Source organism: Silene latifolia, chromosome 9, assembly GCF_048544455.1.
Source record: "Silene latifolia isolate original U9 population chromosome 9, ASM4854445v1, whole genome shotgun sequence".
NCBI classification, from domain to species: domain Eukaryota; kingdom Viridiplantae; phylum Streptophyta; class Magnoliopsida; order Caryophyllales; family Caryophyllaceae; genus Silene; species Silene latifolia.
The window spans coordinates 67414532-67486620 of NC_133534.1; the positions used below are offsets into that span (position 1 = coordinate 67414532).

At 37.0% G+C, this 72089-nt stretch overlaps 2 protein-coding genes across 2 annotated transcripts; one reads left to right on the forward strand and one right to left on the reverse strand.

Annotated features, from left to right (window-relative positions):
• Positions 1-21636: 21636 nt before the first annotated feature.
• On the forward strand, positions 21637-29282 carry LOC141601154 (uncharacterized). Its single transcript, XM_074421425.1, has 2 exons — positions 21637-21835; positions 28351-29282. Exons 1-2 carry the CDS (start codon positions 21637-21639, stop codon positions 29280-29282), a joined length of 1131 nt encoding a protein of 376 aa, XP_074277526.1.
• An 8385-nt stretch (positions 29283-37667) lies between these two features.
• On the reverse strand, positions 37668-38886 carry LOC141601155 (uncharacterized). Its single transcript, XM_074421426.1, has 5 exons — positions 38646-38886; positions 38438-38561; positions 38122-38347; positions 37768-37981; positions 37668-37672 (listed from the first exon to the last, which is right to left on the reverse strand). Exons 1-5 carry the CDS (start codon positions 38884-38886, stop codon positions 37668-37670), a joined length of 810 nt encoding a protein of 269 aa, XP_074277527.1.
• Positions 38887-72089: the final 33203 nt, after the last annotated feature.

Sequence of the window (72089 nt, forward strand, 5' to 3'; positions counted from 1 at the left end):
GACCATAATTAACTCATATTTACAAAATTGTTCATAAATGGACCAAAAATTACAAAAATAAGCTATTAAACTTCAAATAAATCACAAAATTTTGAAATAAATTCAAAATTTGAAACTTAAATTCATGAACATTCTGGAAAAATACCATGACACTCATAATGTTCAAAATCTTAGGTTAAAAATTTCGAAATTTTTCCGGAAAAACAATGTTGCGGTTTATCGATTTTTAATAAAATAATCATAAAAATATGGAAAAATTATTTTCATTAACTTTTCAATTTTAGATCTGAAAAAGATAATAAAATGCAACATTAGACGTTTTTCCTAAGTCATAGATTATGTTTTATTAATTTTCCACTAATAATGTCACTATTTATGCTATTTTTCTTCAAAAATCCATAAATCATGCAAAAAGACTTATTTATAGCCAATTATTTTACACACATCTTGTAAAATTGCATGTGACAACATATTAATTTTCTATGACCAGATTCGAAATTTAACTCATATTAACCTATTTTTCACTTAAATCCGAATTTAATAATGAAAAATTCATTTTTCGAGCATAACAAGTCCAAAAATTATGAAAATTTACAGGTTATCTCAAAATAATATATGTGACAACATATCCGAAAATCAATGGAAAATTCGAAGTATAGCTAATTTTAGACCAAAAATGACATTTTTACTCATAAAATCACATTTAAATGCCATTATTGTAAATTATGAACAATAAAAATCCGAAAAATTAACCAAAATATCCTAAAACATTTTAGGACCAGAAATAATAACATGCATAAATTAATTTCGTGATATCTCATAATAACACAAATTTTACAAGTTTTATTTGTTATTCTTATAACTCGGAAAAACTTTTAACCGATTTGCATGCAAACAACCGTGGCTCTTGATACCGATTGAAGGAAATGTAGATCTATATACATACTAACATACTCATATTTGTTAAAATTAATTTGTCATAAAATTAAAGGTGGATTTTATGCATGCAAACTTTAATAAAAGAAGATAAGAAAACATTTTCTCACCATAATAATTTCGGTCATATTGGGCACCAACAAGATCTCCTTATTGTTAGTTCTTGAGCTTTCCAATAATGGATGAACATACAAAAATCCCAAAGTAGAGATTCTCCAATTAGTAGCACCCAAGACAATCCCTTAATCCCACAAACTAACATGTACTAGATGTTTATGTTGTGGTTTACCTTAAATTTGATTACTAATACTCATATATTACTTTGATAAAATTAGTAATCTTACATGAACAATTTGGATTAAAATCTCATCTTTTTGATGAAGATTAAAGAGAGAGAAGAGAGAATATTCATGAACACTTGCATGTTGATTGAATGGTAGTGTAAGAATAAAAGAAAAGAACCAACAACCCATAAGGAGAGGGAGTGTCACGGTTTTTTTGAGCCTCAAATGGCATCATTTCTTTTCCTTTTACTCTTCTCAAAAATAGTAGGTGTGTAAGATGTGTAAGACTAGTTGTAGGTAGGCATCATTATGTTTATTTTATCAATTAAAATAAAACAACCAAAACCCACTAACACACCCTCCATTTTCGGTCCATTACTTAAAATGGACTACCATTTTATTTTGTCAATTTGTCATTTGTCACACAATATGTCACATGTAGTATGATACATGTTATTAATCAATTTAATGCATATTTATCACATAAATATCATTTCATGAATTAATTAAATTACATACAACAAATTGACAAGTGATACTTGATCACATAAATAAAATGGGTCATATAGTTATAATTCACAACTTCTTGTAATTATAATTAACCACTCATTCTTATCTTTATTGTTTCTCAAACAATAAATAATTTTAGCAACAAATCATTTTATTACTAAAATAAATCTTATTTAATCCCATTACAATAAGATATCAATATTCTCTCTCACAAATCGAATTGTTCAATTTTAAGGAATTAATTAATCTGTATCGGTATACAACTAATTAACCTTTTCTATTAAGGGAATCGTCCTTTAGGTGTGACCTCAAGGGATCAACTGATCACCACCGTCGCACTACAGTAATGTCAAACTCTAGCTTGACCAATCATTACCGATATGTGTGGACCAGTTGACTATATATGTAATGTATCATCCCTTCCGTATTCTTGAAATGAGATTTAATAATGATATTTAAATCATATGATCGCACTATTGTTGAGGACACATTTCCCAACAGACTCGACGTGCCCCATCATGTATGATAATTGGATTAATTGTTCAACAAAAGCCTAATTTTTGTTGTTAATGCTAGATCTTCTCCTACATTTGAAGATTTTGTCTTAAAAATTACCCCAAGAATTTCGAAATTCGTAGTGTTCTTGCCCAAGTTTTGATTTTTCATGTTTAAAAACTTTTTAAATTATTCCATTAGCCTACTATCTGTGTTAGTCATACTATGTATCATCTTATAGCCAAACATTGCTCTGTTTTTGAAAATTCCATGGTATACATGACCCATTTCGATTTTATACTTATAACATGGTTTAATTACTTCCTCATGTTTCAAACCTTGTTAATAATGATAGCATGTATAGTTTTAAAATTCGAAATATGTCTTAAACTTTCCTATAGAAATTTCGAGAAATGAGTAGTGTACCGTTTTGGGTGGATTCTAGGCAAGGCTGAATCAGGTCGGGGTAGATTAAGTGCAGGGTTAACTAGCTCGAGTATCTTTGTTATGGCTGCAGGGCAGGGTAAAACGTATGTGTAGATACCCGTATCCGTCGATATTGGAATTTATAGAGAACCCGACAAACACCCGATGATGATAGGACACATGTATTCTTTAGTTGTCATTGTCATTATTTGGAGCTCGTTTTACGATGTAGAATGGGCGTCGTCGATGAAGTATTTTATTAATTTAAATGATATTTAAATTAATGTTTTTTTAAGTGAGTTCATTTTATTAATTTAAATGATATTTAAATTAAAGTGTTTTTACGGTGAATTCAATTTATTTTATTTTACTTTGAATTTATTTTCCCAAGTTTATTTTATTGAAAATAAAATAAATATTTGATTTGAAAAATCATTTTATGAGTATATTTGGTTTGAAAAATCATTTATTTCAATGTGTTAATTGATTTGAAAAATCGATTTTTAAAAGCGAAGAAAACTCGTTTCGAACATGTTTTTTGAGCTCGATTTTAGCTCGGTTTTTGAGCCCGTTTTCTTTACGAATTGGCACGAATCTCGAGTACACTAACCAACCTAAGCCTCTACCCATCCAACCCAGTTCGAACCCCCTTAACCACGGCCCAAATTCCATCCCAAATCATCCCCAACAGCCCGCATACAAACAGCCTACCCCCTGTTTTGCGCGATGAATCCCGAGCCCAAAACCCGCTCCAAATACCACCAAAACCCGTACCCATTAACCCTAACCCATACCCTAATATCCTACCCATATTACCTTACCTTAATCACCAAGAAAAACCCCCAAACGAACCCTAGAAAACCCCCCAAAAGCTGCTGGACAGCAGCTATGTTCAGCAAGCCCGATTGCCTCTCCCTCTCTTTTACCCTACTTTAACTCCTTATAAATACCCTCCCTTCACCATACATTCATTCCTCTAAGTTCTCCCCACATCCTACCATCACTCACAAGCTTTAAACCTCAGAAACAAACCCTAATTGCCTCTCAAAATCCCTCCACAAAACCGACATACAAACTGAAACTGTTTGTGTGTCCTCCTCGAAAAACAATTCGTTCCTCCCTCAAACCTCCATCAAAACTCGATTTTCTTGTTCCTAATTAACCATATAACATCCATCTACACATTAGACAAAGATTTACGAGCCAAATTGCCCTTCAGAGTACACGAAATCCCTCGAAAAACAGAGTGTTATACACTCTGTTTTCGCGGTTTGTTCCTGTCTGTCCAGTTCTGTTTGTGCTCGTTTTTCGTGCCCAATAACTCAAAACGAGCAGGGCTTGCTTTCAGATCTCTGTTCTCCTCTCTTTCTAGTTTTCAAAATATCTTTTAAATCGAATTTTCATCGTGAAACGAGGGAGAAATCATTGTTTAAAAGTTGCTGTCCAGATTTGCCAAAAACGCGTGTTTGCTTTGTTTCTTCGTCGACGACGGCCTCTCGAGATAAAATCTACCATCGATTACGACCCAAGACGGTGTCAATGATACATGTAGGTTGAGGGTGCATCAAATCCTCCTCTTTCTCCTTTTTTATTTCGTTTTTATGTTTGTTTTTCTTATAGTTTGTTTTTGTTTGTTTATCGCTTTTATTTATCGTTTAAATTAACTATGAAACTAGTTTAGTCCGAGTATGAGTTAAAGTACCACCATGAACACCCGCGTTGACTTGAGATGGGAAAATAAACCGCTACTTCAGTCGGTCGTACACCCCCGTCTCATTTACATATCCTCGTGTTCAAGGTAGGGCATAAATAAAACGAATTTCTAACTTCCGTTCCTCGCTTTTGACCCTTTGTTGTCTCGGCCAATTCGACCCACCTTAGGACCCGTTGCATGTTAGTATGACCTCTGATTGTTAACATATGACTCGTTTAGATGACATTAGGTCAGTTTAATAACCTAATTAGACACTTTAGGGTACATCGACATAGCTTTAAAAATCAACTAACAATTCTATAACCTAATGAATGCATCTCTCTCTTTCACCTAATTTCTCACTAGTATAAGAGTGCGTGATTAGCACCTTCTTATTAACACTCGATGAGTTAAATTAATTAGCGAACTTGACCTAATTTGACCCCTTTTGAGCCGTGTAGAATACACAATTGCAAGACCTCTTTTCAATCGATCAACGTCGTTTCTAACTTGTTTTCTAATTCGTTCCTAACCCGTTTCGCAATCATCGATCTAACCTAATGAATCTAACCTAAGAATTAGGGTATGCTAGATCGTGTGGGCCGTGTTTGGCCGTGTCCTTGTAGTCCCTTTTCTCGTTTTTTTCTCATCTTTATCTCGTTATTTCGTATCTTGTAATTACTTTGTTTATCGAGTCGTGTTTGTTAGTTTGGTTGTAATTTTCAAGTTAGCTTTCTTTTATCGAGTCAAAACCTCTTTCAAAAAACCTTAGTCTTGTTTGGTTAGATGGTTGTGCCCCAATGCTTGTAAGAGCGTAGTAAATCGCATGTTGTTTAAAGCAACATGGCCCGATTTATGCTAATGCATGCTTTGGTGTGCGGCCCTATGTCTAATTCGATGAGATTGAGCGAAAGCACACATCACGAGGAGTGACCCAAGGCCGTGAGTCATGTAAGCCGTGGGCCACCCATCTTGTGCGCGGTTTCCTAGGCCGATTGGCCGTGTAATGTGTCGTGTACGGTTCTGTATGTAGCAATTGTATTTAGATCGAGTTGTATCTTTAATTTATTGTTGTGTCGGCATGAAATGCCTGGTTTGTAATAGGTAGATCCCAACGGCTCCCCCATTCCCCCTAAGCCTTGTTTGCTTTCGTTTATATGTTGCTTAGATCAATCAACCCACATGCTAAAATACAACTTTGACAAACTTAGTTTAGTTGCATCTAAATCGACATAGAAACTTCACATGTTAGGGTTAAAACGATGTTTGCATTTCATATATCGTAGTAGCTATGACCTTGTTTGAAATCCATACTTGACTTAGTAGAGGCCGTTATTGACGGGCGGGGTTAGGTGTCCTTATGGGCTTCCTAACACGTACCCTCACCCCTTACTCAAGATCTATGGTTTGTGGATCCGTCTAAATACCATTGGATTACGAGAGTCATTCAAATCGAGTGATATAGGGTACAAGTCTTTATCTTTAATCACTCGTAGTCGATTGGCGTTATGCTTTTCGATGAAAGGTGTAAAGTTGACTTGAACGGTTCCAAGTTCCCAAAAAACTTGGTGGCGACTCTAATTTGTCTTAATTCGATTCGAAAGAACCTCGAGTCGATTATGCCTAGTGTGGATCCCGCGGACGCAGATTTCGAGGGCCTTGTCCACGATTTGGCGACTCACTGGGAAAAGAGGACTAGTTACACTTTGTTTCTAGGGTCTTTTCCTCCGAGGTGAAACTTGAAAAGAAAGTGTTGGAAAGTAAAACATTACTCATAGTGCTACGATTCATGCATAAACCCTTAAGGACTTGCCCGGGCCGTCCCAGCGTTTCTTCGTGATGCGTGGGGGGCGACGTCCCACTATGCTAGGAAGCTGCACATTGCTCGCTTCCACTTCACCTCGCGTGGTTCTTGATGGTGGGGACGATCTTCTAGGTACTCTACCTTAAGACACCTTGCTCTATAAGACCTCAAAAGGATGGAGGGCATAGACCTTTTTGTAGAAGACTTGCCGAGACTTAGAAATGTCTAGGAGCATACATCCTTATAACATGAGAATGGCAATGTGCAAATTGTTTTCCCGAGTCTTTTCGAAATTTCCCATGTTCTTTTCAAAACCGAACTTTTGAACAACTTACTTTCAAAATAGCATGGTTTTAAAACGCGGAATCTTTGCCCAAATAGGACTAGCATTTTCGGCCCAAAATGAGCTTTTATAGCGGCATTTGCCCATTTCAAATCTCATTTTCGAATCAATCTTTCGTTTTTCAAAATCAATCCAAAGTGCCTCTCGAACCTCAACCAAGCATGAAATGCGTCAAGTCGTGTCCGGGTCATGGCCGTGTTAGGCCGGGTGTGTTTCGTTCTAAGAGTCTAGAACACGACCTTGTTGGGTCACCCAAGCTCACCTCTTGGGCTTTGAGTCATGTTGGTCGACCATTTGGTCTAGGATAGTCCACAGACACGTCCAAGCTAGGCCCTTTAGGACGTTTCACCCGAACCTAAGGACTATGTTGGTCCAATCACGGGTTTAGTCACACCGAGTCCAGTTTAGAATCGACCTATGATAGCTTGAGTCATGTCGTTTTGTCGAGTCTAAAATGAATCGAGGTCTAAATCCAACCGTGAGTCGAACCTTTTGGTTAATCAGTCTCAAGTCGAGTCTTTGTTTGAGTCAAGTTGGTGTCGTGTCCTTAAGTGTGCAGGGGCTCTTACATTTGAATATTGACTCGGTTCGGGGTTTTCTTGTAGAAAGGCCGCCAAAAACCCGACTTCAAGCAATGGAAGATGCTGTTAACAAACTCACTGAGGCCGTGAACCTCATGATGACCAGAATGGATGCGATCGAATCCAAGCTGGGTGAAGATTCCTCTTCATCTACCCCACCTCGATCGATCCGGAGAAACGGTTCAAATTCATTGAAGACTGTCTCGAAACTTTCCGGGGGAAGAACATCCACTACGAAAATGCTAGGGCCTATGCCCCGATTCAGATAAGTTGCCCATAAACATGGTACTCACCGATATCCCAAAGTTTAAGGGCACGAGAAGATCCATCCACCATGTTAAGGCCTATAAGGGGTACTTAGCATTGAAGGAGTACTATTTGACATGCTCTCGAAATTTTCGCTCAATCTCTAGATGAACACCCGAAGGCGTGGTTCTACAATCTAGACCTTAAGAACTTCCCCACTTTCGAAGATATTACGGTGGAGTTCTGTAAGCACTATGCTGACAATGTTGAGATTCAAACCAACATAAGGACTTTGGAAGTAATGACACAGAAGGAGAAAGAGGGCTTTACTGAATTCCTCGCAAGATGGCGCGCTGAAAGCGTGAAACTAGCTAAGAAGCCTGATGAAGTTGAAATGGTAGATAAGTTCGTGAAGAATTTACGACTTGTTTACCGTAATGCTCGAAATATACAGAATTTTGGTTCTTTCAAAGAATTGATAAGAATCGGGATAAAGGTAGAGGACGATGTCCGAATGGCTGAAGCTGAGAAGCCAAAAGGGTACCAAGGGGCCTCATCGTCTAAGGGCAAAGCCCCAGCAACGACCCATATTGATGAAGCCATCAATCTCTTAGAAGGGCAATCGAAGAAGTCGCAGCGCCAAACACCTAGGGCATTCACCGATATCGGATGCACTTATACATACGCTCTCCAAAGGCTCATAGCCCAAGGAAAGCTGAAGCCTATTGGTCCAACTCCGGACCCTCCCGCTGATCAACAAGGTAAATGGTATAAACCAAATGCCTACTGTGCCTTTCATCAAGGGAAAGGCCATGATACTGAAAGGTGCTATCGACTGAAGCACGAAATCCAAGACATGATTGAGAACGGAACGCTCCCAATCCCAGCTGTCAAACCCAATAACATCACCAATCCATTTGGCGATCACGCCAACGTTGTTTCTGTCGAAGACAATGTCGATTACTCCCATCTTATCTGCCCATGTCACTTGAAAGGGGTGTTTATTGGGAAAATATTTGTGGATTGCTTTGAATTCTTGCCAAACCCGAAGAATGAAATTCAAGTCGGGAATCTTGCTTTAGAATGTACTCCTCTCATTAACAAAGTTAATAAAAGACAATTCGGTTCACCAACCTTCATCACTGGCGTAGATCCTCAGAGGACTACCTCGGGATGGAGGCAGACCGTCGAAGGGATAAAGGACAAGAGTCGAGCATCTAATTTGACAGCTGAACAAGGGAAAGCTCATGACCAGATTTGAAATTATGAGTCGGGATCTGTTTTCTTATCTTAGTCGAGTCGATTCTAGGATTTTGTTTTCTTGAAGTTGAGTCGTTTGTTCCGCGATGACCTAGGGTGTGTCCTAGGAATCGTTCCTTCGAGTCTGTTAAGCATTTGTCTTTCCAATAAAAAGTTCCAGTTTCGTTTCCAAATATGTCTTGTTTCCAATCCTCAATCATTCCGAAACATGATAAAATGCACAACACACTCAAAGGCATCCCTGGGGTGGAAATATGTCCCGTTTCAAAATATAAGGTACAATAGGATTCCGTGTTTGATTCCTTTACCTATTCCATGTCTGGTGGTAGAAAACCTCCATTTGAACCAATGTTTGTGGCAAGCTTTTAGATGATTCTATGACAAACCCGGACTAGCTCCTTGTTTCCCCTATCGATGACGGAAGGCTAGCCTTTTCCCCAACAAAATCATCCCATCTCGAAGAGAAAAGATATCAACCCGTTCTAACAAGGAATTGTTAGTTCCTACCCAAATTAGTTGGCGAAGCCCAGTTTTCAAGGTGTATCCATTTATGACTAAGAGAATGAATAGAAGATCATTTTCAAAGAGAAAAAAAGATGAAAAAGAATGAAAAATGAGAAAAAGAGAAAAATTGGAAAAATGAAAAAAAAAATGAAAGAAAAAGAAAAAAAGAAAAAAGATGTTAAAGTCATTGCAGAATGCTTTTGGTTGAATGTCGAAGTTACGGAAGCCAGAAATCAAGTCAAGTACCCATAGTTGAAGTTCAATGGGCGAAGCCCAAAAGCTTAAGTAGTAACCTCTTTACCCTCTAAGTCCTTCCTGAGACAGTTACAAAGGGATAGTCGGGAATTTTGAGAATTATTCCGCTTGTGTTGTTACACCCAACCTTTAGGGTCCAGACATGGAAATTTGAACCCACATCATTTTTCAACCCATTTGCACTCGTGGTTGATCAAACCCGAGACACCCATTCCAACCACATCAGCAGCCATAGACCTTGGCCTTAGCACCACAAAACAAACCTTCAGAATGATGGTTAACCATTCCAACTTGTTATTACCAAGCTCCACATCCCAAAAGATCCAAGCCTTTTGTACCAACCCTAGGCATGGGATTTAACAAAGACTTACAAGGCTAGAATGGGATACGACATGATACCTTAAGTGAAACCTTCGAGTGTGTACACACAATTAAAATGCCATGTTTATGCACCATGATCGAACTACATCGGATTTGATTTCGCTCCACGCGAATACGTAGGCAGTCCTTCAGAATAAGGGATTCAATCCACTCATCAACCAAGTCGTCATCTTGTCGGTTTCTTACGGGTCCTAACCAAGTCCAAATAAAGCCACCTTTGTTTGAGTCGGTCTTAGCACTCGATGTAGGCTAGGATAAGGATATAGGTTCAGATGAATAGTATCAAGTCTCAGAATGAGCTTTATCTAACGGTTTAGGCAAAGATGCTGAGTCACATAGATGTGGGTTTGTGTTGGGAACAGAAAATATGAAAAACCCGCTGAAAAAAAAGAAAGCGTGGAAGAAAAATAGTAAAAGCCCGCTGAAAAGAATGAAGGCGTGGAAGGAAAATAGTAAAAGCCCGCTGAAAAGAAAGAAGGCGGTGGCTGGAAATAATGAAAACTCGCTGAAAAGAAAGGAGGCGAGGAGAAGAGAGACAGAATGTTCCCAACAAGAGTGATGTGTAATGTCTAAGTGTTCTCATAAACTCAGTCTGTGTTTACTGTCTGGGCGAAGCCAACGTTGTTGCTCCGTGAGTTTAATCCACCTTGTCAATGCCAAGTGATCTTTATTCCCATGTGCCCTCGGGAGCACGCCCATGCCATACGATATCTCCGTCCCAAGTTCGACGACCTTGTGGTTCCCATTTGCCAGCTTTTGGCGCCGGAATGGCCAATTTACATTTCTGCCTCCCAACAAGTCAATAATTGAATTAAAACCCGTGCACACTTACGGTTTCATTTTCCTATTTGTTTTACGGTAGCGGGCTACGCCCACGTTATTTACGGGTCATACAGCGTGTCTGAGTCGTATTTCGTGCTCACCCGTCAAGGTTCGATTTCGAAATGCCAAATTTTTGAGAATTCCGAAATTTTAAAAACTTTTTGCGAATTGTGGATAGATGATCCAAGTAGTAGAATCTTTTCGGGTCGATGGCCCAATTATCCAAAATTTTCAAATTCAATTTTCGGGTCGATGGCCCAATCATTCAAAATTTTCAAATTCAATTTTCGGGTCGATGACCCAATCTTTCAAAATAATCCAATTTCAAGATCGATGATCCAAATGTGCTTATGTGATGATTATTGCTAGTACGTTTTTGTGTTCCAATTATAGCAGGATATGCTTCAACTGGGGCTCTAAAGTCTTCGACTTTAGAGCCATTCAAATCGGGGGCTCAAGCCGTAGGCTCCGGAGACCATTATCAAGATGTAAAGGATGACATCCACCAAGAGTTCAATTCGATACAAGAGTATGAAATGGAAGAATTCGATGAGCTGAAAGCAAATGAGGAAAGTGGCGGCAACCTCCTTGGAAAGTCCCGTCCCGTTCGGACAAGTGCCAGTGAGATGATAAATTTTGGGCAAATGTCGCAGACGATGAATTTTGGACAAACGCCAACAGATGATAAACTTTGGGCAAGTGTCGCGATTGCCGAACTACGACGCGGGTTTGATTCCGTCAGAAACGGATACGTAGGCGCCTAAGGATAAGGCTCAATCCACCATATATGCAATTTATGGGTCGACGACCAATGACGATAATTTGACATAACAGAAGCAAGAGTCAATCCCCAACGAAGTTTCAGGTATGATCTCTTCTTATGGTCAAGCGAGCTTATATACGCAAGTCTAATGGACTATAAACGACCGAAGAATCCTCGGTCGAAAGGGACTGGGGTATACTTTGACTTTTGCCTTGTCCAAGCCTCAGTCAAAGTGGGGGCTCTGTAGATACCCGTATCCGTCGATATTGGAATTTATAGAGAACCCGACAAACACCCGATGATGATAGGACACATGTATTCTTTAGTTGTCATTGTCATTATTTGGAGCTCGTTTTACGATGTAGAATGGGCGTCGTCGATGAAGTATTTTATTAATTTAAATGATATTTAAATTAATGTTTTTTTAAGTGAGTTCATTTTATTAATTTAAATGATATTTAAATTAAAGTGTTTTTACGGTGAATTCAATTTATTTTATTTTACTTTGAATTTATTTTCCCAAGTTTATTTTATTGAAAATAAAATAAATATTTGATTTGAAAAATCATTTTATGAGTATATTTGGTTTGAAAAATCATTTATTTCAATGTGTTAATTGATTTGAAAAATCGATTTTTAAAAGCGAAGAAAACTCGTTTCGAACATGTTTTTTGAGCTCGATTTTAGCTCGGTTTTTGAGCCCGTTTTCTTTACGAATTGGCACGAATCTCGAGTACACTAACCAACCTAAGCCTCTACCCATCCAACCCAGTTCGAACCCCCTTAACCACGGCCCAAATTCCATCCCAAATCATCCCCAACAGCCCGCATACAAACAGCCTACCCCCTGTTTTGCGCGATGAATCCCGAGCCCAAAACCCGCTCCAAATACCACCAAAACCCGTACCCATTAACCCTAACCCATACCCTAATATCCTACCCATATTACCTTACCTTAATCACCAAGAAAAACCCCCAAACGAACCCTAGAAAACCCCCCAAAAGCTGCTGGACAGCAGCTATGTTCAGCAAGCCCGATTGCCTCTCCCTCTCTTTTACCCTACTTTAACTCCTTATAAATACCCTCCCTTCACCATACATTCATTCCTCTAAGTTCTCCCCACATCCTACCATCACTCACAAGCTTTAAACCTCAGAAACAAACCCTAATTGCCTCTCAAAATCCCTCCACAAAACCGACATACAAACTGAAACTGTTTGTGTGTCCTCCTCGAAAAACAATTCGTTCCTCCCTCAAACCTCCATCAAAACTCGATTTTCTTGTTCCTAATTAACCATATAACATCCATCTACACATTAGACAAAGATTTAGGAGCCAAATTGCCCTTCAGAGTACACGAAATCCCTCGAAAAACAGAGTGTTATACACTCTGTTTTCGCGGTTTGTTCCTGTCTGTCCAGTTCTGTTTGTGCTCGTTTTTCGTGCCCAATAACTCAAAACGAGCAGGGGTTGCTTTAAGATCTCTGTTCTCCTCTCTTTCTAGTTTTCAAAACATCTTTTAAATCGAATTTTCATCGTGAAACGAGGGAGAAATCATTGTTTAAAAGTTGCTGTCCAGATTTGCCAAAAACGCGTGTTTGCTTTGTTTCTTCGTCGACGACGGCCTCTCGAGATAAAATCTACCATCGATTACGACCCAAGACGGTGTCAATGATACATGTAGGTTGAGGGTGCATCAAATCCTCCTCTTTCTCCTTTTTTATTTCGTTTTTATGTTTGTTTTTCTTATAGTTTGTTTTTGTTTGTTTATCGCTTTTATTTATCGTTTAAATTAACTATGAAACTAGTTTAGTCCGAGTATGAGTTAAAGTACCACCATGAACACCCGCGTTGACTTGAGATGGGAAAATAAACCGCTACTTCAGTCGGTCGTACACCCCGTCTCATTTACATATCCTCGTGTTCAAGGTAGGGCATAAATAAAACGAATTTCTAACTTCCGTTCCTCGCTTTTGACCCTTTGTTGTCTCGGCCAATTCGACCCACCTTAGGACCCGTTGCATGTTAGTATGACCTCTGATTGTTAACATATGACTCGTTTAGATGACATTAGGTCAGTTTAATAACCTAATTAGACACTTTAGGGTACATCGACATAGCTTTAAAAATCAACTAACAATTCTATAACCTAATGAATGCATCTCTCTCTTTCACCTAATTTCTCACTAGTATAAGAGTGCGTGATTAGCACCTTCTTATTAACACTCGATGAGTTAAATTAATTAGCGAACTTGACCTAATTTGACCCCTTTTGAGCCGTGTAGAATACACAATTGCAAGACCTCTTTTCAATCGATCAACGTCGTTTCTAACTTGTTTTCTAATTCGTTCCTAACCCGTTTCGCAATCATCGATCTAACCTAATGAATCTAACCTAAGAATTAGGGTATGCTAGATCGTGTGGGCCGTGTTTGGCCGTGTCCTTGTAGTCCCTTTTCTCGTTTTTTTTCTCATCTTTATCTCGTTATTTCGTATCTTGTAATTACTTTGTTTATCGAGTCGTGTTTGTTAGTTTGGTTGTAATTTTCAAGTTAGCTTTCTTTTATCGAGTCAAAACCTCTTTCAAAAAACCTTAGTCTTGTTTGGTTAGATGGTTGTGCCCCAATGCTTGTAAGAGCGTAGTAAATCGCATGTTGTTTAAAGCAACATGGCCCGATTTATGCTAATGCATGCTTTGGTGTGCGGCCCTATGTCTAATTCGATTAGATTGAGCGAAAGCACACATCACGAGGAGTGACCCAAGGCCGTGAGTCATGTAAGCCGTGGGCCACCCATCTTGTGCGCGGTTTCCTAGGCCGATTGGCCGTGTAATGTGTCGTGTACGGTTCTGTATGTAGCAATTGTATTTAGATCGAGTTGTATCTTTAATTTATTGTTGTGTCGGCATGAAATGCCTGGTTTGTAATAGGTAGATCCCAACGGCTCCCCCATTCCCCCTAAGCCTTGTTTGCTTTCGTTTATATGTTGCTTAGATCAATCAACCCACATGCTAAAATACAACTTTGACAAACTTAGTTTAGTTGCATCTAAATCGACATAGAAACTTCACATGTTAGGGTTAAAACGATGTTTGCATTTCATATATCGTAGTAGCTATGACCTTGTTTGAAATCCATACTTGACTTAGTAGAGGCCGTTATTGACGGGCGGGGTTAGGTGTCCTTATGGGCTTCCTAACACGTACCCTCACCCCTTACTCAAGATCTATGGTTTGTGGATCCGTCTAAATACCATTGGATTACGAGAGTCATTCAAATCGAGTGATATAGGGTACAAGTCTTTATCTTTAATCACTCGTAGTCGATTGGCGTTATGCTTTTCGATGAAAGGTGTAAAGTTGACTTGAACGGTTCCAAGTTCCCAAAAAACTTGGTGGCGACTCTAATTTGTCTTAATTCGATTCGAAAGAACCTCGAGTCGATTATGCCTAGTGTGGATCCCGCGGACGCAGTTCCCGAGGGCCTTGTCCACAGTATGTAATGTAATGCTAAATAAATAAATAGACAAGACAATAAAATTTATTCGTGAGAAACCCTTGAAAGGGAAAAAAACCACGGGCACCAAGCCAGGAGAGGATTTCACTATGTAATTGGAGAGTAATTAAGTAATTAGCATAATGTATGGTATCTTCTCTTAGTATTACTGTAGAGTTGCTTGTGGAATGATAGGATGTCCCTTGGAATCATCTTGGATGCTGCGTATATAGTAATTCATAAACGGCTGTATAATCTCCTTCTTAATGGTGTAATATTTCCTCTTAATGACGCCATTAATTGCTCCTTAAATATTCTTAATTACCCGGATTAATGCTTGAACTTTATGATATAATCTTCTCCATAATTGCTCTCTTAATTGGTGTAATAATGCTGAAATATTCTTCATAATTATTGTTGACTTGGTCAAATACTATCCTTATATTTTACCATTGTTCTCTCCTGCCTGGTGCCAGTCCTTAGCTACCCTGATGGTTCTGTCCTGATTGCCAGGCCGAAATAGGGATAAATCCTGAATATAGTGCGGAAATATCAGGCCCGACAATTGCCTCTTATCTCCTCATTATCGCTGGGTCAGGCCAGAAATAAGAAGATAATTACTCATTTAATTTAAGTAACTTGCTTTAGACGGTTGAGTATAATCATTACAGAAACCGGCTAGTTGATTTAAATGTGACAAGTGTTCCTTTATTGCAACCTCTTCAACGTATTGTGCCCCACTTGCAGTAAAACCCTAATTTAATCGTGCTATAAATAGTTCTTCACTTCTTGAATTAACCTCCATAAGAAAACCGATTAATTCCTCTAAAAGTCTTCAAACTTATTTTCAATCTTCATCTTCAACCTTCGATTTCTTTCTCGAAATTCCCAGAAATTACAATATGGTAGCCAAATGAAAGTCCACCAGGGGTGTTGTTGCTTCAAGCACTCCATTAATCCCTAAACCTGCTGAAGTAATTTTTAAAAATCAACCTACATCTTCTGAAAATCCAAATCCTGATCCTCCTATGGAGATGGTGTCCATCTTCCACAATGATTTTGAATTCAAGCATACAAAGGCGCTTGATGATCAGCATTCTCTTGCTAATCGCCTCAAACACGATTTTGAAAAAATCTTGAAGGACAAAGGGATCATTCCTGTTGATGCCGAGGTGTGGACTCCAGAGGATTCTCCTATTAGGGCTGACTTGGCTTGCCCTAGCTAGTTCTGCATCCATGATTGGACCTTCAGGGCAAGTTGTAAGTTTCCTCTTGCTCCTTTAATGGTCGAAGTGATCAAAGAAATTGGTATCCCTCCGTACCAAATCATGCCTATCATTTGGAAGGTGGTTCACTCTGTTGAATTTTTGTGTCAAAAACATAAACTGTCTTTCTCTCTGAAAGACCTGAAAAGCCGCTATACTCTGAGGACTAATAGTCCTGGCAGGTTAATTTCAAGGTTAGACCTTCAACTACTCCCCCACTCAGCAACCTGGACAGTGGCCATGACAAGAACTGGGCTGCTGGCAATTTGTTTATCAGGACCAACTCGCTTGGGCCTGATCTGGCGTATCTTAATCATGATGCCTGTGTTGGCGGTAAGTAACTTGAAAAAAATTTTCTTCCTGCAACAAAAATTTTGTTAGTAGAAAGATAAATACTAAGCATTGTGTACCTTTTTTACAGTGGACGATTAGGTATGCAATATTGAGTATCCTTCTGAAAGGGTAACTGCTTTCTTTGCTATCCCTCCTATGGAGAGGAAATGGCCTTTCTGTTCTGGGGCAGAGCGCTTTCCTCGCTGCTTAAAGGCTAAAGGTGCTTTCAAGGTAGCCAGCCTGTTAGGGCTAGTAGTGCCTCAACTTCTGGTAGTAAGATTCTTTGTTCTTAATTTCTCCTTAAGTCTAGTTATGGTAATTGTCTTTATTGCTGATATAGTTTCCTATATTCCAGCCACCAAGTCATCTACCAGGTTTGCCAGATTTAGTATTGCAGACCTGAATACCAGGCTAGCAAAGGTTAAGGAGTAGGATTCTGAGAGTAGTGGTGGAGCTGATGTTCTGATTGACTTGACTGACACTCCTGCCGCTCCAGTTGCCCCTGCTGAGTTAAGTTTAATGGCGCAAAAAAGGAAGCAAGAGGAGGCTGATATTCCTGCCCCTGTCAGGGAGGTCAAAGCCAGGGTTGACAATCTGGATGCTCCTTGGGAGAAGATTCAAAGCTTTGTCAATTCTAACTCTCCTTCCATGTTGTCAATGGACCCTATCGAGACTTTCACCAAGGTTGTTGTTGCGTTGGATCATGCTGTTAACCTTTTGACTAATGTTGTCGAGTCTTTGTAGGAGGTACTTTATATTTCTTCTCTAATTGGTTGCTGATCTTTTTGGTTTTATATTTTCTTATGATTTTCATTTTTTTGATCCGGGTGCAGCAGCCTGTCTTCTTAATGCTTATTAGGCTACCTCTCTGGTGGCCAGGATTAATGTTCTTAATGCTGATCTTGATAAGCTGAAGTCTGAGCTTTCTTTTGGTCAACCTGACCTGGTAGCTGCCAAGGCTAATCTGAAGAGGGCACAGGTTGATCGTGACACTACCAAGGTTGAGGCTGAGTCTGGTAAGCAGCTGTTGCTGGAGACGCTGGATAGAAATGAAGAGCTTTGCCTTGAGAAGGACGACTTGGAGAACAAGCTTGATGATGCTGCTTTCTATTACTTCATCAAGGGTGATGTGGCGGCTATGTTTGAGCCTGTGGAGGCCAGGGAAAGGTGGAACCCTGAAGCTGTAATGGCTCTAGCTGCTAAAAGGTATCCTGACCTGCATACCTATGGTGAGGATCAGGAAGCTGATTCTCCAGGGGAGCAATATGTCTGTGCTGAGGATACACAAGGTGTTGCTGATGATGCTGCTTCCAAGGGAGAGGAGTAGTTTTTTAAATAGTTTTATCTGGTTTGGCCCATCTAGGGGGGATGTCCCTAGAAATACAATTTGAGATTCTGGTGCTCTTGGTCAGGGAGGGTATCCCTGACAAGATGAATATTTTGGTGCCTTTGCCCCTGGGACTAAGGGCTTTTTAATGATATAAAGATTGCCTTTTAGGCTTGCTTTTTTAATCCTATGTGGAATATTTTCAAATTTATTCATACTGTTTTGACCTGTTTTCTTCAAACCTGTTAAATCTGCTTGCTTCAAACCTGTTAACCTGCTTGCTTCAAACCTGTTAACCTATTTGATTTTTCAACCTGTGTAAATCTTCAACCATGTGCAGTTCTTATCCTGTCATGGTTGAAGTGGGTGGGAAGTCGGCCTGTCTAGAGAGATTATGTCCCATGCCTGTCTGGAGGGCTTGGTATTTCCCTGTCTAGAGAACATTGTACGTGTAGTCAGGATCTTTCACCTTCTTACCCGTGACATTGCTGCGTCCAGCCGTTGTAGAGGTGTGCGGCTAATAGCGAGGTTACACAATTATTTCATGTCGGATCGGTCCTGTAATTGTCGTATCTGGTGTGGGTTACCAACTACGTTAGGCACGACAGGGTGCAAAAATTAAAAAATACTTGTACAAAAAATAAAGCTGAAATATAATAGAGTAGCCCTCAATCCTGAAGACTTATTCATGCAATAACAAACACTACTACAGATACAGGCTATAACAACGGTCAAAAACCGTTGTTATATAAAAAAGCGGACGTTGTTAAAGCGTCCGTTGTAAAAGGTTATAACAACGGTTGGTTTTCTTAAGCAACCCGTTGTTAAAACTATTAACAACGGTTTTAAGTATAAAAACCCGTTGTGGAAAGTGTGACTCAATTTTGGGGGGAAAGTTATAACAACGGGTTTTAATATACAAAACCGTTGTTATAACTAAAGACAACGGGTTGTTTGTAAATAACCGTTGTTGTTTGTTCTTAAAAAAAAAAAAAAAAAAAAATTAAATATTACTAGATGCATGCATAATTACGGCCCGTTAGAATTCCGATGCATGCATTATTACTGACATCACTGTACATATGAACGGATAATATGGAATGAGAAGGGTTAGTAATAAGATTTGAAGCAGCATTATTGAGAGATATGATGATGATTATGGCACAACTTCCTAACATATATATTAATTAAAAAGCAACTCAACCCACACATTGCTTAGTATAAATACATTGCATTATCTCAACTAACATTTCCATTATCTCAATATATTCATCTCCAAACCCTAACTGCTAAAACAAACTCTACTTAATCTTTCAAAACAAACTCCAAAAACTCCAACAAAATGAATGATTTCATCCTTAAGACTCTTACCATGATCGAGAACAACAACAACTTCATCCGCCGGTTCCTCCATATTGAGGAAAGTTTCAGGAGCTACCTTGCGGATGCTCGATCCGCACTGAAGCACGCCAAAGAAGATGGCTTGACGGAGCAAAGAAGCGCGATTGCGGCTATATGACGATATAGCAACTACTGAACGGAACCTCCAAATAGCCAAGGAGGAGAGGACGGATACGATAGAGCAGAATAAGATCCTCTATGAAAATATAAGAATTGCATTTTTATATATGTAATTTTTTTTTTTAATTTATGTATTTATATATATATATATATATATATTAATTATGTTTATCTTGCTTCTTCATCTTGCTTCTTCATTGTTTTACTAACTAACTAGATTCAAATAACATAATGGTCGATAAAAACACATACATGCAAAAGAAATAAATAGAAAAAGAAAATAATGACGATGAAACTAACAGTGATGGCGAGATTTACCTGATAAATACATAACGTAATAGACGATGAAATCAACAGTGACGGCGAGAAGATAAAGCGACGATGAGCAAGTGAGAAAGAGAGAAAGAGAGAAAGAGAGAAAGAGAGTGTGTGTTTTGTGTTTGTTTGTCTGCTGTGTTTGTGTATTAAGGGTTGTGTTTTGTGGCTGCAGCAGACTTCTGTTTGTGTGGTTTATAGTATGGAAGGTATTGACAACGGTTATTAAACAACAACCGTTGTGAAATATGTTTTAACAACGGTTGTAAAAAACACCCGTTGTTAAATAAGTTTTAACAACGGGTTTCAAAAATAACCGTTGTGATTACTTTTCACTAACTTTGCGCCAATTTTGCGCCAAATTATTAACAACGGTTGTGCATGTGTGACCCGTTGTTAAAACTAATAACAACGGTTTTATAACCATACCCGTTGTAATTGATTTTAGTAAAATTCGCGCCATACATTCTACAACGTCTATTGTGATTTTCGTGAATAATCGTTGTTAAAGGGTCGTTGTGGTTGCCTGTATTTGTAGTAGTGAAATCATGTATAATTTTTTTTAGGATTCAAATATTATATTAGAGATGCATATATTATGGTCAGGGTTGAAGATTCAGGTTTCACATAGAAGCCATACATAGAATTTGCATGTTGAGCACATAAGATAGCCAAACATGCAAAGCATATAGGGTTAAATATATCAGGAGTAGTATTAGATTTTTATATGATCAAGATAAGGTAGAGGTGTTTTTATTCTGAGAATTTATATATGAAATAATTTCAAATGAGTTACATTCCAAGACCTTAGAATCATTTTTATTTCTTGGGTTTAGAGCCTGTATGCTCCTTGTCCGACGATTGAGTCAATTAAATATGGGCCTTCCCATACAGGGGCTAGCTTGTCTACTGATTTTTCTTTTTAGTTTGGGAATACTTTTCGTAGAACAAGGCCCCCTTCCTTGAATACTCTAATTTTGACATTTTTGTATAGCTTCTTGCTACTGCTTGTTGATATGATGCTATTCTAATTATGGCAGCATCTCTCAATTCTTCTCTCAGGACTAGACTATCTTGCATTAGGCTATTATTTGCTTCTATGTTGTTTATACTGAATCTTGAGGTTAACATGTGTACTTCTGCAGAAATAACTGCTTCACAGCCATACACCAAGGAATAAGGTGTTTGACCTGTTGAATTTTTGGAGTTGTCCTGTCTGCCCAAACTACTAATGGAAGTTCTTCTGCCCATCTGCTCTGTCTGCTTTTCACCTTCTTCTTCATGTAATTGATGACTACCTTGTTACTTGATTCGGCCTGACCGTTTGGTTTTGGATAGCCAGGGGTTGATGTCAACATGTTGATATTCCATTCATCACAGAAAACCTTGGTTCTTGTCCGACGATTGAGACAATTAAATATGGGTCTTCCCATACAGGGGCTAGCTTGCCTACTGATTTTTCTTTTTTGTTTGGGAATACTTTTCGTAGGACAACGTCCCCTTCCCTGAATATACTAATTTTGACATTTTTGTTATAGCTTCTTGCTACTGCTTGTTGATATGATGTTATCCTGATTTTGGCAGCATCTCTCAATTCTCTGTCAGGACTAGACTATCTTGCATTAGGCTATTATTTTCTTCTATGTTGTTCAGGCTGAATCTTGAGGTTGGCGCGTGTACTTCTGCAGGAATGACTGCTTCACAACCATACACCAAGGAATAAGGTGTTTGGCCTGTTGAATTTTTTGTAGTTGTCATGTCTGCCCAATATACTAATGGAAGTTCTTCTCCTCATCTGCCAGGGGTTGATGTCACTAGGTTGATATTACATTTATCACAGAAAGCCTTGGTTCTTTTTCTAACAAATTGTGTGCCATTGTCACACACTATTTCTGAAGGACTCCATATCTACAGATGATATTTTTTTTGATAAAAGATATTACTTTCTTCTCAGTGACTTGTTTGAAAGAATCAGTGTTTATCCACTTGGAGAAGTAGTCAGTCATGGCTAACATGAATATGTTTTGGCGTGGAGCCACTAGTAGCTTCCCTAATATGTCCATACTCCACTTCATGAATGGCCACGCTGCGAAAATTGAATGAAGTAGCTCTGATGGTTGATAAATTATCGGAGCATGTATCTAGCAGGCTTCACACATTGTACAATATTGAATTCAGCCCTCAGGGTTCACCAATAATAACCAGTCCTGATTATCTTGCCTTCCGGGCTTTTGCTGCCTTTATGGTTGCCATAATTGTTAGAAATCTATATCTCAGTATTTAACATATTCATATATGTAAGAAATTATTTAGTCATAAAATAATTACAAATCTTATACATGCAAACATAAATAGAAGTAAAGAAGAAATCATGTTCCGTACTATGTGATTTCGGTTTTATGGGCACCAACAAGATCTCCTTCTTGTTAGTTCTTGAGCATTCCAAATAATGGATGAACAAAGATTCAAGTATAGAATCTCTTTCAAAAGTGAATACCCAAGGAATACTCTTAAAGACTAAAATAATATGATCTAGTATTAGGATTAGTCTTACTTAAAATTTTGACACAAAATATTTTGTTCTCTCTTGTTTTTTTTCGGTTGAGAGAGAAGAGATTAGTGAGTTTTTATTTCTCTAGAATTTTCACAAAGAATAGAGAGAATAATAGTAATTTCTTACACTAGAAATTCAAATGTATAAAAATGAATGAATGAATAATAGAGAGGAAAAACCCTTGCCTTTTCTCTATGCAAAACCGGTTGGAGGGAGTATTTGTGCCCAATGCATGGGCTAGTTTTTCTACCCAAGAAAAGATAGGCATGCAAGGCTAAGACTATAGATAATTATTGTGTTTTCCACTTAAAAATAATCAACACAATTTTTATCCTAAAACTCCCTCCATTTCGGTACATACACATAAAATGGATGAGTCCATTTTATTTGTGATTTTGTCAATATGTCACATGTGACACATTACATAACATCTTATATATAAAAATGTATTTTTAACAACTAAAAATCAACATATTAATAAAATATGTCACTTATAAAAATTAACATAGTAATTCATAATTACTTGTACCAAAAGTGTTTCCGAATTATAAACTACAACATTCTGTATTTATAATAATTACTCATTCCGTTTCAATTGTTTCCGTAAACAATAATTTCATCTAAGTAATAAAACAATTTAATTACTTAGACCGTGTCTCATTTAATCAAATTAAAATAAGATACGTTAACTTTACTCACAAAATCATCCGTCAATTTTAAGCAATTTAATTAACTCGTATCGGCATACGATTAATTAAATAATCAATTAAGAGTATTTCCCTATAGGTATGACCTAAGGGGATCAACTGATCACCACCGTCGCACGACAGTAATGTCAAACTCTAGTCAGCCAATCATTACCGATATGTGTGGACCAGTTGACTGTAAAATATTACATCCCACATGTATTCCTAAAATGAGATTTAAACATGCGATCATTATGATCAACAGTTGTGATCGCATTATTGTCAGAGGACACTTATTCCAAAAATCTCCCACTTGTCCTCGACAAGTGTGCGTCACCAATTCTCTTGTCCTATTACTATCTCTCACTCAATGCAAGGTGTCTTTCAGGTTGTACTTGTAAGTGATCATATCGAGAGTGGTTTCCTCGATCTGGAGAATAACTGATTGACCGGAATCATCTACCATAGATACCTTCCAAGCATGGCCACGCATTTCCAGTTCATTACTCCTCGAGTGGCCCTGAGATATTGTTTTAACCCTGACAAGGGGGTGGACAATTCCTATCGCACTTATTCCCTTCGACTAGCCACAACCATCATAACCCAATATATGCCCATTTGACCCCATTTACGAAGCTCGTAGTAACACAAATCAAAGTTAATCTGAAACTGTGCCACCTTAGGGGAACAGTCTTTTGTCAAAAGAATCGACTCATTAGAATACTATAGTAGCTCTCGCAACGACCAGGCTATATAAATTTGCCAGAACTCTATAAGCGGTCATAAGGCCCGACAAAGTGTTCCTAACAGTCTGTCTATGTGATCGACTAGTCATCTCATATGACTCCATGGCATTTGAACTTGCCATCAATCGCATCACACTCTAGTCACTTCGAGACGTCACCTCATACAAGTGACTATGGGCGAATACCATGTTAATCCGGGTTCACTTTAACGGGGTTCAACATTGTCTCTACAACCCGTTTGGATGTAACAAGGCATAAAAGGAGTTTTCAGATTTTAAAAACTTGAACGATAAATGCGATTATTACATATGAATAGTCAATACCTGATTACTACATCATATTCTATAATCCAGTTTGATCCTGAATGTAGTTGTTCATCTCAATTCAATTGAAATGACATGACTCATCATGTTAAGCCTATGAGAAGGCTTTGGTTAGTAGGTTTTATCAACTTCTTGTACCTTACTCAACCTTACTACATACTTGTTTTCCTTTGTAATGTATACATTTGCATTACAAAACTTTCTGAGTACGTGTCTAGATCCAATCTAGACATAAGCTCTCTAGCCTTAGAATAGCTCCCACTGTTTTCACAGTGTGCGGGATCCATCCTTCTTGCACATCTCATGATTGCAAGTGTACTTAATTTCCGTTGTAAATAATTCTCATTGTTCTTTATTGCCTAGAACGATTCTAGAAAATCTATTTCTTAAAAACATAGCCACAATGGTATCTTAACCATCCTAATGTGTTTTGATTATGGTTTTGTCGAAAACCATGCGCAATCTTAATTGTCAATTGTCATTTGTGTAACACCCTTACACAAAATTGCATCAAAGACACTTTGCTTTATATCCTTAATGCTTCTGCAAGTACTTAGGGGTAATCTTTATGGCTTACTTGGTAACTTTTACTTAAATTCGATTTGAAACAATTCATCATACTCAAAGCATATGAAGTGTTATATATCATTACTTATTTAATTGATCCGGCAGCGGAAACAATTGGAATCAATAAAATATGTTCAACTCTATTGAACTAATCATGAGTCTTATCAACATAAGACTTATTATTTGGCGCTAATATCATGTAGATTTATCTCCATAAATCCGGATATTAAAGATGTATTAAATTACTCCAAAAGTCTTAAATCATTCTCAATGATCAATATGTCATCCACATATAAGACTAATTTAAAATTACCTAAACTCCCACTAAACTCCATGTATTAACACAACTTCTCGACTTATCGAGAAAAGTTTTATAACATGATCAAAACATTGATTCCAACTCATTGATGTCCTACTTAAGACCCTCTCTTAAGTTTCATATTATCTTAGGATTGCAAGAATCTACAAAACTCAAGACATGTATTGAATACATTCCTTCTAGTTGAAGAAGTGGTTTTAGATTCACTTGCTATATATCTCATAATGATACACAATCCTTAAGAAGATCCAAATAGACTTAAGCATTTCAACTAGTGCAAAACCCTTTGTCACCAATCAAGCTTTGATATCTAACAATTCACTTGGAATTTATTTCGGATTTTCATGGCCCTAAGCCTTGTATTGAGTTGTGTCTTAAACACTCTCATGTAAGTCATATGTTCATTACTTTCCAGAAGTAATCAACTTGAATCAAACAATTTCTTTGTAAGTTATAAGCTCTTTACTTTCTTAAAAGTAGCATGAATTCATCATCTTCAACAAGTGATGAGTTTAACTTCCTAGGTTTTGATACCTCTTAGGTTTTGAAGAAACAACGTCTTACACAAAATGTCTCATGTAGCCAAGAAAGACCAGTTTCTTACGACATAACATTCTTTGTGCCTCTTGAATAATTTCTCCCACTCTGTCATCTAGAAATAAACTTGTATTTTAGAAAGACAGTTTCACGAGCCACAAACCCGTTGTACTCGTGATTATAATAAGGAAAAATGAGCATCTATTTCTTTTGAAAACTTACAAACATGGTACCCTACCATTTCATATCTCATATGACTCGTTTTAGATTTAGTGGAAAAATAATTTAGACAAAATGATAAAATCCCCAAAAGAATCAAGTAACTCAAAGTAACTTGATTGAAGTCCAAACTATATCGAATGGCGTTTGATTTCTTTATCCAACCAAAAATTACTCAAAGTAACTCAAAGTAATTTGTGATATTTATATCACATTTAAATTGGCTTATATTAAAGTCTTCACTTTGATAATCCCATCATGACTAAATCGTGATTCTTTGAACTCTTTGAACTTCTTCAAAGATTTCTCTATTTACCTTATTAAGTGAACACATTAGAGTCAACCTAAATCGTTGGTAAAAGAAAACGATCAACCTATTTTGGATCAATGATTTACAACCTCGATCTCATTTTCAACCAAAAGGTACAAGACATATTGCTTTGAATACAAGATACACATATACCATAAGATCTAATGGTTTCAAGAGTACTCATTAACTCTTTGCGTTCATCATTCCTAGAATCTAAGGTTTAATCTTGGGTTACCAATTTGAGTCGTGCATCATCTTCATGATATATCATTCTAGTTTGGTTTAGAATATAATCACCTTGATAATGGGCTATCCATACATCAAATCATGATGTATAGGGTCACAAAAGTGAAACCTCTTTTGTATCTTAACAAGTTTATATTCTTATTTGGAGTTTATTCACTTAATAGTCATAATTAAGGTCAACAATAAACCCAAAACTAGATTGAGTACACAATGACTCTATCTCTCGAAATCATGGGTGCTAGTCGTCATATTCTAATCATCCTATGTATCAAACACAATGATGAAAACCACCATTGGTTTCTAATATTGACGAAGTAGTACTAGCAAAACTTATGTTAATCGAATAAACATTTAAAGAAGAAGGTCTCATTAGATGTCCCACAACTAACTTGCTGATTCTTCAATAATTTGGGGTAGTTTCCTTTCTAGTGTCCAACATTTAAGACAATGGAAACTTTATCGGTCGGGATTGATAAGTTTAGTGTCGTTATTCTCAATAACTTTACTTTTAACATTACCTTGTATCAATTCCATTATAATCTTTACTTCTTGAACCTCGTCCTTTTCTTAACGGTTTAAGAGAATGCTCCCACTCATTTCAAAGAATCTTTACTTAGAGAAGCAAAGTTGAATTTTATGAAGACTACTCTTCAATTCAACCGTTTTAGTCTTAAAACTTTCATTGAAGTGGTTGCGTTATTTTGGTTAATTACGAATTCTGACAAATCTAATTACCAAAACAATTTATCGCTTCAAGGTACTTAATTCAATTAAGTATATGAAAAACAATCCATTGTAAGTAGATGTGTTAGTCAAGAATCAAAAACCTGTTTGATAATGAATAACTTTTATCTATACTCTTCACAAGAGATCCTTCCAATGGATAATTCGAGGTTTTTAGAAGAAAATTCAAATTTTGTCTTTAGTTACGATGTTTTAATGGAGTTTTGAATCGAAATGATATCGTATAAAAAATGTGGTGAAGAAATAGAACAATATGATAACGGAATAGTGGAAAACTTAACATTTATCGTTTTATTAATACTTGTAAACAAGTATAGCATTTACATAGTAACCTCTACCCAACTATGATAAATGATTCCAAGATCCAAATTCATATTAACTTGGGTACGGTGTGGTCGATTCATCCCTTATCAATATAACTCGGTGGATTAACTCTTTAATCGATTCTACTTTTAGAACTCTAGGTCGATAAAATTACATTAACATTTATCTTTAGCCCAAAACACATCCGATAAGGGCACGGTGTGGCCGATTCATCCCTTATCAATACCTTTGTTGAGTTCAACCCAAATTTCGAATAAATGTGTCCATGATCCAAATCCACATTAACTTGGGCACGGTGTAGCCGATTCATCCCTTATCAACATGAATTCGGTGGATAGACATTTATCACCCACTTCCTCTACGTAACAAGGTTTGTACCCCGGTGTGGCCGAGCGCACTCCCTCACGAAATAGGTTTTCATGGTTTCTACTTTTTTGTAAGGCTAAGTCTCAATTGTTTATTTTAGCGAGAGGTCATGTCAATTTATTATCTATCACGTTTTAAGTGAACTAAAGCGGTGAACTACGATAATTGTAATTGACACGGTCGATTAACTCGATTAAAATGATAATGCATGTTTTAGTTATGGGGATTTAGCGATGCATGCAACATATAAATAAAATGCAAAGCATAAATAAAATCCTAGTATGGCCTTCCTAAAATAGTAAATCTAATAAACTATTACAAATTCGGAAACCAACTCCTTTGGTCCCTTGAACTTCGGTCTTGGCACGCATTTCAAGGTTACACCGTCTTTAATGGATCGCCCTCCTGAGTGGCATCGTCTTCAAGGAACTCCGGAATAAATAAATTACATAACAAATTACATAATTTCCTATTATACATTTGTAATTAAAATAAAAATAAATCTATTAAATTACAAAATGGTGATACGAGATCACAATAAATTACAACCGAATCGATATTCCCATACATTTCGGGCAATACCAATTAAAAACTAAAGCCATACTAAGCAAAATTACATAATTTAAAAATTACATAAAATTAAAATATGACAATCATATATAAAATGCAGCATTATAATATGTATGAACATGCCCAATTTTATGCTAAATCGCCTTTAAGGAGCCAATATCGTATATTAATCGGTTTTTACGAATTTGCGTGATTTAACCTTTTAAAAATCACTATAATAATTTCAGAGGGGTGCCTGATCAGCTCAAACATGATATCCTGAGTGTTTCTGGTTTTGTAGAGGGTAAGCTACCTTTTAAATTCCTTGGCATGCCAATTCTAACTACTAGATTGCAAAAACAAGACTGTGAGTGTCTAGTTGACAAAATCTGTAGTAGAATTCGTTGTTATGGAGCAAAAAAGTTCTCATATGCTGGGAGACTTGTGTTAGTAAAAGCTGTGTTGACTACTCTACACTCTTACTGGGCTTCACTATTTGTCCTGCCAAAGGGAATAATTGCAAAAGTGGAGGCTGTCTGCAGAAACTTCCTATGGGATAATAGTGCTGACTATCATAGGGTTCCACTGGTGGCATGGGAAACAGTGTGCAGGACTAAAGCAGAGGGTGGGTTAGGGATCAAAAACTTGGAAATAATGAATAAGGCTTTGATAGGCAAACTGGTTAACTGGATAGCTGAGGATAAAGACACCATATGGGTCAAATGGGTGAAGCACAATCATCTGAAAGGGGTGAACTGGTGGCAGTATCAACCTAGTGCTAATACAAGTTGGGTTTGGAGGAGAGTATGTAGGGTTAAACAGGACCTGGTTGCTGCCTATACCAATGGAGCATGGAATATACAGGGGGCAGGTTTCACTACTACCAGTTGTTATCAATGGCTTATGGGGACCCGTCCTAAGGTGAGTTGGGATGGGGTGGTATGGAACGAATGGGTGATCCCTAAACATCAATTTATGGGATGGCTCCTTGCTCATGGAGCTTTCAAAACCAAAGTTAAGCTGATCAGGTATGGGGTGGACATTGATGATAGCTGCTGGCTATGTGGACAGACATTAGAAGATTTGGATCATCTTTTTTTTGGGTGTGATTACAGTTCCAGGGTAGTTCAGCAACTGCAACAGAAAACTGGTTTAATGCTACCAGTTGGCAATGTTCTGGACTGGTGTGTGCAGGATACGGGCACTAAGATGCAGAGAGGGGTGAGAGCATGACTGATTGTGGGAGCTATATGATACGTACATTTTATATAGTCTTTTTAGCCTATTTTATGCACGTATTTCTATGCTTTTATCGTGGTTTTATGCTACGAAATGCCCCGAATATGCTACTTTGGTGTATTTTGTCTTAATTGCAGGAATGAACCAGAAAGTAGCGGAATCAAGTCATTTACCGTCCGTTTTGCATGCATTTGGAGGAAGAGATAATTTGGAGCGGGAAATATTGCTGTCTTGGGATGTGCGAAGCTATTTCGGGAGCTAAGAGGACAAGTCAAAGACCAAACTACAAGACCAACACGAGCTGGAACCAGGAACCACTCGATCGAGCAGTTTCTCTTGGTCGATCGAGTGAACAGACGGAAGAACTGTTCGATCGAGTGGCCAACTGTTCGATCGATCAGTTTCTCTTGGTCGATCGAGTAAACAGACGCAGGAACTGTTCGATCGAGTGACTTAACTGTTCGATCGAGCAGTTACAAGTTGTTGGGCCTCTATTCACGTGAAGTTTAGATTAGGTTTTATATTTTGATGCTATAAATAAATCGAACAGGAGGCTTGTACGGGGATCTTCGCCCTTCTCCTCTCCTTTTACTTGGTTACTGTTCAATACACTGTTGCTTTGCTCTTTATTCCGGATCATTATTTCAGTAACATTTCTTCCCTTTTCTCTCTTAATTTAATGTTTATTTCTCTTTTAATTCTTGTTCTTGTTTATTTCATAATGAGTAGCTAATTCCCTTATGCTAAGACTATAGGGGATCCATAATTATGAAGGGAGAGTAATCGATTTATTGGGTTAATGCTGGTATAGTCTCTGTTGGTTAAATGCTACAATTAACTTTATCTTTCTAATTGAGTCGACGCAATTAGACCTATAATTCTTAGTGATCCTTGACCTGGACCGAAAGGTTGGAAGAGGTAGACTAGTAGCGAACAATAGAGTATTGCAGTGAGGGCGAAAGTTAAGCTGTTTACACTTTAGGGTGAATTAAGGACCGAAAGGTGACGTTCGTTACCCCTTGAACCGTATTTGCATTGACCTGAGACCTAGATTACTTGACCGGATGATTATGGTGAACCGTTTGTCTTAGCTGTTTCTCTCTGTCTGGTTAATCCCCTTCTCTTATTCTCTTTTCCTTATTTTTATTAGTTTAGAAAATCATTTCAAACCCCCACATTGTGACCCGTTACTCATAGACTAAAATTAGACAGATAAATCTCATTTTTGCCTCCCTGTGGAGATCGACCCTACTTACCGCTAGCTTCTGTTAGTAGTACTTAGGTATTTATTTTTGGTACTGCGACGACCGGTATCAAATTTTGGCGCCGTTGCCGGGGAGGCAGCGTAGTTTTATCTGTTTTTATTTAGTTTATTTCTTGTCTCAAGGAACTTCGGTTCCTTGAGACCGTTCTCATGTCGTTTCTTCTGAGTTTTCCGCAGGAAGAGAACGAAATCTTTGGTGTTTATTTAGCCAGACTTTGGGAGTTTATTGAGCCCGGACGAGATGCATTTTTCGAACTCCAATTGTCTTTGGACTATCTTCCGGGGTGTGAATGACCCTACGCGAGCATACCTAGAATCTATTGGTAAGTGGGATTTCGAAGGAATCCCCGTAAATGAGGTATTAGAATTCTTTAATTGGTTTGCTGTTGAATCTCTTAAACCCAACTTTTCTCTTCATGTTGACTCAAATGAGGGGGTGGGTGAGACCTTAGAAACCAATCTAGGAAATGCTGACGGAGACATAGAGGAGACCATTAGCGTGGTTGACAATCCTTTTTATGAGGATAGTTTAGAACCCCTTTATGATTCTTTCACTGATAGTGAGGCCGATTTGGAGGATCTATTTGAGAATCTCCAACTTGACGAGTCTAGCGATAAGGAGAGTGAGGAGGAAAATTTTGAGAGTCTTGAGGTCAATTGGGATGTGTATGACGATATTATAGATGAACCTATTATAGAGGACCCGATTGACCCATTTGACTTTACCGCCCCATGCATTTGGGACGATTATCCACCTTCTCCCTTAGTAGACCAGACTCCTCCACCTCACAGTTCATACCCGTCTGAGCATCTTAATTCTACTCGCGTTATTTTTGAGTTAATTGCTCCTGAGCTCTTTAATTTTCCACCTGCGGATAATTTGAGCTTTTATATTCTGCCCTTAGCTGGAGGGCAGAATTATTTTGTGAATGATTTTAGGAGCTGTCATAGGAAATTTGTTAGACTTAAATGTTATTACATTTTAATTTCCTATACTATCAACATTTTTATGGTGCTACTTACATTTTTGTGTAGCACATGCGCAGCTATTTATTTGACAAAGTTGTTGCGCGCTTTGAGCTGTTTTGATTGTGATTAATTAGAGAGCCTCAAAGAAAAGAAGGTCGAGTGGGACTGATGAAGTTAGCGCTACCCGGAGGCAACCCGGATGATTTTATTTTGCATTTTTATTTACCTTCAGTTGTAATAAATGGTTTTTATACCATAAACTATCTCAGTAGGCTTGGTTAGTCAGTTCGCGGGCTGTTTTATTAGCGTCTTGCAGGAAACACGTCGAGAAGCACTCGATCGAGTAGTTTTTCTACTCGATCGACCCCTTTTGCTGCTATATTCACTCGATCGAGTGAAATTTCAACTCGATCGACCACCTGCATGATGAGAAACTACTCGATCGACTACAATTCTCTTCGATCGAGCAGTTTTTGGATGTCCTTTCACGTGTTTGACTTGGATTAGCTTCCCGAGACGGTATTCCGGGCCTTTAGCAACCTCCCATTTCATGGTCGGTTTGGGGAGGTCCCTTTATTCGCGCTATCTTGTGAGTTTTCCGCATTTTACTCTCTCTTTCTCTTTCAGTTTGCATTCCCTTTCCATGTTTTGGTACAATGGGGGCATTGTACGGTTTGGTTTGGGGAGGTTATGCATCCATATCTGTGTCTGCATATTGTTTTTACTGCATTTCAGTTATCACATTTAATTTATGTTTACATTGTTGTTTATTTTCGTTAAAATTCAAAAAAAATCAATAAAAATTGAAAAATTGTTAAAATTTCAAAAAATTTCACGTTTATATTAGCATGTAGGTTGAGTCAGAACGGTAGATTTCCGTGATGAAATTGCACTTTAACTTGTCTTTCTTACTTGAGCCTTGCACTTTATTGACAGTTATTAGCTTTGTCATACGCATAATCTACGAATTTCTGTTCAAATATAAGCTCACTGTTTAGACTTGACCTATAAATTGGCAAACTACTTAAAAAATTCTGAGATTTAGAGCCCATAACTGGTGACATTCATGACCAGTTCATTAGGAATTTTGAGTAGTACTCCTTGCATAACATGTTCGTCTCTTTTGCACATTTATGACATTCAATTTCTCGTCAAAATACACATATTCGGGTTCGTGGTTGGTGTCACATGCAGGGAGGGCCTTGCAAATTTCCCTTTCCTTATATTTTTCACCCATTTAGCTCCACATTAGCCAAATTTGCCTTTTGACCCATTAGCTACATCCCAAACTAAGCCTGCCTAGTCAAGCTAGTTAGTACGTTCTTTTGTGGTATGAGTTTTCGTCTGCAGTTTGGCCGTATCTCTTTTGTACGGAGTTGTTGGAAAATAAAGGAAGGAGGAAAGAAGAAAAAAAGTTTTGAAAAGAAAAAAAAGAAGACGTGAATAAAAGAAAAAAAAAAGAAAAAGAAAAAAAAAGAAATCACATTCACGTGAAAACCAGCAGAGGAAAAAAAATCATGAAGTTTGTTGTCTGGGTTGTATTTTGAGTCCGTCTGTGTTCACTTTTATTTTGTGACGGTCTCACTCCTCCGTTTTATTCCATATTTTTGAGGAGATTGTGTATGAGATTGGTGAGTTTTGTGCCAACTGAAGGGCACTTGTGTTTATTTTTCAGTCAGTTGAGATTGGGACGGTCTTATATGGCCTTGTTTAGGAACTAGCTTGACGCTTTTACCTCCACATTTCCATAACATGTTTTGCCCTTTCTCACCTGAACCTCACTATTCCCAAATTATTTGTAAGCCCTCGGCTGTGACGGACATTATTGGTTGGAGTATGTGCATTAGTACTTGAATTGTCTTTCATTTTTGTTGCATGCATGCTATGTCGGTCGCAGTTAGGTGAGTGACTGTTCTTTCTTCTCTCTTTTACATATAAACATTCACCCTTTGCTTCATGAGAGAAGAGTGACCACGAGAGAGTCCGATTTTGTTGGTCTTGCAAGGTCGATAGGTTGGCTATATTTCTGAACAGCTCATAATTCGTTTGCGTATTGACTGCTTAGCTTAAACTGTTAAGCTTTGTTGCATTAAATTGGTTCAAGTAGACAAGTTAAGCTAGCTCTGAGTCTTTTTTTTTCGTTCCATTAGCGTATAGTTTTGAGTTTACTCGGGGACGAGTAAAGGTTTGGTTTGGGGAGATTTGATACGTACATTTTATATAGTCTTTTTAGCCTATTTTATGCACGTATTTCTATGCTTTTATCGTGGTTTTATGCTACGAAATGCCCCGAATATGCTACTTTGGTGTATTTTGTCTTAATTGCAGGAATGAACCAGAAAGTAGCGGAATCAAGTCATTTACCGTCCGTTTTGCATGCATTTGGAGGAAGAGATAATTTGGAGCGGGAAATATTGCTGTCTTGGGATGTGCGAAGCTATTTCGGGAGCTAAGAGGACAAGTCAAAGACCAAACTACAAGACCAACACGAGCTGGAACCAGGAACCACTCGATCGAGCAGTTTCTCTTGGTCGATCGAGTGAACAGACGGAAGAACTGTTCGATCGAGTGGCCAACTGTTCGATCGATCGTTTTCTTGGTCGATCGAGTAAAAACGCAGAACTGTTCGATCGAGTGACTTAACTGTTCGATCGAGCAGTTACAAGTTGTTGGGCCTCTATTCACGTGAAGTTTAGATTAGGTTTTATATTTTGATGCTATAAATAAATCGAACAGGAGGCTTGTACGGGGATCTTCGCCCTTCTCCTCTCCTTTTACTTGGTTCTTTATTCAATACATCGTTGCTTTTGCTCTTTATTAGGATCATTATTTCAAGTAACATTTCTTCCCTTTTCTCTCTTAATTTAATGTTTATTTCTCTTTTAATTCTTGTTCTTGTTTATTTCATAATGAGTAGCTAATTCCCTTATGCTAAGACTATAGGGGATCCATAATTATGAAGGGAGAGTAATCGATTTATTGGGTTAATGCTGGTATAGTCTCTGTTGGTTAAATGCTACAATTAACTTTATCTTTCTAATTGAATCGACGCAATTAGACCTATAATTCTTAGTGATCCTTGACCTGGACCGAAAGGTTGGAAGAGGTAGACTAGTAGCGAACAATAGAGTATTGCAGTGAGGGCGAAAGTTAAGCTGTTTACACTTTAGGGTGAATTAAGGACCGAAAGGTGACGTTCGTTACCCCTTGAACCGTATTTGCATTGACCTGAGACCTAGATTACTTGACCGGATGATTATGGTGAACCGTTTGTCTTAGCTGTTTCTCTCTGTCTGGTTAATCCCCTTCTCTTATTCTCTTTTCCTTATTTTTATTAGTTTAGAAAATCATTTCAAACCCCCACATTGTGACCCGTTACTCATAGACTAAAATTAGACAGATAAATCTCATTTTTGCCTCCCTGTGGAGATCGACCCTACTTACCGCTAGCTTCTGTTAGTAGTACTTAGGTATTTATTTTTGGTACCTGACGACGGTATCACTATATATCACATATGGCATCATAGAAATAAATGCAGGAATGAGGGTGTTCTCCTAAGGCCACATAAGGTTGCTTCAAACATTCTTGATGATATGAAGTTGAGAGTCCACGGTAAAGACAGGCGAAAGATTACTATCCTAGAACTAGATTGGCTTAAAGATGTTGGTCTTATGTAAATGGTTTTAGTTGGTTTGTACTCCATAAACTTTTATTTTTGATATATATATATATATAATACCTCTCACATTTCACCAAAAAAAAAAAAAAAAAAAAAAAAAATCACAATAATTACATAAAATCATATTTATGTACAACTTAATTACCCTAACCATCTTAGGACTCAAAATTAGTCTCCACTAACTTATTGACAATAATTAACTTATATTTCTTAATATTGTTCATAAATGGACTCAAAATACAAAAATTTTGCCATAAACTTCAAATTAAATCATAAAAATTTCAAATAATTTCAAAATTTGAAATTTTAAACTCATGAACATTCTGGAAAAATACCATGACACTCATAATGTTCAAAAACATAGGTTAAAAAATTTGAAAATTATCGAGAAAAACAATGTTGCGGTTTATCGGATTTATCAATTATTATCATAAAAATGTGAGAAAAACTATTTTTATCAACTTTTCAATTTTATATCTGAAATAAGAGATAAAATGCAACATGTGACGTTTTTCTTTAGTCATGAAGTATGTTTTAGCAATTTACACTAATTAAAGTCACTATTTATGTGATTTTTCATCAAAAATTCATAAATCATGCATAAAGACTTCATTATAGCCAATTAGTTTACACACATTTTATAAAATTGCATGTGACAACATACTAAATTTCTATGACCAGATTCGAAATATAACTCATATTAACCTATTTAACCATTTAAATATGATTTTAACTTGAAAAATCCATATTTCGAGCATAACAACTCATATTATTATGAAACTTTAAAGATCATCATTATATAATATATGTGAAAACATATCCAAAAATCACTGGAAAAATCGAAGTTTAGCTAATTTTAGTCCTAAAATGACATTTTTATCATAAAATCACATTTTAATGCCATTACTACATAAAATGAACAATAAAAATCCATAAATTAACCAAAATATCCTAAATACATTTTAGGACCAGAAACTTTAACATGCATAATTGATTTCGTGATATATCATAATAAGCACAAATTTATAAGTTTTATTTGTTAATCGTATAACTCGGAAAAACTATAACCGATTTGCATGCAAACAACCTAAGGCTCTTGATACCGCTTGTTAGAAATCTATATCTCATTATTTAACATATTCATATATCTAAGAAATTATTTAGTCATAAAATAATTACAAATCTTATGCATGCAAACATAAATAGAAGTAAAGAAGAAATCATGTTCCTTACTATGTGATTTCGGTTTTATGGGCACCAACAAGATCTCCTTCTTGTTAGTTCTTGAGCATTCCAAATAATGGATGAACTAAGATTCAAGTATAGAATCTCTCCCAAAAGTGAATACCCAAGGAATACTCTTAAAGACTAAAATAATATGATCTAGTATTAGGATTAGTCTTACTTAAAATTTTGACACAAAATATTTTGTTCTCTCTTGTTTTTTTTAGGTTGAGAGAGAAGAGATTAGTGAGTTTTTATTTCTCTAGAATTTTCACAAAGAATAGAGAGAATAATAGTAGTTTCTTACACTAGAAATTCAAATGTATAAAAATGAATGAATGAATAATAGAGAGGAAAAACCCTTGTCTTTTCTCTATGCAAAACCGGTTGGAGGGAGTATTTGTGCCCAATGCATGGGCTAGTTTTTCTACCCAAGAAAAGATAGGCATGCAAGGCTAAGACTATAGGTAATTATTGTGTTTTCCACTTAAAAATAATCAACACAATTTTTATCCTAAAACTCCCTCCATATCGTTACACACATATAAAATGGATGAGTCCATTTTATTTGTGATTTTGTCAATATGTCACATGTCACACATTACATGACATCTTATATATAAAAATGTACTTTTAACAATTAAAAATCAACATATTAATAAAATATGTCACTTATAAAAATTAACATAGTAATTCATAATTACTTGTACCAAAAGTGTTTCCGAATTATAAACTACAACATTCTGTATTTATAATAATTTATTCATTCCGTTTCAATTGTTTCCGTAAACAATAATTTCATCTAAGTAATAAAACAATTTAATTACTTAGACCGTGTCTCATTTAATCAAATTAAAATAAGATACGTTAACTTTACTCACAAAATCATCCGTCAATTTTAAGCAATTTAATTAACTCGCATCGGCATACGATTAATTAAATAATCAATTAAGAGTATTTCCCTATAGGTATGACCTAAGGGGATCAACTGATCACCACCGTCGCACTACAGTAATGTCAAACTCTAGTCAGCCAATCATTACCGATATGTGTGGACCAGTTGACTGTAAAATATTACATCCCACATGTATTCTTAAAATGAGATTTAAACATGTGATCATTATGATCAACAGTTGTGATCGCATTATTGTCGGAGGACACTTATTCCAACAATAATAACCATCATGTATATCTTGGAGCACTTGTTTAGCTTCGTCTGACACCAAGCATCTTAAGTATGGCTCAGCCTGATATCTTTTAAGCAAAGTGTTAGTGATTATAGAATAAGTAGAAGCTCTGATTATAAATGCTCTAACCTCATGTCTGTCTTGAGATAATATACCTCGCAGGAACCAATCATAATAAGGTTTACTCCACGAATTATTGTCAGTATTGACAGGGTTCACCTGTTCAGGCCTGCTGATAACAGGTCCAAGTAAATGCACAATGGGTACTTTATCAAAAATTGCAGGGGTGAAATTTGAACCAAGGCTGGCAAGAGCATCAGCCTGGGTATTCAGGTCTCTTGGTATTTGTTCAATATCAAATGAATGGAACTTAACGTAAAGTTTTTTAAGATATTCCAAATATAAAATCATTTTTTCATCCTTTCTGTATAAATTCCTTTTATTTGATTGGCTATTAAAAGTGAATCGGTTTTTACCTTCAAGTTCTGGACACTGAGGTCTAGACTTACCTTGAGTCCTGCTATGAGGGCTTCATACTCAGTTTCATTATTGGTTGCTTTGAACTCACAGCTTACAGCCTGGGCTATAATGTCCTCTTGTTGCGATTTTAGCACTAATCCTAACCTTGTACCTCGCATATTGGTTGCCCCATCAGTGAACAAGGTCCATTCCTGGTCTGATGTCCTATTTTCTATTTGGTTAACTTCTTTGGCCAGGTCTGATTCTAGGTTAGGGCTGAAATCAGTCACAAAGTCTGCTAAGGTCTGTGATTTAATTGATGTCCTGGGTTCAAAGGTGATATCATAAGTACTAAGCTGGACTGACCATTTGGCCATCCTGCTTGAGAGTTCAGGGTTCAGCAGGACATAATTTATGGGTAGGTTAGTCATGACTATTATGGGGTGACGCTCAAAGTAAGGACACAACTTTGCAAAGGACATTGTTAAGGCTAAAACATATTTTTCAAGTAAACCATACTTTATTTCAGCATCTAATAGACTTTTACTTACCTAGTAGACAGGGTATTACTGACCTTCTTGTTCTTTTACTAGGACTGCACTTACCGCGAGGTTAGTAACGGAGAGGTATACTGACAGGGGTTCTCCCTTTTCTGGCTTGGCCAGTAAAGGTGGAGACGAAAGATATAATTTCAGATCCTGGAAGGCTTCTTCATGTTCAGGTGTCCAGTGGAACTGTTTGTTTTTCCTGAGCATGTCATAAAATGCCATACACCTTTCAGAAAATCTGGATATGAACCTATTCAGGGCAGCCATCCTGCTTGTTAATTTCTAAATGTCCTTGACAGACTTGGGTGATTGTAACTCTAGTATAGCTCTAATCTGTTCAGGGCTAGCTTATATTCCTCTTCTTGTCACCATATAGCCTAGAAACTTCCATGCGGAAACTCCAAAGTGGCACTTTGCAGGGTTGAGCTTCATGTTGTACTTTTCCAGGATTTAAAATGCTTCTTCTAGGTGCTTCATATGATCTTGTGGATTTTTAGATTTCACCACCATGTCATCAATATAGACTTCCATTATATCCCCAATCTAATCTTTGAACATCGTGTTGACCAGACGTTGGTATGTTGCCCCTGCATTCTTTAGACCGAATGGCATGGCAGCGTAGCAATATATACCTTGCTCAGTAATGAATGCAGTACTTTCCTGGTCAGCAGGGTGCATCTTTTTCTGGTTGAATCCACATGAAGCATCCATAAATGTTAGCATTTCATGCCCTACTGTTGCATCTACCATGGCGTCGATGTGTGGAAGAGATAATGGGTCTTTAGGACAGTCTTTATTCTTGTTAGTTTAATTTACACAGACTCTCCACTTGCCATTCTTATTTTGTACGACGAACACATTTGCCAACCATTCGGGGTACATTACTTCTCTGATCATGCCCATATCTGGTAGTTTTTCTACTTCTTCATTCACGATAGCATTTCTTTCTTGTGCAAACTTTCTCTGTTTTTGTTGCACATGCTGGAAAGATGTGTCAATATTGAGCCTATAAGTTATAATATCAGAACTAATCGCAGTCATATTGATAAGCTATCGCGCACCTAGAAAATATAAATACCCTTAACACAAATAAATGTAGTATTAGGGGTCGAACACAAGGAGACGGGAGTTGCTAAACAAGTTGTCATGGAGTGAATTGTATCAAGATCGGTTATCGATTGTGAAGAGTTAGGATCGATAAACACCTAAGAGGGGGAGTGGGTGAATTAGGTGTACCTTTTTCAAATTTTGTCTGTAACTTAGTTAATTGATAACTTAAGTAAAGAACCTTAAAGCCCAAACCCTGAAAAACATAATGGGATATAAGTTCACAAGATGGTACAGCCGTTTTATGTCACAGTATAGCTGACTGTGACACAGAACTTGATTAGATATAAATGAGAAATAGCAAAGTGAAAGAACGTAAAAGTAAATGAACAAACAAATGACATTTAAAAATTGGTTCAGCCTCCACTCTGAGGCCTACGTCCAACCGTTATTTTATTGCTTGTTTAGAAATTTACTCAAACTTACTAAACCCCTTACAATAAAAATAACTCGCCAACCTACTCCGGTTTCACTCAAACTTAAAGCTACTCCGCTTCAAGAGTTTATGTGTTCTATCTCAAGGTGTACAGAATATTTGAATCTCGAGAGTTCACTTAATGAACATGGAGATTACAATTAAGACTTAACACGAGAATCATGGAACAAACTCATTATGTCACAGTACAACGAACTGATACTTGGAGGTTTACAGCTTTTCGAAAACAAATGAAGACTTTAAAATCTGAAAAACGTTTTGCAAATACTTGAAGAACAAAGCTTTAAATGCACAAAGAATTTGCAAGGTTTTACAATAAATGCTTTGGAAAGTCTTAAGAAATAAATAAGGCTAAGACACTCTATTTATAATGGATTTGATTACTAAGAAGTACAACTTAGGTAAATAAAATCAAATATAAAATTAGTAGCCTTTGAATGATGGTAAGTGTTAGGCTTTAGGCTTGGGGCTCAAGTCTTTGATAAAAGTCAGAAAACTCTTCCCAAAACACTCAACATGTGACACTTTACCAAATTGGCAAAAACCTTTTCTAGCTTTAATACTTTGACAAGTTCAACTTACCATTTTAGTAAAAGGTAAAGGCACAAATCTAGAGGATAAATCAATGTGGATTTGTGACTTAAAATTTCAGATTTCTTTTCAAACTTTAAAGATTCAAATGTTAAAGTTTTGGGAATATGAAATTTGTAAAGTTTTTAACACTTAAAATTTTTGCATAAAACGTTCCTCCATACAGTAGTATCAAAAGCCACAGTGCAGTACACTGTTGCATGGTTTTGCAGTCACTTGACATAAATGAGAGTGTTACACTTACTCTTACAATTTTCGACTAAGGCTAGGATAACATCATTGTCTTGACTTCTTGATTGCTTCATCTTGATCATGTTAGGCCATCATTGAGAGTCCATTTGATTGCTTCAATCACTAATCATTTTCAACTAAGAGCAAACAATCAAATTACAAAGGGACTTGGCATCATCAACCAAATGTGTTCTAACAAATTCCCCCTTTGTTGATAACAAGTCCAAACATGTGTGATATTCCCCCTAGCCCATGGTTAGTCGGTCTTTGGTCAATTCAACATATACATGATTTATAAACATGATCAAGGTATTCGAAGGGTTCAACATGCTTGGCTAAAATAGAACATCTAATCATGGAAGCTAAGACATAAGTACGGTGAACGTTAGCCTAAGAGTTAAGAGATCACACATAAGCACGTTCAAACTACTTCCCCCTCTTGACATCATCAAGGAGGGATAAAACATGTTCAAACTAGCTACACGATTCAAACCACATGCAAATATTATTCAAGCAAAATAAAAAAACATCCAAGAGTTGCACAAGAGTTTTAAGAAACATAGAGCCAAATTAGGATAAGGGATAAAATGATTTAGGGAAGCAAGAGCTTAAGCCACGGATTTGGGCTTCTTGTCATCAAGACGTTCAAAGATATCCTCGTTCATGGTGCGGTGATCAGCCACTTCATCCCTTAGCTTGGCATTTTCCTTGATCAAGTGATTAACATGCCCAACAAGTTGATCCAACATAGCAATAACCACCCCTTGTTCAACAGTTGTCCCAACCGTAGCATCACCTCCACCTTGATTTTTCCTCATCAATTTCCCAGTTCGTATTTCCATATTCATCCGAGAAAGGAGACCTAGAGTCATTTCATCACTTAATTTTCAATGGCGGGACTTCATTTCATGACCAACCCTTCTTTCATAAAGATAATAGAGAGCCACATGCCATAAGGTACCACAACATTTTTGTCAAAGTTGCCGTTTTGGAATCCGGTGGACATCTCGTGAATTAGGTGAAACATAAGACGGGGAAGGTTTATTGGTTTGTGTTTGACGATATGGTGGATAAGGAGCATGTCAAGGAGAGAGCATATCCCTCGACTGTTGTTTCTTGGGACAAGGTTACGAAAGACTAGGTTAAAGATGAACCTAATTGGTGCGGTCAATTCAAGGGCATAGATGTTGGTTGGGCCATTATCATCATGAGGTCGAAAAACTTTCATGACTTGGGTAGACGTAACCTCATCAATCTCACCCCAGTCACGTTTTGGGTAAGAGGTAAGCCCGACATCACACACTTCAAGGTGGGCAGCAAGTTGTTCAATTGTTAAGACAAATGGTTTTTGGTTAATGTAGGCCGAAAGGGTTCCAGATGCAACATCGACTTTGACTGTAGCATAGAATTGAATGATCTCGGACAAATACATAGGACTATATTTGTCCAAGAGATTCACCCAACCCTGATCATACATGGCTTCTTTGAAGTATTTGAAGGCAAGAGAAGTATCATACCATGATTTTTTGTACCTCCTTCCACTGTGAAAGCAACAGACCAGCATACCGTGACATAGCTTGAGTACATCCTCTGGAAGATCAAGTGAGTTGAGATGATTGAGGACATCATTCTTGAATGATTCTCCAAAGGGTGAAATAACCAGGTTCATGCATGTATTAAGAGGAACTTTGGCCTCATTGATATCGTCTTCATTAGCCACACCTTCCTCTAAACCGGGTATGGTTCGTGGGTGCCGAGGCCTCTTGGGAGCCCGAGGTTTTGACCCGGATCCTTTTCTTCTTTTTCCGTCGGTTTTGGGTTTTGGAGGAGATGATTCAGGGGTCACATCATCATTATAATCACCAAATATCTCCACCATTTTCCTCTTGGATCGGGTTCTAGAGGCGGGTTTTGAAAACAATGGGTCAAGCCCATCATCAAACACTTGCTCGGCATCCCCTTGGTTATTACCATCTTCAACATTGATGATTTATTCAACATGCACCTCCTTTGTTGCATCAATATTTGGGGGTTCATCTACTTCTTCGGCCTTATTACCGAACTCTGCTTCCCCAACATCATCAATCTTTTCCCTTTCTTTCTCTACTTCAAGTTCATCACTTTTCTCCTCATTTTCTTTTGATTTTTCCTCCTTTTCTCTCAAATCTTTCTCTTTTTCTTTTGATTCTCCCTCATTTTCTTTTGATTCTCCCTTACTTTCTTTTGATTCTCCCTCTTTCTCCTCTTTATTTTCACTCGACTGACTCTTTTTCTCCTTTTCTTTTTCTTTCGACTTCTCAATTATCTCATCCTCAATTGTTCCAACTTTTTCAGATTGCATGGTAGCGGGTTCCTCCTCATTAGTATCAAAGTCAACCTCTGTGTCCAACTGTATCAAGATCGGAGGTCACTTACCACGACCTCCTCTGCCCCGACCACCACCTCTTTTGGCAGGTTTTTTCTTTCGTGCAACGGTGGCCTTGGCAGTAGCAGGAATGGTTACATCATTTTTTGCAGCGGATTTGGGAGGCGTTTTTCTTTTTGCAATATATTTTGGATTGAAGGTATTTCTATGTTTGAGAACTTCTTTGGTGTATTTTTGTTTTGAGGACATTTAAATTATTTAAAAGGAGAAAGGGGTTTGACGGTTTTGGGGTTTCAAAAGGGAGTTGATGGGTGGTTTTGTTTAGTGGATAATAGGGAGTTAGTTTGGCTATATGGGAAGTAATTGTGGGGTTGGTGTGGTAAACTAGGAGAAGGTAGTAAAAGTGGACGGTTGAGTGTTGAATAGTGAAGGCTAGGTTTAGGCTTTTGAGTTATGTGACATAAAGGTATTTAGTGGCTCAATGTAACAATTATCTCAAATGCAACAAGAGGTTATTAATTTGTTTTGTTCGGTTTATTTGCATGAAACAAATAATGTTATTAGCTAATTTTTATTTACATGTTAATCCATCCTCTAATCAATTATTGAGAGAATTAATCCAATCGTGTCACATGTCACCTAATAAACCAATTTCCAACCGAAGTTTTACGAATTGTTCTCTTTCTAACGGTTTTGTAAAAATGTCCGCAATTTGATTTTCCGTTCTACATAAGCTTAGACATATATTGCCTTTTTCAACTTGATCACGCAAGAAATGATGTCTTATGTCGATATGTTTAGTGCGTGAGTGTTGTATTGGATTATTTGATATGTTAATTGCACTAGTATTATCACAAAATATGGGAGTGGTCTCAAAAGTAATGCCATAGTCATGCAATTGTTGACGTACCCAGAGAATTTGTGAACAACAAAGAGCGGCACTTACAAACTCACTTTCGGACAATATTACCTCGGTCACATAGTTGTGAAATGCTCAAGAGATTTTGTTTCAAACCTTTGACAAGCAACACTTTGTCGATGCATAGTGATTTTGACTTATCAACGTTTCCAATACCAATAATTTCACCTCTTCTGTTCTCACCAAAAGTCACCATGCCACCGTCATAGGCCTCTAGCGAGAGGAATTGCCTTTCATCTCCCGTCATATGACGAGAGCATCCACTGTCTAAGTGTGGGAAATAATCTGTATACTTCCCTTATTATCAAGGATTATAACGAATTTTATGATGACGATCACTAGTCATAAAATAAAATACATAAACAAAAGAAGAGGATTCAGAAATAACCTTCGGTCCTAGTAAATACGGCCTAAGAACAATATCAAAGTAGATATTCGCCTATCAGTTGCACCCAAGATGATATGAGATATGCCCTTTGATAATGCTAGAAGATCTAAAATTTTCTGTAAAATTTAGGTTGTTTTGTGTTTTTACAGATGAGAGGAGGCACAAAAATTGCTTAGAAAAAATTAGGTCAGGATGATAATCTCCCTCACTCCTTATAAACCGTGTATATGGAACTAATTAGGGTAGATTATCTTCTTTTAATTTTCGGCCCATTTGACCGAAATAAGGAGTATATTTCCCTATTTTCGGTTATTCCAAAAATGTATAAAATGTGTTAAATTGTCATCTAGTGAGGATCGAACCCACGACCTCTTGGTTTGTGTACCCTCAGTATTACCACTATGACACATTCATCTTGTTGATATTAAATATAACCGATTACATTTAATTACGAATTAACAGATTAATTTGTCCAAGCTAACACTACATACATTTAATTAAATATAACTTATTATTTTCAATTTACGAATTGACAGTTAATTCGTCTCAACTAATATTATTTAATCTTCATTAAATAATTGTCTCATCAACACATTGACTAACTGTTTAGTCATATTGGGCATCAATGTGATCATATTTCTATAAGCACATCTCTCAAACACATCCTATAGGTGTGACCTTTAGGGACCAGTTGATCACCGCCATCTGTATGATAATAACGTCAAACTTTCTAGCAAGCCAACCGTTATTAGGTAAACGTTAATCAACTGATTAAATATAAAAAGTATACCCTTGTGAACCTGTAAGAGATTTACAAATGTTATCACACTAATTTGTGGAGGACACAAGCTCCAACAAACTCCCACTTGTCCTCACAAGTGTATGTGCGATAACCGATTCTCATATCCTAAAATTTATCCCACTCAATGTAAAACAATTTGCAAATCCGCATTCACAAAGGTCGTATTTTACAAGCGATCATTATCAAGAGTGGTTTCCCCGACTAGAGAGTAACTTAACTGATAAACGAATCAACATTCGAGCATGGCCATGCATTTCAGTTACAACTCCTCGAGTGGCCCTGAGAAATAACTATACCTGATAAGGGTTGGATATTTTCCTCAACTCGAATCCTGCAGATGTAAGCACAGTATGAAATGACCCAGAAAAAATCTACTTAGCCTCCATTTACGGCAGACCGTGAGAAAGAAACCAAAGTCACCCAAAAACTTCCTTAATCTCAAGAGACAGTCGATAGTCAAAAGAATCGACTCTAGGAACACAATGGATGTCCTATTCACGACCTGGCACCGAATGTTTTTAAACATTTAGGACTCCATTACGTTGTCACGAAAATTTGTCCTACGAGGTATCGTTATAATCTCGTATTTGTGAACGATCAGTCAACCGTTTGACTTATGGCTCGTTGAACCCACCATCAATCGACTGCACAATATAATAGCCGGAGTTATCAGCTCATATTGGCGATTTCGGACCAAAACAAATATAATGTAATTCAGTTCACTTTGTGGCATTCAAATTTGTCAGTACAATCCACATGAAAAACAAAAGATTATAAAAACGATGAAGTTATAAATAGTATATGAAAAAGATAACGTATCGAATTCATAATCAACTACTATAACTCAGGTACACGTTTAATTCTCATGGAAATAACGTGCCCTCCATGCTTATCATACTTCAATGGCTCAGTAGTAGAATCTGCTACAACTTCCTGTTTGGAACTATTCCCGGTGCCGCAAAGCACCATTAAGAGTAAGAACGAATCTAGACTGAGATTTCTAATCATCTCGATTCGTTTGGAAGCTAGCATCTGCGTAACCGATTGCGCATAGCTTAGTATCTCCTCCATAAGTCAATACCCAATCCTTAGTCCTCCGTAGGTACATGGATTATTTTGGTACCGACTCGTCATACTCAATGCATATGCCACGTCTGGACGTGTGCATATCATGGCATACATGATTGATCCTATAGCTGATGCATAAGGAACACGACTCATGCGCTCAACCCCTTCAGGCGTCGTGGGTGACTGAGACTTGCTCAATCGCATCCCCCACGTTATTGGAAGGTTCCCCTTCTTGGAGTTGGTCATCTTTGAACTTCTCAAGAATCTTATCCGGATAAGACTCCTGACTTAGTGATAACGTCCGTCGTGATCTATCTCGGTAGATACGGATTCCCAATATGCGTTGTGCCTCACCCAGATCTTTCATCTGGAAATGATTCTTCAACCATTCTTTAACCGAAGATAAGAGAGGAATGTCATTCCCAATCAAGAGTATGTCATCAACATACAATATCAAGAATACAATCTTACTCCCACTCGACTTGGTATATAAGCATGGTTCCTCGACCGATCGAGTGAAACCATACTCTTTTATCACCTGGTCGAAACGATGATTCCAACTCCGAGAAGCTTGCTTAAGTCCATAAATGGAACGCTTAAGCTTGCATACTTTCTTAGGATGTTCAAGATCTATGAAACCTTCGGGTTGCACCATGTACAACTCTTCCTCCAAATAACCGTTTAAGAAGGCGGTTTTCACATCCATTTGCCAAATTTCATAATCATGAAAAGCGGCAATCGCTAATATTATCCGAATGGAACGTAGCATGACTACAGGTGCAAAAATCTCATCATAATGTAATCCGTGCACTTGAGTAAAACCTTTTGCCACAAGTCGTGCCTTATAGGTATCTAGTTGCGCGTCTACAGAACGCTTTATTTTGTAAAGCCATTTGCACTGTAGAGGTTTTACCTTATTAGGTAAATCAACTAGATCCCATACGTCATTCTCATACATGGAGTCCATCTCGGATTGCATGGCTTCGAGCCATAGCTTTGAGTCGGAACAGGCCATAGCACCTTTATAGGTAACGGGTTCATTACTCTCTAGGAGTAACACGTCATTCTCCTCGACCAAACCAATGTATCTGTTCGGAGGATTAGAGACTCTACCCGACCTCCTAGGTTCCTCAGGAATATTAACCGTATCATCAGTTGGAGGAACAACTTCCTCCATCCGTTCCTCGGTTGTTGGTTCTGGAAACTCCGACAGCTCGAAGGTTCTATTACTCGTCTTGTTCTTGAGAAATTCTTTCTCTAAGAACGTCGCACTAGCCGCAACAAAAACTCGATGTTCGGTAGGCGAATAGAAGTAATGACCAAATGTCCCTTTTGGATAACCTATAAAGTATGTCTTGACCGATCGCGGGCCGAGCTTATCCTCGTGTCTCCACTTGACATAAGCCTCGCAGCCCCAAACCCGAATAAAGGACAAGTTAGGGACCGTTCCCTTCCACATTTCATATGGAGTCTTGTCGATGACTTTAGTCGGACTTGGTTAAGTATAAGAGCAGCTGACAGAAGAGCAAAACCCCATAATGAATCAGGCACTACCGTGTGACTCATCATGGATCGAACCATATCAAGTAAGGTTCGATTTCTCCGTTCGGACACACCATTTAATTGAGGTGTTCTAGGTGGAGTTAACTGTAAAACGATTCCACAGTCTTTAAGGTGTTGATCAAACTCATTTGAAAGATATTCGCCACCCCGATCTGAATGGAGTGCTTTAACCTTTCTACCCAGTTGGTTCTGTACCCTGTTCTGGTATTCCTTGTATTTCTTAAAGGACTCACTTTTATGCTTCATTAAGTAGACATATCGATATCTACTCAAATCGTCCGTGAAAGTGATAAAATATCTATAGCCATCTCTAGCGGTAATTGACATAGGTCCACAAACATCAGTATGTATGAGTCCTAATAGGTCACTAGCGCGCATTCCAACACCTTTGAAGGAAATTCGAGTCATTTTGCCAATGAGACATGATTCACACGTGCCATATGTAGAAAATTCGAATGCGGGAATAGTCCCATTATCGACGAGTTTCTTTACACGTTTCTCATTTATGTGTCCCATTCGACAATGCCATAGATAGGTTTGATCTTTGTCACCAACCTTTAATTTCTTATTATTCACGTGTAATACTTCCGTGGTTTGATCTAAGACGTAAATTCCATTCATGGAAATTGCTTTGCCATAAATCATTTCAAAAAAAAAGAAAATACAGCTATTATCCTTTATTGAAAATGCAAAACCGTCTATATCAAGTACGGAAATAGAAATACTGTTCTTAGATAAATTGGGTACATAGTAACAGTTATAAAAATAACTCAAAACCACTAGGGAGTTGGATTACGTATGTTCCCTTCGAGACTGCAGTAACTCGTGCTCCATTCCCGACTTGCAGGTCCACATCACCCTTTTCGAGAGGTATGATGTTCTTTAGGTCCTGCAAATAATTACACAAAAGAGAACCACAACCAGTATCTAGTACCCAAGTTCCGAAACTTGCATGGTTAATCTCAATCATATGAATATAAGATGACATACCAACAGGAACGACGCGGCCTGCTTTGATGTCCTCACGGTAGACGGGACAGTTCCTCCTCCAATGTCCAGTCTTGTGACAATGGTGGCACTCTATGTCACCACCCTTGCTCTTTGCCTTGCCCTGTGAGCCACTAGTCTCACCAGGCGCACTCTTACCATTTCCTGGCTTCTTAAACTTTGGCTTACCTACAGCTAGGTCGCCATGAGCCTTGCCCTTACCTTTACCCTTGTTGGAAATTCTGAGAACATCCTGCTTCATGCTCCCACTCAATTTCATATCCTTCTCGGTCTGTACGAGAAGGGAGTGTAGCTCACAAGGACTCTTTTTCAAGTCATTCATGTAGTAGTTCGCCCTGAAAAGGGCAAAACCATCGTGAAGAGAATGAAGCATTCGGTCTATGACAATGCCCTCACTGATTTTACAATCAAGTGCCCCCAGCTTCTCGACATTCTCAATCATGTGAAGAATGTGTGGGCTAACCGGTTGGCCCTTCTGGAGTTTCGCATCAAAGAAGCGACAGGTATGCTCATATGTAACGATTCTCGGTGCTTTTGAGAACTCGTTAGTGAGCGTGGTGAAAATCTTGTTTGCACCTTGGGCAATGAAGCGTCTCTGCAAATTGGTTTCCATTGCAAAGATGAGTACGTTCTTTATCGCACCCGCTTCCATAACGAAGTCACTATAAGTGAGTGACTCGTTGACTCCTGCATTGGGGCCTGGGTTGACCGGTATTGGCTCAGTTAAGTACTTGAGCTTACCGTCAGCAATGCTAGCATTCCGTAGTGCCGCCTCCCAGTCCGCAAAGTTGGACCCGTCATTTTTCAGACGTGTGAACTGATTCATCTGGTCCATGAATATTTTCTGCCAGGACGTGCAATCAAGTGTGGCACTAGGCATTGGGATTGCGTTATTTCCAGCCATATCGTTGTAACAGTAATGTAAACGTGTTCTACACTGCGAAAAAAAGGAATGAATGATAAGCTTATGCATCGATTTGAATTTTTAAGTCTAATGCAATACTGTTATAACGCGAAGACTCATGCATTTATACAATTGACCTTCCTCAAGAATTATATAAATGATCCCAAGACTCAATTTCTATAAATTGATAAGCCCACCTCTTGGCTAATTCTACCTTTAGAATTTTTGGTCGATAAATTTCTGTAAATTCTATCTTTAGTCCATTATAATCACGAGAAACTCTTCGGACTATAATGTTGAGATAAACTAAGTCAACACAAACTACTTACCCAACGTAGAAGGGGTCATATTATGCCTACCGACGAAGAAGGGATTCATAGTTGTTTGCCCTTATAAAGACTAATCTCAATTTCCGTTTTAGAGGAAGATCCCATCAACTTCGTTTTAATTCATTTTAAGTGAACTAATATCTAGCATGTGTGAATGAATAAACTAAGGTGATGGCTTAAAAACATGTGACATCTGTATGTCTATGAAAACTAACATACAACCTATATGTGTCAATTTTCATGCATTTTAGTAGTAGGTGGTTTGGTTTTAGGCGGAATATGATGCATAAACTAACATGTGAATGAAAAGCAATAAGAATGAAAACGTAAAAACAGTAAAAGTCCTAGTGTGGCCTATCCTATCAAAATGAACAATAAATACAAGTTTGGAATCCATCCTTGGACCCGAGAAGCTTGTCTTGATGTTCCATCTTGATCCATGTAGCGGGAGTGAGCTCCAATCTCCATCTTTAGTCTTCTTTTGAAAAATACAATAAATAAATTTACATAATAAACCTATTTATTACATTCTAATTTCAAAATCCAAAAACTAAAGAAAAATAAAGGAGATTCGAGATCTCATAATTACATAAAAAATCATGTTTCCTTCATTACGAAAACATAATTTGACTAAGGCCACACTAAGTATTACAAATTGCAAAAATACGTAAATTAAATTCGTTCAATCGATTCATTCAACAAAATTAAAATGCATCAACTAAAAAATAAATTAAACATACATGACACAATTCCTTAATTATGTTGATTAATTTATCCAAACCACCTTTTAAAAATTAAATTAAGTGACAATTAATCACATTAATTTCATTCTTAATCCATATTAAACTTGTAATATGAATTCAATCCGTCAAAATTTTAAACTGCTTTAAAATAATTCGGTATCTTTTAATTGTGATCCGTTTCACAATAACTAATTGGCCAAAACAAAACAAAAAAATCTTTAAAATTTATCTTGGTAAAAAACCGAAACAACCAAAATAAATAAATAAAACTATCTCGGTTTTACAGCTTAAACCGAAGAAAAAAACAAATTTTTTTTTTCTGTCCAGCACGTGAACAGTAACAGTGACGAAAATGTTTTTTTTTTTTTTTCAATATCTTGCTCGGCTGAATAGACAAAACAACAAAAACAGCCCGTTTTAATATCTTTCTTCTTGCGGTTTTTCTGTAAAAACCAAAAAAAAAAAAAAAAATTCTCTGGCTACTGTGAACAGTAACCGAAGCAAAATAAAAAAAATAATTCACGGTTTAGAAAAATAGAACCTTAATGCCCCTTTTTAATTTTAACTTAATCTGCATTAAATCAAACATGACGATTCCATTTATGTTTTAACTTAATCTGCATTAAATCAAACATCTACCAATTCTTCATATGATAATTTTAACTGATTAAAACAACATTATGAAAAATAAAAATGGAAATCTCGCATCAAAAAAAGGAACAAACACCTGCTGCAAATTTTTTTTTTATTCGGCATTAACAAAAAAATTTCAGCCGTGCCCTATTTTTTTTCTTTTCGAAACCCTAAAAAGTTTACATACAATTTTATGAAAATCATCAAAATTAAAATTCGTGGCCTAAGCTCTGATACCACTTGTGGGAAATAATCTGTATACTTCCCTTATTATTAAGGATTATAACGAATTTTATGATGACGATCACTAGTCATAAAATAAAATACATAAACAAAAGAAGAGGATTCAGAAATAACCTTCGGTCCTAACAAATACGGCCTAAGAACAATATCAAAGTAGATATTCGCCTATCAGTTGCACCCAAGATGATATGAGATATGCCCTTTGATTATGCTATAATCGATCTAAAATTTTCTTTAAAATTTAGGTTGTTTTGTGTTTTTACTGATGAGAGGAGGCACAAAAATTGCTTAGAAAAAATTAGGTCAGAATGATAATCTCCCTCACTCCCTATAAACCGTGTATATGGAACTAATTAGGGTAGATTATCTTCTTTTAATTTTCGGCCCATTTGACCGAAATAAGGAGTATATTTCCTTATTTTCGGTTATTCCAAAAATGAATAAAATGTATTAAATTGTCATCTACTGAGGATCGAACCCATGATCTCTTGGTTTGTGTACCCTCACTATTACCACTATGACACATTCATCTTGTTGATATTAAATATAACCGATTATATTTAATTACGAATTAACAGATTAATTCGTCCAAGCTAACATTACATACATTTAATTAAATATAACTTATTATATTCAATTTACGAATTGACAGTTAATTCGTCTCAACTAATATTATTTAATCTTCATTAAATAATTGTCTCATCAACACATTGATTAACTGTTTAGTCATATTGGGCATCAATGTGATCATATTTCTATAAGCACATCTCTCAAACACATCCTATAGGTGTGACCTTTAGGGACCAGTTGATCACCGCCATTTGTATGATAATAACGTCAAACTTTCTAGCAAGCCAACCGTTATTAGGTAAACGTTAATCAACTGATTAAATATAAGAAGTATACCCTTGTGAACCTGTAAGAGATTTACAAATGTTATCATACTAATTTGTGGAGGACACAAGCTCCAACACTAAGTACCAATTGTTGCTGCCTCTCACTAATGCCTATAAGAAATCAAACATTTAGTTTAGGAACCCAAACGACTTTGGGTTCCTTCTAGACAACAATTTACTTGACTTCCTCTTTCTTGATCCAAACTTGTTTAGCCATTTTAGTGTTTCTTTCTAAGTCATGGACTCTCTTTTCATAACCATTAAACTCATGACCTGTTTTACCACAGTAATTGCAAATGATATATTCGGGAAGACCGGCATACTTTCTTCTTCGGAAGTCAGTTTTGCTTGGATCCTGGTTTCGAGTGCAACAGTGCGTGCTACTGTTGCATTTGAAACCAAGTCCAGCATTTGTTGCAAATTTTTCGTATTCTTGTGATTATTTTAGAAGAAACTCCAAAACATTCTGACTTCCTTCCCATTTTAAGTAGAACATCTTAGCTTCATTTAACTCTTTTGTCAATGATTCAATTTTAGCAAGATGATTAAGATTTAATCTACCCAAATTGTCGAAAGCTTGCTTTGCATGTCTTGCTTCATCACTAAGCAACAACCCAATTTGTTCCAGTTGCTTGTTATCCCTTTGACATAAGGTGAGGTCAGCTAAAAGAGAGTCTCTTTCTTTAGTTAATGAAGACACGATTTGTGTGAGAGACTCAACTTCTTTCTTAAACTGAGATGCCACAGTAGCAGCATCTGTTGTATGGGTTTGGTCAGCCTTTTTCAAGGTTTTAATTTGAACAAGAAGGTCATTGTTTGATTTTTGCACTCGATCTAAACCACTTTTGACATGACTTAACTCATCATTCAACATTTCAGCAATTTTGACAAGATCATCTTTTTCACTTTCACGAGTTTCTAAGTCAATCAAAAGTTGGTTACGTTCTTGAGTTAGTGACGACACATTTTTTTTGTTGGAACCTGATGCAACAGTGCAGGGATCCGTTGCATGAGTTTCATCAACCTTCTTGGCTAGAAATATATTTTTTTTTGGAAACTTTTTAATTTCTTTTTCAAGACTCAACAATGAACTAGGTTGATCAACCTCATTTAGACATTCTTTTAAGTTAACATTTTCTTCGGCTATGTCCTCAATTTCAGTTTGCATAGCTTCTAATTTGTTGGTTTGGACACGACACTTGTCAATGAATTTGTCTAGGAGGAGACAAACTTTGTCTTTAGAGAAAGATCGAACCTTTTCCTTGAGCTTATTTACCTCATTGTCTGAATCTGAGTCGGAATCCACTGAGTGAGCCATAAGACATTTGATGTTTTCTTTATTTGAGGGTTTGGAATCACCTTTTGAGGAACTAGACGAGATGCATAATTTGGCGTCTAATTCATCCTCAAGGACATCGTCCTCTTCAGAATCAGACATGCCCTAAATAGCATTCATTACCTTGGTTTTGTAATCATGTTTGCCAAAGTCCAGCTTTTCTTTGGATTTGATGTCATTCCACTTTGGGCATTCTTTTATTTGATGACCTTTGTCACCACACTTAAAGCAACCAACAGTAGAATTCGATCTTCTGTTAGGAAAGCGACGTTTGTTAGTATTGTTGCTATACCTTTATGAGTTTCGACCATTTATCATGCCAACAATGTTTTTAGTGAACATTGCGACTCATCATCTTCATTCTCCTCATCACTTGAGAGAGCATTAAGAGCAAGTCCTTTCCCTTTAGACCTTTCACTGGCGCGCTTCATGAAAGTTAACTCATGAGCCATGTGTGAGTCCATAAGTTCATCAAGGGTGAGCAATGAAAGGTCTTTAGCTTCCTCAATAGCCGTAACCTTCGGTTGCCATTTTTCAGTTAGGCTACGAAGAATTTTACGAACTAAATCCTCGGATTGGAATGTTCTACCTACACTCTTAAGGTCACTGACAATACTGGAAAAACGTGAAGATAAACTATTAATTGACTCATCTATTTCCATGTTGAACATCTCATATTGTTGCATGAGAAGATCAATACGGTATTTTTTAACTTGAAACGTTCCCTCATAGGCAAGATTTAGGGTGCCCCAAATTTCTTTGGCCGAGTTACATCCGGATATTCGATTGATCTCTTGTACACCAATGCCATATTAAAGAATGGACATGGCCTTAAAGTTTTTCTCGATTTTCCTATAATCAGCCTCAACATACTTGTCCTCACTTTTTAAGGTACTAGTGCCATCAGCATTAGTCACTTCGATTTTGAGGGGACCCTTTTGAATGATCAACCAACATTCATAGTCCGCACTTTTGACATAGTGCTCCATGCGATGTTTCCACCAAGCATAGTTTTCTCCCTTGAAGATGGGATACTTAGTGTGTTTTGAATCGTCCATAACTATAGGATCAACTCTTTGGTTTTAACCAATATCAAGAGCACGAGGCTCTGATACCAATTGAAGAGTTAGGAACGATAAACTCCTAAGAGGGGAGGGGGTGAATTAGGTGTACATTTTTCAAATTTTGTCTTTAAATTAGTTAATTGATAACTTAAGTAAATAACCTTAAAGCCCAAGCCTTGAAAAACTTAATGGAATGTAAGTTCATAAGATGGTATAATGATAGGCTATCGCACACCTATGCAAAGATAATATTTATACCCTAGACAAAAAATGAATGTAGTACGTAGGGGTCGAACCCAAAGGAGACGGGAGTTTATAATTTAGTTGTTATGGATTGAATTTTACCTTGGTAGATTATCAATTGATTGATTAAGTTGAAGTGATGTAATGATAAAACAATAATAAAGAAAATGTCTAGGGAGGTCGGGTCACACATGCTAATTATGTAAATGCTCATGTCAAGTTAGGAAGTTGATTTTACGATAAATGTTTAGGCTTAAAGACACCCACCTTACGATATTAGTGTCAACCATAGACCGGGTCCTAGAGAAACTCTCGTCCATGACTAGATCGTCCTACTACACATGCTTAGTCTAATTCAATTCCGTGCCTCTCGACTTTTAGAATGAATGAACAAACTTAATCAATGAATAGGGCCTTTAAACATAGATTAAACGTTATGGTGCAAACATGTGATAGAAACAATTATACAATATTATTTTATCCTTATTTTGACATTTACATATTACTTAATCATGCATGGCTTCCTTTATTCCCTAGACAAATGTAACTACTCAAACATGATGAAAATGTAAACTACACTAATGATAATTAAAATGATAAACATAATGGAAATGTAAATAGAAATTACCTTGCAATATGGAAATGAACTATAAATGGAAGAACAATGCTTGTAATATAAATAACTTGTAATGTAAATTGTTTTATAACTTGAAATATAAATAACATAAAGTAAATCTAAACTAAACTAAACTAAGAGCTAATCTAAACTAACTACTAAATTTAGAGGGAATTATATGTAAAAGTGTGTAAGAATTGTGTAAAAGGTGTGTGAGATTAGCACCCCTTATATAGGAAATAAGGGAGTAAACTTTGTAGAGGAATCCCAAAATGACATCCTAAGCACACTCTTAATTTTCCTTCAATTCTTGAGTAATTGCCAAAAGGAATCCCATGCAAATTCTTAATGTCTCTTTAATCACATGGTTAAATGTGATATTAGCATCCAAAGCTTCTTAGCATCTAATATTTTCCACCATAATTTGGACTTTGAATTTGGGCTTGACTTGCATATTGACTTTGCTTGCATTTTCATTTTCATCCAACACTTTCTTCATGCAAAATCCATGCACTTCCAACACTTAGTCCAATCTTGCTCTCATACTTAGCCTTGATTCTAGTGTTGGCACATTTTATAGTACTTTAGCTCATTTAGCTCATTTTCCTACAAAACACACTTGAGCACAATTGCACTAGAAACACAATATTAGCTTAAAAATACTTTGATAAGTGCTAAATGATATGTAAAGTCAAACTAATATAAGGGGTTAAAATGTATAAGATATGCACTTATCAAACTCCCCCAAGCTAAGTCCTTGCTTGTCCTCAAGCAAGATCATCCCAACATTGCAAATCCCAAGTAGCTAACAAGCAATTGATTCAAATCCCGAAATAACATGTGCATAAGGATAAGCAAAATCATGGATGAGATTTACATGGCGGCGTAGCGTAGAAGATTTCAAGTAAAATTTTCAGCTCTTAGCTTGCATGATCTTTTGACTTTCGGACTCTCACGATCCACTCATAACTCAATTTTGTGTTAAGGACATTTTTGTGAATAATCACTCAAGCTATCCTCGACTCATGAGAATGTGCCCGCAATCTAATATGGTAAACAATCAAATCATAAGCCAAAACAATCAAATGCAAGCAAATAATGAAGCCAAACGGTTAGAAGAAGGCTTTATTGTGATATGGGACATAAGGGGGACAAATGATTATGGATATGTGGAGCTAATGTTAAGCTAGCAACAAAACCATGTGAAAATGCTCATTCCAACCCAAAATAGCCCAATTAGAAGACAAATGACTTCTTACATTACAAACCTTAAATTTCTCCAAAATATATAATTAATCATATCAGAAATCTTAACTTCTTCTTCTTCTACCATTTATTCATCAACTTCATCAAACAAATCTTTTCTTTTTTTTTCTTTTCTTTTTTTTTTCTCATCCCTTTTTTTCATTTTTTCATTTTTTTTCTTTTTCTTCAACTCTAATTCTTTCTTTCATAGCACAACCGGAAAACAATGACATCCGGCAAACAAATCCACAATGACATAAATTTTAAAGAACATCCCAATTTTGAGCATCCCATCACCAAAAGACATAGCTACTAGCTTTAACAAGGGTAGGCTATTTTTAATGTAGCTAAGGAATAAGAACATGTAAAGAGGGCTAGAAAATGGGCAAATTTATCAATGTGAATTTGGCTTCAAAAATGCATAGCAAAATGAAAGTAATGCTTAAAAGAGATGAAAAGAAGACCATACTTGTGCGTGTTGATGTAACACACACCATAAGGAGACCTACCACTCACCTAAGTGAGACCAAATAAAGATGAAATGGCCTTTAAGGAGGTTCTACCTTACCAATTTTGTAGCTTGCCAAAAGTCAAGATCAAGCCTACTTGATTTAATTTTCATCTTCCACCTACTATGTCAAGACATCCCCATGCATGCTATATCCCGTCAAAAGTAGCGAATCAAGAGCTATCAAGCCAAAGATGGGACAAACAAGAGGGCATAAGTAGGACAAGCAAAGAATTAGAAGCAAAAATTCACACAAAGTTTTCAAAAATTCTCAATAAATCTATACTAACTAAATGCAAACTAACTAATATGCGAATGCAATCTCCCCCCAAGCTAAACATGACATTGTCCTCAATGTGCCAACAATCAAATTACCTTACGAAACCATAAAAATGGCGCAAAGCACATAAACAAGAAGGACAAGAGGACATATTTAATGGGTTGCGAGAAATAAACTAAAATGCAAAGGAATGAAAACTTACTAGACTAACGAGCCTCCCCCAAGCTAGCATATATTCGGGGGACTCCTCCACTTAGCATCTCATCAAAAAAATGGGTCAAAAATCCGGTGGGTACGAGGTCTTTGATCCTAAAAGAGGTTTTCGGAGGTGATTTGATTGGGAAATGAAGAAAAATGGAGAGGAGGAGTACCGTCCTTTGCTTTTGAAGCATATGGAAAAGATTAGCATATCCCGTCTTTTTATTAAAACGCGTAATAAGGAAGAAAGTCACGACCCCGATCGGGGTTGACCGTTGACTTTTTTTTTTTTTTGTAAAAATTTTTTTTTTTTTTTTTTTTAGAAACGGAAATGTTACGACCCCGAACGGGGTTACAACATGGGGTAGTATGCTATCCTTCAAAACGCCCTTTCTCCTCTTCAAACACCTACAAATCACAACTCAAAATAGCTAATTAGTCTAATATTTATTCCTAATGAAATTGCGTAAAAATTGAAATAAAACAAAAACAAACTAGTTTTTTCTAACGGATCCTCCATCGTCCTCTAAAAAGCACGTCAATGCCCTTAGAAGTCTATCATATACTTGTGCATGAGCAATACACGAGCATATGTAAGCAATTGATAAGATATAAGTATGAAAGATCAAAGGCAAGAAAGGATTAATCTTATCAAATTCCCATGAGAGATTTCAGTTAGAACCACCGTACTCCATTCGTCAGCAAGAAAAGTAGCATCATGCTTAAGACCATAAAAATAACCGTTAGTGCACAAATTATAATTATAATCGGTCTCAAATTGGTGGTATGAAAACTCTAAGTGGTAGGACTCGTCAAAAATGGGGGGTTCATCCCACTTAACCTTTATATTAGCATCACTAAGTCCTCCATCAACCTTAAAAAGGTCAACCACATCCTCTACGAAAGGATTTTCAAAGGGGTCTAAGGTCTCGTGTAAAACCTCATCATTTTCATTATATTCGGGCCCAACATCGTCCATGGTGAGTGTGTTATCTACTACAAGGAAAATGTCATGAGTCTCTAATCGGTCAATTGGAGTGATGTTAAGGGGAATTTCAAAAGAAAAATTATGACCATCATCATCATCTTCCAATAATTCTAAGTTATTAGGGGCAATAGACTCACATTGGGAAGGTAGCATAATAGAAGCTTCGACAAATTGCTCATTTTCTTCTTGCATTTTTATGAGCATGTCTCCGAGCCTTTTTAAGGAACGGGTTGTAGACGCTTGTTGCTCCAAATAAATTTGAGTAAACATTATGAGCTCCTCTGCGACACGCCTTAAATTTCTCGGCGAGCTACTTCCTGACATTGGTCGGCCATGAACCTTAGGAAATCCCAAAGCTCCGCCGCACTTTTGTAGTAAAGACTCTCACAACTCATGAAAAGAGCCAAATCACGGGACTCGGAATCCATTCCGTCAAGCACAACCTGACCCAATTTACATTCATTATAAATGAATCCAAGAGAAGTAATATGATTAACGTATTTGTCAAATTGGGACAAATAGTCATGAAAGGGTTGGTTTTGTTGTTGATGGAAAGGAAATACACCCATTGGACGGATATGAAGATCCCCTTGAGATAGTTTTACCACCTGAAAAAGGCACTAAAACTACAAGAAAACTTGTGAGAAAGCACGATCCCAAGGAACAAGTGTTCCTCGAGATAAACAAGATAAAATTCAACAACTAAATAACAAACAAAACCGTCTCCCTGGCAACGGCGCCAAAATTTGATAGGCTATCGCTCACCTATGCAAAGATAATATTTATACCCTAGACAACAAATGAATGTAGTACGTAGGGGTCGAACCCAAAGGAGACGAGAGTTTATAATTTAGTTGTTATGGATTGAATTTTACCTTGGTAGATTATCAATTGATTGATTAAGTTGAAGTGATGTAATGATAAAACAATAATAAAGAAAATGTCTAGGGAGGTCAGGTCACACATGCTAATTATGTAAATGCTCATGTAAAGTTAGGAAGTTGATTTTACGATAAATGTTTAGGCTTAAAGACACCCACCTTACGATATTAGTGTCAACCATAGACCGGGTCCTAGAGAACTCTCGTCCATGACTAGGTCGTCCTACTACACATGCTTAGTCTAATTCAATTCCGTGCCTCTCGACTTTTAGAATGAATGAACAAACTTAATCAATGAATAAGGCCTTTAAACATAGATTAAACGTTATGTTGCAAACATGTGATAGAAACAATTATACAATATTATTTTATCCTTATTTTGACATTTACATATTACTTAATCATGCATGGCTTCCTTTATTCCCTAGACAAATGTAACTACTCAAACATGATGAAAATGTAAACTACACTAATGATAATTAAAATGATAAACATAATGGAAATGTAAATAGAAATTACCTTGCAATATGGAAATGAACTATAAATGGAAGAACAATGCTTGTAATATAAATAACTTGTAATGTAAATTGTTTTATAACTTGAAATATAAATAACATAAAGTAAATCTAAACTAAACTAAACTAAGAGCTAATCTAAACTAACTACTAAATTTAGAGGGAATTATATGTAAAAGTGTGTAAGAATTGTGTAAAAGGTGTGTGAGATTAGCACCCCTTATATAGGAAATAAGGGAGTAAACTTTGTAGAGGAATCCCAAAATGACATCCTAAGCACACTCTTAATTTTCCTTCAATTCTTGAGTAATTGCCAAAAGGAATCTCATGCAAATTCTTAATGTCTCTTTAATCACATGGTTAAATGTGATATTAGCATCCAAAGCTTCTTAGCATCTAATATTTTCCACCATAATTTGGACTTTGAATTTGGGCTTGACTTGCATATTGACTTTGCTTGCATTTTCATTTTGATCCAACACTTTCTTCATGCAAAATCCATGCACTTCCAACACTTAGTCCAATCTTGCTCTCATACTTAGCCTTGCTTCTAGTGTTGGCACATTTTATAGTACTTTAGCTCATTTAACTCATTTTCCTACAAAACACACTTGAGCACAATTGCACTAGAAACACAATATTAGCTTAAAAATACTTTGATAAGTGCTAAATGATATGTAAAATCAAACTAATATAAGGGGTTAAAATGTATAAAATATGCAATTTTCATACAGCCATTTTATGTCACAGTATAGCTGACTGTGACACAGAACTTGATTAGATATAAAGGAGAAATAGCAAAGTGAAAGAACGTAAAAGTAAATGAACAAACAAACGACATTTAAAAATTGGTTCAGCCTCTACTCCGAAGCCTACGTCCAACCGTTATTTTATTGCTTGTTTAGAAATTTACTCAAACTTACTAAACCCCTTACAATGAAAACTCGCCAACCTACTCCGGTTGCACTCAAACTTAAAGGTACTCCGCTTCAAGAGTTTATGTGTTCTATCTCAAGGTGTACAGAATCTTCGAATCTCAAGAGTTCACTTAATGAACAAGGAGATTACAATCAAGACTTAACACGAGAATCATGGAACAAACTCATTATGTCACAGTATAGCGAACTGATACTTCGAGGTTTACAGCTTTTCGAAAACAAATGAAGACTTTAAAATCTGAAAAACGTTTTGCAAATACTTGAAGAACAAAGCTTTAAATGCACAAATGATTTTCAAGGTTTTACAATAAATGGTTTGGAAAGTCTTAAGAAATAAATGAGGCTAAGACACTCTATTTATAATGGATTTGATTACTAAGAAGTACAACTTAGGTAAATAAAATCCAATATAAAATTAGTAGCCTTTGAATGATGGTAAGTGTTAGGCTTTAGGCTTGGGTCTCAAGTCTTTGATAAAAATCAGAAAACTCTTCCCAAAACACTCAACATGTGACACTTTACCAAATTGGCAAAAAACTTTTCTAGCTTTAAAACTTTGACAAGTTCAACTTACCATTTTAGTAAAAGGTAAATGCACAAATCTAGAGGATAAATCAATGTGGATTTGTGACTTAAAATTTTAGATTTGTTTTCTAACTTTGAAGATTCAAATGTTAAAGTTTTGAGAATATGAAATTTGTAAAGTTTTTAACACTTAAACTTTTCGCATAAAACGTTCCTCCATACGGTAGTATCAGAAACCACAGTGCAGTGCATTGTTGCATGGTTTTGCAGCTACTTGACATAAATGAGAGTGTTACACTTACTCTTACAATTTTCGACTAAGGCTAGGATAATATCATTGTCTTGACTTCTTGATTGCTTCATCTTGATCATGTTAGGCCATAATTGAGAGTCCATTTGATTGCTTCAATCACTAATCATTTTCAACTAAAAGCAAACAATCAAATAACAAAGGGACTTGGGATCATCAACCAAATGTGTTCTAACAGATTGATTGTTTGGTTGGGCTTGTAAAATGATGCTAAAGAAATGAAAGAAATCAATAATAAATAAAGAGTCTAGGGAAGTCGGGTTACACATACAAATTATGTAAATGCTCAAATTAAACATAGGAGTTTATAATATCGTTAATTTCTTAGGTCTCATGACAACCACCTCTCGGCCTTATTGTCAACCATAGAACGGGTCCTAAAGAGCTCTCGCTATGGCTAGGTCGGTCTAGTAAAACATGCTTAGTCTAATTTATTTTCGTACCTCTCGACTTATAAAAGTGAATTAACAAATTTAATCTAAGATAGTGGCCAACAATCAAAGACTAACAATTCAATACAAGCATGTGATAGAAACTATTATATGATTACTATAGCATCCTAATTCAACAATTGCAAAAACTATTTATGCATGGCTCCCTTATTCCCTAGACAAATGAACTACTCTTGCATAATGAAGATTAAACCAATTACATATGAAATTATTAACATGATGATAATGAAATGAAATAAGTACTAGAAATAGAATTACCTTAACAATGACAATGGAACATGCAAATGAAGAACAAGGTAGTAAATGGAAATAACTTGAAATGTAACTTGTATATAACTTAAAATGCTTAAAAGAAATTGTTTATAACATAAAGGAAATGCTTAAGATAAATCTAATCTAAACTATACTAAGAACTAAAATAAGTGTAATATGAAAGTGGTGTAAGAGATGTGTAAAAATTGTGTAAAAATGTCCCGGATCAACACCCCTTATATAGGACCAAGGGGTGTAACGTAAACAACTCAAGGAGTGGTCACCCCGATCGAGGACACCCCACCCCGATCAGGGTCGTGGGTTTCTTCAATTTTGTCTTAGTTCCATCTTAACTTCTTGCTTTATGACAATGCGGAATCCAGTGCAAGCTTCTTCAAGAGTCTGTCTAAGGCATCCTAGGGATAATTTGGCATCTAATGTATGCTCTTATGATGGCCTTTTACTTGGACTACATTTCATTATTTGTGCACCAACATAAGTTGGTTTTCATTAAGCTCAGGATTTCCAATTTCTTCCCAAAATGCCCATAAACTTCCCGAAACGCCCTTGCATGGTCAAGACTTGCTCTCATTAGCCTCGTGAACTTGGGTGATTGCTAATTTGACGGGGAAAATATACCAACGGCTTTATTTCCTACAAAATGCAACGCATACGAGCAAAAACACCTAGAACACGGAATTAGCTCAGAAATACACTAATAGAAGTGCAATAATCAAATAAACCAAGCTAAAATAGGGGGTTAAACTATATATAAAATGGACTTATCAAACTCCCCCAAGCTAAATCCTTTCTTGTGAAAGGATTCATTAACCCTCAAATTAAACTCTTTAATTTTATATCTAATTACTCATTAATGTAGATGTTAATCTTATGCATGCATAACAAAATATAAATAGATGAGTAAAGAAAATGATCCTTACAATATACGAAATGGTTTTAAGGGCACAAGCAAGAAAACCTTTCTTACTTGTTCTTGAGCTCAAAATAATTGGATGATCCTCCTTGTCTCAATAGTGTGGGAACCTCCTATCAATTGCACCAAGACAATCCCTTAAAACTACTAATTAATTGACTAGATTATATTAGTAGTTATTCCTTAAATATAATGTAATATTATTTTGTATTACTACTTCTAGTAATTTAAATATTATATGTTGGAACAATAATTTTCTCAAACTTATTTTTAGAGAAAATGGGAGAAGAATAAGTTATGAATGACTTAGAATGAATAATGATAAATAAGAACAATTCTTATTTTGTATAAGGGGGTGGTAAAACCGGTGGAGGGAAAGGGCAAAGGGAGCCAATGCATGCACTTTGCTTTTTAAGTTGTTCTTCTCAAAATGTAATAGGGTGTAGATAGCTTACAATGATAATCATTGTGTTTTCCATTATGTAAAAATAATTTACCATTTTACCCAATTAACCTCTAAAAACCGGTGGCCCTTATAATATGGAGTCCATTTTATTTTTGTCAATTGTCACTTTGTCATATAATGTGTGACATGTACCATGTAATATGTTATTTAATAATATTAATGCATATTTAACAATTATATATCATTACATATATTAATACATTATATATAACAATTGACAAGTAATTCATGATTACAAGTGTATTAAATGGTTTACGTTAATAAAATCTACAACAGATTATAATTATAATTAACCGATCATTCTTAATTTAATTGTTTCATAAACAAAATTTTAGTAATATAAAATATTTTATTTACTAAAAAAAATCTCATTTAATCGAATTACAATAAGATTCAAATTCTTACTCTAATATGTAAATTGTTCAATTTTAAGGAATTAATTAATCTGTATCATTATACAATTAATTAATTTATCTATTAAGGGAATTGTCCTTTAGGTGTGACCTTCAGGGATCAACTGATCACCACCGTCAAACGACAGTAATGTCAAACTCTAGTCAGCCAATCATTACCGATTAATGTTGATCAGTTGACGTATAAAAATGAATCATCTCTTTATGTATTCTTATTATGAAATTTGAACATGTGATCGCATTATTGTCGAGGACACATAATCCAACAATCTCCCACTTGTCCGAGACAAGTGTGCGTCACCAATTCTCTTGTCCTGTTACTATCTCCTACTTAATGCAAGGTGTCTTGCAGGTCGTCCTTGCAAGTGATTATATTAAGAGTGGTTTCCTCGATCTGGAGAGTTACTGTCTGACCGAAATTATCTACCGTAGATACCTTCCGAGCGTGGCCACGCATTTTCAGTTCACTACTCCTCGAGTGGCCCTGATATTATTAAATAAACCTAACAAGGGGGTGGAAAAATCTTATCGCACTATTCCCTTTGTTTAGACACAGCTCATCATGACCCAAAAGATGCCCATTAGACCTCATTTACGAAAATCGTAGTGCATAATTTAAAGTCACTCAGAAACTGTGCCAACTTGGGGAACAGTCTCAAGTCAAAGAATTGAATCAAAAGAACACTATAGTAGCTCTCGCCATGACCAGGCTATATGAATTAGCAGAACTCTATAAACGATCACTGCCAGACAAAATGTCTCTTACAGTCTGTCTATGTGATCGACTAGTCATCTCTTATGACCATATGGCACTTGAACTTGCGAGCAATCGACTCACAATCTAGTCACTTAGAGACGTCACCTTATACAAGTAACTAGGGGCAATTACTATGTTAATCCAGTTCACTTAAATAGGGTTCAATATTGTCTCAACAACCTATTTGGATAAAACAAAGTAATAAGATAAAATAAAATAAAAGAGTTTAAAAGGAAACTCAAACGATAAATGTGATTATCTTATATGAATAATCAATATAATATCATTACTTCATATCTCATAATATAATACAAATTAGGCATGCGCTTAAGACCCATGGAAGCTACATGTAGGTCATGCATAGCCTGAGGTAGAACCTTGGTTAGAGGATGGTCCATTCGTCGGTTTTGTTACTCGTCGTCAAAAGTTACCTTGACCAAAATAATATTTATAACTTTATAAACTACTCTTAGTAAAGAGGCAAGTAAAGGTCGGATCCCAAGGGACGGGTATTGATGTAGGATTTTCGAATGCAAATGGTTATGTCTAAGGGTGTCATAATTTGGGTTGAGGTAGGAGATCAACTAAACTAATCAACTATATAAAAGCAAAGCAATGAAAACAAGCAAGACGATTAAAATGAGATGTAAACAATTGATTAAAAGCACTAGGGTGTCATGGGTTCTGATGTGAACATTATTTGCGCACATTTAGTCCCCTAATTGAGCCTATTTTGCATACTATTATAACATTTCATAGCCATTTTATCCGTCAAAACCTTCCTATTTGCTTCCCTAGTGCATTTCGTATGTTTTGTAGGAAAGAAGATAATTAGGCGGAAATTCCCGTCTTTCGTGCATATTTGGAAGCTATTTGACGATGTTTGATGGACTAGTATGAAGAGGAAGCGAGAACTAAAAACCAATCCTACAAGAATAAAAAGAAAGTGAAGAAAAAGGATTCTGACACAGAATCCGAGCGGCCTCACAGGCAAGATGCCCGTCCAGGATGACAATCCGAGCGTCCAAGCAACAAAGACGCTCGGATTCCTCCACTACAATCCGAGCGGATTTACAGAAAGACGCCCGGGCACCCCCTCAAGAATCCGAGCGTCTTCCCTTCCTGGACGGACGGACCGCAACGCCTTCAGCCGAGATGCTCATCCCTCCAAAAAGACTAGCATTTCTCTGCTTAAAAACTCAAAAATGTAATTACTAATTTAGCCTTAGTTAACCTAATGAAGCTCTACTATATATACCCCACTTGTAAATAATCATGGTATGGAGTTTTAGATTAGGCTAAGCCTCCACATTAGAAATTCCTCTTAGATTCAATTAGGAGTAGATTAGAATAGACTACTCTTTAATCTTTCTACAATTCTCACATTAATCTCTCCTTAATTATTGTTCAAGTTTGTTACTTTTTGGTAATTGAAGATTATTGGGTTATTATTGGAGGATTGACAACCCTTCCAATCAATCATCAAGTTTCTTCTATTATTCTTTGCATTGTTATTTTGGAATCTCCATAGGTATAATTCTCTTAATCCTTGTTTTAATTGTTGTTAGTCTCTCTTACTTGTACATCATGTTTTACCTTGTTAATATGATTGACAACCTTGTTAGCATGTTCAACATGAAAATGAGTGAGTAGTCTCTTAGCTAGGATTAGTGGGTAATTAAGGGAAACCAAACATGGGATTGATTCATGCTTAATCTAATATGTTCACATAATTAATTTGCTTGCTTGTTGTGATGTCAACTTTATGCACATGTTATGTTTGATGAAATGTTAAGCCTATGAATCCTTGCATTTACAACCATCTCTTATCTATTCAACTTGACTTGTAAGATATAAACCAACTCGAGTCTTGTTAGACCATGCATAGAAGTTGATTAGGAGGAAAGTAAGTCGACTTGTAGGTGTTGTACAATCTAATCGATTCGGCTCCGGGACCCAACTCTTCCTAAAAACCGTAAGATATAAACCAACTCGGTTCCTCCACAACATTAATTGCTTGCTTATAATTGTAAACATGTTCGTATGATCAACACCATGAGTCCCCTATGACCCCATGATATCCTAGCACCTTTAATCAATTGTTTACATCCTTTATTTCATTGCTTGTTATACTTTATTGCCTGCATTAGCCTAGAACACAACTACAAACCCAAACAAATCGTGACACTAGCATAAATTGAGATAGATAGACTTAGAACCCAAAGCACACCGTCCCATGGATCGACCTCGACTTACCACTAACTAGTTGTATGTTGAGTATTATAAATGTGTTTGATTGGGAGACCCGGCGACATCACCCACATCAAAATGGCGCCGTTGCCGGGGATGGTGCTAAGTGATTAAGTTCTTACTTGTTTGTCTATTTTAATTGTACTTTCACCTTGAGGAACTTGTTCCTCAAGGATTGTTCTTACCGTTTTTGTGTAGTTTCCATGCTTGTAGTTGTTTCCTTGTCTTAGGTATGATAGCTCAAGACTTGACATATGGAGTATGTGGTGGATCTTTTGAGTATGACTATGGGTATGGGGAGTTTGAGAAGCAAGTCAACACAAACCTACCTTATTACTTGTACAATGAAAATCCTAACCACTACCCCCAAATTTTCTCACCAAAATCACCACATCCAATATCCACAACAACCACCCACTCAATACCCACTTCATAATGCCTTTCAATTACCACAATACAACCACTTTCACACCTACCCACAACAAGAAGATGAACCCATTCAAAATGTGATCCTCCAAATGATGGGAGATCAACAAAACTTCTTCAAACAAATGCTAGAGGAAAGCCAAAAGAGGGACAATGTTCTTCAAGGCATTATTGCCCAAGGTGAGGAGTTGGAAATTCAAATTGCCCAAATGAAAGCAACCCAAACAAACACTCCCCACCAATCCTTGAGCATTGACCATGAATGTGAATTTGAGGTAATGACCTTTGATGAAGAAGTTACCTTTGATGGGAAGTGGGAAGAGCCAATCTCCTTGAGCTCTTGTGAGTATGAAAGTGTTGTGTTTGATGAGGAAGATTTGAGGTTGAGTAAGCCAAATACTCTTAACCTTTGTGAGTATGAGGGTGTGTCCTTTGAAGTGAGTATTGAGATGTTGGAGGAAGAATTAATGAAGAAGAATGAAGCCCCCATTCATGATTCATATGAAGATAGCAACGATGATGACGAACCTAAGGGATGGACTTGCAACATCACCTTGCTTGAGGAGCCTGATACGTGCATAATATATAGTCTTTTTAGCCTATTTCAGCACGTATTTCTATGCATTTTTATATTGTTTTTATTGTATTTTGCCCCGAATTGGCTACTTTGGTTCGTTTTGTCCATTTTGTAGAAATGAACGCGAAAGTAGTGGAATCGTACTCTTTTTCGTCCTTTTTGCATGCATTTAGAGGAGACGGGATTTTTCCAGAGTGAGATACTGCGTTTGGAAGCGTCATAGCACGGATTACGAGGCAGTCGGTGACGGACTCGAGCTGATTTGAAGATAAAGAACGCGATCGAGCAGTTTTACCACTCGATCGAGTGGTTTTTACGTCCTCTGATGGTCGATCGAGTGGTTTTCCACTCGATCCTTAGCTTGCTGAAAGTTGGGTTACTCGATCGAGTAACTTTCTACTCGATCGAGTAGATGCTGCTGAAGGTTTGCTCGATCGAGTGGTTTTAATCCACTCGATCGAGTGGTTTCGCTATTATGGGCTTCTAAACAGCCCGTGTGTTGATTTATTTCACAAAACTTAAGTACTTTGCTATTTAAACCTACGTTAACTAGATTATTAGCATCATCTTTTATCTATCTTTCCATTATCTAAACTTTCTACTGAAAACTTTACGGCGTTGCTTATTCCCCTTCACTGTAACTTTGTTCTTGGGATTATTTCACTCGGATTTTGTGTTCTTTACGCCGGATTCGCTTGGATTGTAATTCCTTCTCTTTCCTTATTAATAATTAATCATTGTTTGCTTTAATTTCTTGTTTACTTCATTTAATTCCTTTGCCCTAATTTCTCTTTTATGCAATTTACTTAATATTTCATTATGTTTACTGCTGGAATTTTATCTGCTGTTAGTTTAATTAGCGACATGAGTAGCTAAATCCCTTTCATGTTGGGATTAGGTGTAATACCCCGTATTTTATTATCGACTGAGCGAGATATTATTATTTAATGGTAGCGTAAAGGTAATTAAATCATGTTTTATGGTAATGGTAAAAGCGTAAAAGTAATTGATTAATTCATATCGCAAGATGAGTCGGGTTTATAGTTGAGTGGCATTTTTGGGTCAAGGTGTCATAGCCCATTTACCCACTTATTACCCACTTACCCATTTACCATTTTACCTCACCAAAACCCTAAATCAAACCCTAATACAACTTTAAAACCCTATTCCCCCTCCCTACCGTCATTTTCACATCACCAACATCAACCCCTTTTCCTTTCACGTTTCAAGCCTTCTACACGGCCAACGAGCGCACGCCGGTGAGTGTGGAGGGAGTAGAGTCTGCCGTGAGTCCAGGGAAGCCGTTGTTAGTGGACGAGGGTGGGTATCTTGGCCGGAAAAGCACGGGTCGACGGCCGTCATAGGTAAGGTTCTCTGTTTTTCATTTTGTCACGATAAATTGATCTGAGTTGTGCGTTGTGTAGGGTCTGTTGTGGTGGTCGTCGGGGTGTGGGACGTGTTATTGGTGGTGAGTCGAGTCTGGTGGTGGTAGGTAGGGTGGTTGTCGTTCTTTGTGGGTGGTTGCGGTGGTGGTGTTTAGGTGTCGGGGTTGGTTGGGTGTTTTTTGTTGCATTTCAGACATAGGGTAAAGGGGTGGCACCACCGTGGACTCGGGGGAGGTCGAATCGGTGGTGCCACGTGTGTCAGGGTCACCTTTCTACGGTGGTGTCAGGGGTGGTGGTTGGTAAGCAGGAGGGGTTGTGTCGTGGTGGCGGGGCGAGTTAAAAGGGGAAATTTGTTTGTGGCGTTTGGTGGCGGTGGGTGTAAACGGGGGTGTTGGTGGTGGTGGTTCGACCACGGCGTGGGTCGACCACGTTGGTGGTGGTGGGAGGTGACCAGGCCGGGACAGTGTCGGGCTGGTGGTCGGCGGTGAGGATTGGTGGTTGAGGGTGAGTTGTGACGGGTTGAAAAGGGGGGTGTGCGTGTGTCGGGTTGTGTGTTGTTTTTGGGTTAATTTTGTTACGGGTTTTATTTTAATAAGTCGGGAATATGTATACTTCTATTATTTACATTATTAGTTTTAATTGTTAAGTTAATATTAAGTAGCGGTGACGGAATAATGTATTTAAGTTTTTGAGTCGGGATTTTATTTCGGGAAGGTTACTATTTTTAGTAACCTGCTATTTTTGGTAATTGCTATTTTGGGAACTTCCCATTTTAGGAAACTTTCTATTTTTGGGTAACTTATATTTTTAGTAACTTCTAAATTGGGAAAGTTTCTACTTTTAGTAACTCTTGATTATGGGAACGGGAATAGTTAAGTGAATTAATTATGTTTAATTCACTTAACTATTCCCGTTCCCATAATCAAGAGTTACTAAAAGTAGAAACTTTCCCAATTTAGAAGTTACTAAAAATATAAGTTACCCAAAAATAGAAAGTTTCCTAAAATGGGAAGTTCCCAAAATAGCAATTACCAAAAATAGCAGGTTACTAAAAATAGTAACCTTCCCGAAATAAAATCCCGACTCAAAAACTTAAATACATTATTCCGTCACCGCTACTTAATATTAACTTAACAATTAAAACTAATAATGTAAATAATAGAAGTATACATATTCCCGACTTATTAAAATAAAACCCGTAACAAAATTAACCCAAAAACAACACACAACCCGACACACGCACACCCCCCTTTTCAACCCGTCACAACTCACCCCTCAACCACCAATCCTCACCGCCGACCACAGTGCCCGACACTGTGTCCGCCTGGTCACCTCCCACCACCACCAACGTGGTCGACCCACGCCGGTGGTCAGAACCACCACCACCAACACCCCCGTTTACACCCACCGCCACCAAACGCCACAAACAAATTTCCTTTTTAACTCGCCCGCCACCACGACACAACCCCTCCCGCTACCAACCACCACCCCCGACACCACCGTAGAAAGGTGACCTCGACACACGTGGCACCACCGATTCGACCTCCCCGAGTCCACGGTGGTGCCACCCCTTTACCCTATGTCCGAAATGCAACCAAAAACACCCAACCAACCCCGACACCTAAACACCACCACTGCAACCACCCACAAAGAACGACAACCACCCTACCTACCACCACCGACTC

Excerpts from the sequence above, each read along its gene's own strand:
- LOC141601155 (XM_074421426.1), bottom strand. The coding sequence starts at position 38,886 with ATGGCTGCCCTGAATAGGTTCATATCCAGATTTTCTGAAAGGTGTATG. Across the intron at positions 38,348-38,437 it reads TCAAGCAGGATGGCCAAATG|CCCTAACCTAGAATCAGACC; the intron begins GTCAGTCCAGCT and ends GACTGATTTCAG. Across the intron at positions 37,982-38,121 it reads CCCTCATAGCAGGACTCAAG|TTCCATTCATTTGATATTGA; the intron begins GTAAGTCTAGAC and ends CTTTACGTTAAG.
- LOC141601154 (XM_074421425.1), top strand. The coding sequence starts at position 21,637 with ATGGCCACGCTGCGAAAATTGAATGAAGTAGCTCTGATGGTTGATAAA. Across the intron at positions 21,836-28,350 it reads TGTTAGAAATCTATATCTCA|AGGGTAAGCTACCTTTTAAA; the intron begins GTATTTAACATA and ends CTGGTTTTGTAG.